Consider the following 72089-nt stretch of genomic DNA (forward strand, 5'->3'; position numbering starts at 1 on the left):
GACCACCCTCCCTTTCCCTGTAATATTCTCCAGTCCATACCATCCTCCCTCTCACTGTGATATTCTCCAGATCCCACACCTGTTGTTAAATGTACGACATCCTGGAATCCTGTGAATGTTTCTACGCCCTGATCAACATAGTCCATGTAACAATCCACAACCCTATACACATCCCTCTCTCTGGAATATCATCAAAGACGCTTTATCTCTCTAACTTCCTCCAAGCAATAAAATGTTTTCTCCTGCGAACATTCTGTAGCAACTGTAACTATGTTTAACCCTGCAACATTGTCGCGCCCTCAAACTTCTCTCCCACTCTGTGGCCTCTATCCATCCCTCAAAGGCCCTCTCTCGGTGACACGCGCCATGCATTTGCAACAAGGCAGATGGAATGACAGCATTAACTGAAGGGAACAGATATGATCGAACTGTTATTGTGGAGGGGTGGCTGCAGAATGACCGTGGCTGGGATGTGATTATTGAGGGGTCGTAGGGATTTAGGCAGGATCAGCAAAAAACCAAACAAGGTCCTGTTTTGTTGTGAAGAAAGAATGCAGTCAGTGCATTAGTGAGAGAGCCAATTTAATCTGGGAATCAAAATATCGAGTCATTTTGAATGGACAGCTTCCAAATAGCAAGGGGGATCTGGAAGATCAAATCACAATCCATGCTCGTTGTTAAGTTGGTTGCAATATTTTCTTGGTGATAGTAGACAGAGGTATGTGGAGTGGTCAATTTCTGATTGGACGTCTGTGGCCAATGCTGTTTCACAAGGATCAGTGCTGCGATGTCTGTGTGTAATTTATATCTGTGATTCAGATGAAAAGGTCAGCAGTTTGAGTGGTAATTTTGCGGACGACATTTGGAAAGGCATGTAATGATTAGGGATAGTTAAGGGAATTGTGGATAGTGAGGAAGAGTGTTAAAGGTTGCAGTAGTATGTAGATCAGCTGGAACGCTGGGCAGAGATGTGGCAAATTGAATTACATCGGGACAGGTGTGAAGTGATGCATTTATGAAGCCAAATGGAAGAGAGTAGTACACTAATTGACTAGTTGGAAACATTGATAAACAGAGAGACATTGGAAGCAAATCCACAGCTCCCTCAAAATAACAACACAACAGGATGTGGTGATAAAGGAGGAGTATGGTAGGTTTCCCTTCATTGGTCACAGTATTGAGTACAGATGTTTGCATGTCATGTTGTGACTGAATGAAACTTCAGTCGGCCATGTTTGGAAGGTTGCTTGTCGTTCTCATCGACACACCATAGGAAGGGTGTGGAGGCTTTGGGGAGCGTGCAACAGAGGGTTGGCAGAATGTTGCCTGGATGAGAATGTGTTTACTGTTAGGAGGTTGGACGCAGTTGGATTGTTTTGCGTGAGTATCGGAGACTGAGGGGTGACCTGGTACAGGTATATAGCATTAGGAGAGACGTGAATAGTGTAGATAATTGGAATCCTTCTTCCAATGTAGAAATATCAAATATTAGGGCGCATCGGTTTAAGGTGAGAGTGAGAAGTTTTAAGTGAGATGAATGAGACCAGTTGTCTTTACCGAGAGGGTGGAAGCTGCTCAGGAGGTGGGAGAGGTGGAAATAAGAGCAAAGTTTTGAAGGGCATGTAGACAGAAACATGAACAGGCAGAGAATAGAGGGATATCGCCCATGTGCAGGCAGATGGGATTAGTTTAGAATAGCATCATTGTCAGCACAGCCATGGTGGGCCGAAGGGCCTATTACTCTGCTGTACTGTTCTAGTTTCTAACTTCACGGCATCCACCCTGTCAAAGCCCCTCAGAGTCCTGGATGTTTCATTCAATTTCTTTCCCATTCTTCAAAATCCCATTCGGTTCAAGGGCAATCTACTCCACCTCTTCACATTGGAAAATCCCGCCATCTCCTGGATCAGCCGAGTGAACCTTCCCTGGCCTGCCTCCAACACAAGAATGTCTTTCCTTAGGGCACACATACTATTCATTATAATCTAGGTGTGGTCTGACTTGTACCTTGCATCGTTTTAGCAAGACCCCCCTATTTTTAGACTCCATTCCCTTTGTAATAAATGACAACATTTGATTTGCCTTCTCTATGACCTGCTGATCCTGTAAGCTACCTGTTTCAGATTGATACACAACGATTCCCAAAATCCTTTGTGCAGTCAGTCTGAAACCAAACCTTGTTAGTCTGACAGTAAGTCGGGAACGTGCTGGAATGTGTTTAAAAGGATATGACAATAATTGATAACTGGATGTTTAGAAACAAAGGGAGCTGTATGATTTTATAAAAGTGGAATATTTTTAAATCTTTTGGATTCTATATTTTGGTGTGACCATAAATGCAGAATAGATAAGGTTGGGGGAGGCTAGTTGCGGTAGAGGGATATTTGAAATTTCAGAAGCATTTTGACAAGTTTTCACAGGGGCAAATCTTAGCTCGTGAGAGAATAGGGCCCCTGAAAGGTCAATGAGGCTGTCTGTGTGGAATCACTGCTGATGGGTGAGATACTGAACACATATTTTGTTTTTGGATTTACTGTGGTGAAAGACATGGAAGCTCGGAAACTTGGGAAAATACATAGTGATGTCTTGAAAAGAGTGCACATTGGAGAACAGGATGGATGTCTTAAAATGCAATAAGTTAGATAAAACCTTGGGACATGGTCAGATGTATCCCAGCGCCTTGTGAGAAGCGAGGGAAGAAATTACAGGGCCCCTTCCAGAGATATTTGTTGCATCGACAGCTACTACGGACCAGTGAGACTGATGGCAGGGTGATAAGGTGTTGGACGAGATTCTGAGAGAAACGATCATCGTGCATTTGGAAAGGTAAGGACAGATTAATGATCATCAGCATGGCTTTGTGCACGGGGAATCATGCCTCAAACCTGAGTGTGGAGGTAGACAAGTGAGACGTCAAAGCAGAGCAGTACACGATGTCCACATGAAGGTTATCAAGGCCTTTGACAAGGTTCTGCATGGCAGACTGGATCGTAAGTTTAGATCACACATAACCAGGGAGCGCTCACTAATTGGATACAAAACAGGATTGACGGTAGGAGACAGAGCATGTTCATAGAGGGTTGCCACTCAAACTGCAGGCCTGTGACCAACGGTGTACTATAGGGTTCGGTGCTGGGTCACTGTTGTGCATCATTTGTATAAACAGTTTGGCTGATAGTACAGGAGTCATGGTTAGCAAGTTTGTGAGTGAGACTGAAATTGGTGATAATGTGGACAGTGAAGAGGGTTATCGAAGAGTACAATGGGATCAACACTACTGCTGGACCAGTGAGGTTAGGAATAACAGGTGGAGAAATCCAAGAAGTTGTATTGTGGTAAAGCAGACCAGGCTGGACTTGTACAATTAATGTTTGGGCCCTGGGTACTGTTGTCAATCAGTGACCCAGGGACGCAGGTACACAGTTTTTTGAAAGTAGCGTCACAGGTAGACAGGCTGGTGAAGCAGGTGTTTGGGAGGGTTACCCTTCATTGGGCAGAGCATTGAGAGTAGGAGTTGGGATGTCATGGTGTATCTGTACAGGACATTAGTGAGGCCTCTGTATAAACATTGTTGATTATCTGGTAAAAATCAACTTGTTCACGTATGTCCTTTAGTGAGGGATATCTGACATTCTTACCTGGTCTGGCTCACATGTGACTCCAGTCACACAGCAATATGGCTGACTCTGAGCTGCCTCTGGGCAATTAGCAGGAGGGCAATGTATGCTGGTCCAACCGGTGACATCCTCATGCTGTGAATGAATCAATGAAAAAATACATATGTCTATCCCTACCTTTGCAAACAGCTCTAGCTACAGCAATCCGTACTGGCTTTGTCATGTTGTTCAGGCCTTTGCCCCTCTCTGTAACACTCTCACCACCTCCAACACCTTCAATCCTCCCTGTTCCACTACTCTGATTAAACACTGACAATGTTTCCTCTTCCTACTGCACTCCTCCACATTTCTAAATGTTAGTTACTTCAGAATTGATCGGTTCTTTTTCATCTCTTAATCAAATCGGCCAAGACCGTCTGAAGTGGGGAAAGAGCATTGGGAAGGTGTTGAGCACCTCGAGACTTTCTGTGGGGAAAACGGGAATCCAGGAGAAAACAGCACAAGGAGCGCGCTGTCACACCTCCACCCCACCCACCCCCTTTCCATGTCCACCTTCTGCCTCAAGTGTAACAGAGTCTGTGGAAGGCCACATCGGTCTGCACAGCCAACTCCAGACTCCCCCATCCCCACTGAGAGTGGGAGAGAGTCAGCCTCATCTGTGAGCCACTGCCAAAGAGATGATGAGATAGGAAGGTTGAATCCCCTCACAATTATTCCAGTGCCTTTGTTACAAATTCAAACAATTCCCTGTTAATGCACTGTCTAATAATGTGCTATCACTCAGTATCTCTCCATCTGGTATCCCTCGCTGTGTGGGTCTATTTACTGCCTCTGTCAGCATTTCTCCCTCTTACAGATGGTCTGAGATCCTGAGTCAACAGAATTGTCCATTCCAGAGAGATGCAGCAGCACAGGCAAGGGATGGAGACTGGGATTATCGAGATCTCTGCTGCACTCAGCGCCACTCTGCATGTGTTCTCCTCATTGCATCAGTCTAATTTCCCATTCTGTCTATTTCTGTCTCATGCAGGTCATCAGGATGTTCCTAACTCCTGTCTCATCCATCACCTCATTGAAACTGGTTGGTCAGCCAGAGAGAGATGGAGAAGGAGATCTGGAACCTTCAGTAATTCCTGCAGTTGTTAAGATCGCTCACAGTAAACAGCACAGGGTGGAGGTAGTAGACTTCTATATTCAGACTTGGAAGACCGGACATAGATACAGAGCTGGGTAAGGAACAACAACATTCTAGGCTTCATTCCCACCATCTTGTGAGGGTCCTGCTTTCATCTCTTCTGTACTGGTCCTCAATGCGACAGCACAGGGGATCGCAGGCATCAATCCTGGCCTATGCTGTTTTAGTGATCTCTGTAATATTCTCCAGTCCCGATAATGCTTCCTCTGTTTCGAATCTCCTCTATGCCGCATCATTCTATGTGTCTTTGTCTCTGTCTCTGTCAGGTTCTCCAGTCCCTAACACCCTAATCCCTAACCTTCTGCAGTAGATACTAAATTCCTTCATCCCTGTAAACCCTAACAGGCCTGTCTATCCCTGTAAGCTTCTCCCACCAATCCCACCCTCCATGTATTTGTCTTTAACCACCCCATCGGTACCTACCTATGTAACCTTCTCCAGCTCCTACAACTCTTCCTTAGCTGTGAAAAATTTGTAATCTCCTTATCCTTCTCCAATTCTTTGATCTTTATCTTGTTAAATTTCACCCTCATTCCCGACACCATACCCCTCCCGACCATAGGAACCTCTTTCAGTTTGTGCAACGCTCCCCATTTGTGTAACTGTCTCCAACCCAGTAACCTGGCATTCTCCATTGCCTTCCTATCTATGTAGCCTCCAGAGCCCAGAAGCCTTCTTATATCTGTAAATGTCTTCAGTCAAGACAACCTTCCATATCTCTGTTAGTATACACAATAATCTCCGAGATGAAACAGCCCCCTGTCTGTGCTTCTCAGTCTGCCTGCCTCTTCCTATCTCCATCCCTATCTCCAGAATCTAATCCAGCTCCCTCGATCTCTGTAAATTCCTTCAATCCCCAAATCCCTTTGTCCCACTGACATTCTTGAACAGATGTAACTCTGTATAACTCTTAACATGCTTGAGCCCCCGTAAGCCTCCCTATCTCTGTAAACTCTACTCTTCTGTTCAATCCCCCACTATTGAGGAATGACTCCCTGTATTCGCCATAAGGAAGATGGAATGACAGTGAACAGATATGATGGAACTGTCATTCTGGAAATGAAGCTGCAGAATGACCATCGCTGGGAAGTGAATACTGAAGGGTTGTTGGGATAGAGTCATAGAGTCTGAGAGATGCGCAGCATGGAAACCGACCCTTCGGTCCAACCCATCCACGCTGTGCAGCTATCCCAACCCAATCTAGTCCCAATAGGCAGACTAGGCAAAAAGCCAACACGTTATGAAGGAAGCATGAGGTTAATGCGTTAATGAGACAGTCATGTAGATCTGAATATGAAAAGTAGAGCTGAGAATAAGCAAGTAGCAGCAACCTCTATCAGGAATTCTTTTGTAGGCTCCAAACAGTGATGGGAATGTCAATATAGTGACAGTCGGGACACTGAATGTACTTATGGCAAGGGCAATACAGTAACTGTGTGTGACAGTGGTCTCCATGCCGACTGATACAGCAACGAGCCTGTTGGATTGAATTTGTTGGTGTGAATATAAATGGCAGAATTGTAAGGGTGTACGAGGGGTGTACTGGTATAGGGGATATGGTGTATTTGAATTATCAGAAGCCTTTATGAAAGTTTCAATAAGGGCGAAAGAGTAACTTGGGAGAGAATAGGGCCCCTTAAAGATCAATAATGTCACCCATGTGTGGAACCAGAGGAGATGGGTGAGATATTAGACAAAATAGTGTTGTCAGTATTTACTGTGGAGAAAGACATGGAAGCTCGGGAACGTGGGGAAATAAATAGTGATGTCTTGGAAAGAATCCTCAACAGAGAAGAGAAAGTACTGGAATCTTAAAACAAATAAAGGTAGATCAGTCCTCAGTAGCTCATTAGGTCGATCCTAGAATATTGTGGGAAGCTAGGGAAGAGATTGCAGTATCCCTTACAGAGATATGTATATTATCAACAGGCACAGATAGATGTTGGAAGTCTGGAGGTTGGCTAACGCTGTCCCATCACTGAAGGACTGCAGGGAAAAGCCAGGAAATTACAGCTCAGTGAGCCCAGTGATGGGGAAGTTGTTGGAGGAGATTCTGAGGGAAAGGACCTCCTTACATTTACAAAGGCAAGGGCTGATTCGAGATGGTCAGCATGGCTTTGTGAGTGGAAAACCACGTTTCACAAACAGGATTGACTCTTCGAGGAGGTGGCCAAAGATAGATGAACGCAGAGCAGTCAACGTTGTCTACATGGACTTTAGCATCTAATCAAGAGGAAGAAGGAAGCTTACTTAAGGTCGAGGAAGCAAGGATCAGACAGGGTTCCAGAGAGTTACATTGGATGGCACGGTGTCTCAGTGGTTAGCACTGCTACCTCATAGCACCACGGACTCCATTTCGATTACAGCCTTAGGCGACTGTCTGTGGGGAGTTTGCGCATTCTCCCTGAGGGTTTCCTCCAGGTGCTCCGGTTTCCCCCCCACAGCCCAAAGATGTGCCAGTTTGGTGGCTTAGCCTTGCTAAATTACCCATAGTGTTTAGGGATGGGTAGGTTTGGTGCATTAGTCAGTGCAAATGGAGAGTAATAGGGTGGGGGAATGGGGCTGGGTTGGATATTGTTTGGAGGGTTGATATGGAGGTGTTGGGCCAAATGGCCCGTTTCCACACAGTAGGGATTCTCTGAAGGTACCAGGAAAGAACCAAGAGATGGACTTAGGGCAACTAGAAGGGTGCATGAAAAAGCATTGTTGGGAAGGATTAAGGAAAACCGTGAGGCATTCTCCATTTATGCGAGGAACAAGAGCAAGGCCAGAGTGAGGATAGGGCCGGTCAGGGATAGTGAAAGGAACTTGTGCCTGGAGTCACAGGAGGTAGGGGAGGTCCTTAATGAATACTATGCCTCAGTATTCACTGCTGAGAAGGGTCTTGTCGTTTGTGAGGACAGCGTGAAACAGGCTAATGTACGTGAACAGGTGGATGTTAAGAAGGAGGATGTGCTGAGAATTTTGTAAAAGATAAGGACAGATAAGTCGCTGAACCAGACTGGATGCGTCGAAAGTTACTACAGGAACCGAGGGAGTGGATTACTGAGCACCTGGTGATGACCTTTGCAGCCTCACTGTCCACTGGAGTCAGACCAGATGATTGGAGGCAGGAAAATATTATTCCCTTGTTCAGGAAAGGGAATATCCTGGGAATTGCACACCTGTCAGTCTTATGTCTGTGGTATGCAGATTATTGGAGAGGTCTCTGGGAGACAGGATTTATTATTCCTTGGAAAACCATAGTTTGATTAGAGATAGTCAGCATGGTTTTGTAAGGGGCAGGACATGCCTTACATGTCTTATTGAATCTTTAGAGAATGTGACAAAACATCTTTATGGCTCATTCAGAAAGTGCAGAGGCATGGGGTACAGGGAAACCTGTCTGTCTGGATACAGGATTACTGGCCCACAGAAGACAGAGGGTGATGATAGATGGAAAGCATTCATCCTGGTGCTCAGTGACCAGTGGTTTTCTGCAGGGAGAGGTTACAGGACCTCTGCTGTTTGTGAGTTTAGGAATGACTTGGACGTGTGATTAAAAGAGGGGTTAGTAAGTTTCCCAATGACACAAAGGTTGGTGGAGTGGTTGATCGTGTGGAGGGCTGTTGTAGGTTGCAACAGAACATTGACAGGATGCAGAGTTGGACTGAGAAATGGCAGATGGAGTTCAATCTGGGAAAAGTGTGAAGTCATTCATTTTGAAGATTGAATTTGAATGCAGAATACAGAGTTAAAGGCAGGATCTTTAGCAGTGTGGAGGAAAGAGGGATCTTGGGTTCCAAGTCCATACATCTCTCAAAGTAGCCACCCAAGCTGATTGGCTTGTTAAGAAGCAATATATTGTGTGGGATTTCATTAGTTTGGGGATTGAGTTTTAAAGCTGTGAGGTTATGCTGCAGCCCTATAGAGACCTAGTTCGACCCCACTTGGAATATTGTGTTCAGATTTGGTCCCTTCATTGCAGGAAGGATGTGGAAGGTTTAGAGAGGGTGAAGAGGAGATTTACCAGGTTGCTGCCTGTACTGGAGGGCATGTCTTATGAAGAAAGGTTGAGGGAGCGAAGGCTTTTCTCATTGGAGTGAAGAAGGATGAGGGGTGACTTGGTAGAGGTGAACAAGGTGATGAGAGTCATAGATAGAGTCAATAGAGAGAGATTTTTTTAACCCTCATATAAATAGTCATTACAAGGGGGTATAATTTTCGGGTGATTAGTTGATGGTTAAGGGGAGAATTCAGATGTAGGTTCGTTACATACAGAGTGGTGGCTGAGTGGAATGCACTGCCAGCGGTGGCGGTAAAATTAGATGCATTAGGGACATTTAATATACTTCTGGATAGGCACATGGATGATAATAAAATGAAGGGTATGGAAGTTAGAGTCGTAGAGATGTACAACATGGAAACAGTTCAGTCCAACCTGTCCATGCTGACCAGACATCCCAACCCAATCTAGTCCCACCTGCCAGCACCCGGTCCATATCCCTCCAAACCCCTACTATTCATATACCCATCCAAATACCTCTTAAATGTTGCAATTATACCAGTCTCCACCACTTCCTCTGGCAACTCATTCCATACACATACCACCCTCTGCATGAAAAAGTTTCCCCTTAGTTTTTTTTCTATCTTTCCCCTTTCATCCATAACCTATGCCCTCTAGTTCTGGACACTCCAAACCCAGGGAAAAGACTTTGTCTTTTTTCCCTATCCATGTCCCTCATAATTTTGTAAACCTCTATAATGTCACCCCTTCGTCTCCGACGCTCCAAGGAAAACAGCCCAAGTCTGTTCAGCCTCTCCCTATTGCTCAAATCCTCCAGCCCTGGCAACTTCCTTGTAAATCTTTTCTGAATCGTTTCAAGTTTCCCAACATCTTTCCGATAGTAAGGAAACCAAAATTGCACGCAGTATTACAACAGTGGCCTATCCAATGTGTTGTACTGTCGCAACATGACCTCTCAACTCCTGTACTCAATACTCTGACTAATAAAGGAAAGCATACCAAACGCCTTCTTCACTATCCTATCTACCTGCGACTCCACTTTCAAGGAGCTATGAACCTGCACCTCAAGGTCTCTTGGTTCAGCAACACTCCCTAGGACCTTACCATTAAGTGTATAAGTCCTGTTAAGATTTGCTTTCCCAAAATGCAGCACCTCGCATTTACCTGAACTAAACTCTATATGCCACTTTTATTTTTGATCTTATGGTCGGATAAAAGATTGGCATGTCATCATGGCCGAAGGGTCTTGTTCTGTACTGTTCTGTGTTCTACATGTCGGATGGTAAGCTGGGTAATTAGCTCAGATGAATGTAAAACGTTATAGCGTTTAGGAGGAGTTAGTCAACTGGACAGAAAATTGGGCTTGATGGTTGTAGACAGAGGGTTGTGGGAGAGCTGTTGTTTTTCTGACTAGAGGCATGTGACCAGCGGTGGAGTGGTTCCACTGTTGTTTGTCATTTGGATAAATGGTTTGGATGGGAATATTGTTAAGTAAGTTAAATAAGTTTTTTGGGTGACACAGAAATTGGTGGTAAACAGGACAGTGATGAAGGTTATCTGTGATACAACAGGATGGACAGTACTGCTGAGATAGTGAGCTGAAGAATAGCTGATGGAGTTTAATTAGATAAACGTGAAGTGTTCCATTTTGGTGAAACAAACCAGGGTGGGACCTGTACAGTTAATGTTCGGGCCCTGGGTAGTGTTGTCAGTCAGTGACCCAGGGATGCAGGTACACAGTTCTTTGAAAGTGGTGTCACAGGTAGACAGGCTGGTGAAGCAGGCGTTTGGGGTGGTTACCTCCATTGGGGAGAGCATTGAGCATAGGATTTGGGATGTCATGTTGTATCTGTACAAGACATTGGTCAGGTCACAATAAAAGCGTTGTTGATCAGTGGGAAGAACACATCTGGTTCACTGACCTCCTTTTGTGTAGACCATCTGACATTTTAAACTGGCCTGGCTAACATGTCACTCCAGACCCATTGCAATATGGCTAACTCTGAGCTGTCCTCTGGGTAATTAACAGTGACTCCCACATCCCATGAATGAATAAATAAAAATACATATGTCCCTCTCTACCTCTAAAAACCCCTCCAGCTGCAGCAAACTGTACTGGCTTTATAACATCGTTCAGGCCCTGACCACTCTCTGTAACACTCTTACCACCTCCGGCACCTTCACCTCTCCCTGTTCCATTTGTGACATTGAACCCTGACACTGATTCCCTTTCCCACTGCTCAACTCCTGCTGGCAGACCCTTTGCAATCCCTTTAACTCTTACTCCTAAAACACTCTCTCACTTCAGGATTTTAAGTACTTTTTGGTGATCTTCTAAGCCTCATAATCTAATATGATACATTTTGTCCTAAGTGAGGCGCCAGTGGGAATTTCTTGCTGAGGTTTTGTCTGTTTCAGTGTAATGTTCTTTTGTTGAGTGATTTACACTGTCCTTTCAAATGTTTTCCACTGTCCCTTTACAGGCACATATTTCAATCTGTTTAGCCTATTTACCTTGGTCAGTTCTCCTCTCAAACCCATGTCACTGGCTGTTTTTGTTTCGAGTTGTAGCATGTCCTTCTGTGATTCACTTTAAAACTTTATATTACTTTAAACTGAACTTTATCACAATTTCCCTGAGTATCTCTCCAGGTGACATTACTCATTCAATAAGTTACATCACACAACGATCGCTCTGAGATAGTTATGTCCCTAGCCAGTTGCACAATTTGTTATTCAAAGAAACACTGAAAAAAAAATTCTCTGAACTAATCTTCCAATATCACTGTTGTTAGTGTGACTGTCCCAGATTATGGGAATATTGAAGTTTCCCAAAATTATCACAAAGTGTTTGTTAAAAAATTCCAATGAGTTCCTGTGTAATGCAGTGATGAGAAATGGAATGCTGTTCGATGGCGTAAAACTGTTCTGCTGTTTGTGTCCTTGGCAAGTAGTAGCCAGAATTTACATTCAGACTGACTCTACTTCATGATCTGAGGTCAAATGATTTCTCTGTACTGCCTTTGTTATCCATTATTGTTAGCGTTACCCATTTTCCTGGGTTTCCACAAGGTTGTGATCCATTGAATATTTATGTCCACCTTTTGTTCGCCCTGTAACCACGTCTCTCTGGTGTCTAAATTTCTTTTATCTCTGTGTCACAAATCAATCTACCATAGTGAAGAGAGTTAAAAATCACACATCAGGTTATAGTCCAACAGGTTTAATTGAAAGCTTTCAGAACAACGCTCCTTCATCAGGTGAGAGTGGAGGGCTCGATCGTAACACAGATTTATAGCAAAAATTTACAGTGTGATGCAACTGACATTATACATTGAAAAATTGATTGTCTGTTAAGCCTTTCATTGTTTAGAATACAGTGATAGTTTCACTTCTTTCATGGGTAAATCACAAAACATTTTTTTAAAGTTGCATTCTCGGGTTAGCTGTTAACAATGGTGATAGCTAGACAATATGTGAAGGTGTTAGCCCCCTGTGTTCTCTGTCTATGCCCTGATATTAGATTGATTCTAATCTAAAAAGTGAGATAAGAGTTTGACATAAATTCATGCAGTTTTTGAGCTCAGAGTTCTCTATGAATGCATGCAGTTTTTGAGCAAAGTACAATGTAATTCTGCAAGTACAAATTCACCCCACAAAATATGTGTGTCTGTGGGTCTTTGTCTGTCTGTGTGTGTCTGTCTGGGTGGGGGCTGTGAGTGTGAGAAAGTGTGTGTGTAGGAAGTGCAGAGTGTCTTAAGTCTGTGAGTGTGGGAGTGTGTGTGGGTGTCTGTGTACCCGTCTGTGTGTACCTGTCTCCGTGTGTATGTGAGAGTGTGTGTGTGTGTGTGTGTGTGTGTGTGTAGGAATATCTGTGTGTGTCTCGTGCAATCGTGATCACCTGTAATGTGACATGAACCCAAGGTCCCGATTGAGGCCCTCCCTATGGGTACCGAACTTAGCTATCAGCCTCTGCTCAGCCACTTTCCTCTGCTGCCTGTCCCGAAGTCCACCTTGGAGGATGGTCACCCGAAAGTCCGAGACTGAATGTCCTGGACCACTGAAGTGTTTCCCAACTGGGAGGGAACCCTCCTGTCTGTTGATCGTTGTGCGGTGCCCATTCATCCATTGTCGGAGCCTTTGTTTGGTTTCCCCAATGTACCATGCTTCCGGGCATTTTTGCCTGCAATGTATAAGATAGACAATGTTGGCTGAGTCACATGAGTACCTGCCATGTCCAAGGTGGGAGGTGTTCCCACACGTAATAGTGGTATCTATATCCACAATCTGACACGTCTTGCAGTGTCCACCGTAACAGGGTTGTATGGAGTTGTCCTGAGGGCCATCCGCTTTATCCTCGATTACAACGTCTTCACTGTCCACTATGCCACCCTCCAGCCTTTCCAGCACATCACACATGGCTATCAATGGGACAAATATCTTTGCTCGGGGCTCCACGATGTTCTGTGATGCACTTAATCAGGTCCTGGGTTTTTCCATAGCTTTGTGTTTTAAAACCTTCTATAACATGCACTCTTTTCAAGTCATAGAGATGTAGAGCATGGAAACAGACCCTTTGGTCCAACTCGTTGATGCTGACCAGAAGATGTAAATAAATCCATCCCATTTACCAGCATTTGGCCCATGTACTTCTAAACCCTTATTATTTATACACCCATCCAAATATCTCTTAAATGTTGTCATAGTATCAGTATCTGCTACTTTCTCTCTCAGCTCTGTGTGTATAAAAAAGCTGTCCCTTCAGTGCCGTTTAAACCTTTCCCCTTTAACCTTAAACCTATGCCCTCCAGTTTTGGACTCTCCAAACCCTGGGAAAATACCTTGAATGTTTGCCAAATCCATACCCCTCATGTTTATATAAACCTCTGTGAGGTCACCACTCAGTCTCCGATGCTCCAGGGAAAATAACCCCAGCTTATTCAGCAACAACCCTGGGAACATCTTGTAAATCTTTTCTGAACACTTTCAAATTTCACACCATCCTTCCTATAGCAGGGAGACTGGAATTACAGAGAACTCCAAATGTGGTCTAATGTATTACTCTTGTTCCCTGAGTTCCCCAGTCTTTGTCCACAGTACGTTCTGGAGGGAAAAATGTGTTTAAGGTCTTACCCATATCCTGCTGTTCCACACATCAGTGGTCTCATTGATCTTTAAGAGACAGCATTTTGTCTCGAGTTACTCTTTTACTCAATATATTTATACAATCACTTTTGGATTCTCCTTATCATTCTCTGCATGTACACTTTCTGCAATCCTGATTTCCTACAGCCCCTGTGATCCTCAGGGATTCCCTTGATCCAGCTGGCTATACCTGACACGTGCCCCCTTTTCCTTGACCAGACCCTCAGTAGACAGCCAGTGTTTCTGAATGCAGTCAGCATTGGCCTGCACACAAACAGGTGGTGATTGCTCAATTTATCTCACTTTTAAAATATTCCTCACTTGCCAGACTTCCCTTTCCCTGCAAATAGACTCCCCAATCACCTTTTGAGAGTTCCTGGCTAATATTCCTGGCCCCATTGTATAACTTGAACCTGTGGACCAGCCCTGTCCTTTTCCATCGCTATTTCCAAGCTAATAGACTTGAGTCACTTTGGCAAAATGCTTTCCCACTCACACCTCAGTCCCTTTCCCTACCTTAATTCCCAAGTGGAGGTCAGGTTTTGCCCCTTTCTCTTTTCAGGCCATTTACATATTGATTGGGAGTTTTCTGGAACACAATTACCAAATTCCTCCCTTGCAAACACTGAACACTGGCAGTTCCAGTCTAGGTTTGGAAAGTTTAAAAACCCCAACCATAACAGGCCTATTATTATGATTGATATTTGAGATCTCTTGATATATTTGTTCCTCAGTCTGCCACTGATTATTCAGGGTCAGTAAGACAATCGTGTCAGAGTGATGACCCATTCTTATTTCTCAGTTCCACTAACATAGCGTCGCTGGGTGATCCCACAGGAATATCCTCCCTAGGTACTGATGTAATGATTCACGTAATGAAAACCCACCACCACGCGTCCTCTTTTTCATCCCCTTCGATGCTTCCTGTAGCATCTCCACCTTGAAACAATGAGCTGCCAGCCCTGTCCCTCCCTCAGCTTTGTTTCTGTAATAACTATAATATCCCAGTCCCATGTTCCAATCCATGCCCTGAGTTTATCTTCCTTAGCTGGCAGGCCCCTTGCATTGAAATCAATGCAGTTTAATCATCAGTTCCCCCTCCCCCATTTCCTGATATGTTCTTGCCTGCCTTGTCTGCGGAAATTGCTGTCTTTAACTTGTGCACCAACCTCAATCTTCTTTCTGGCCTTATGACTGTTTAAGGTGCAACACCCTGCCAGATTAGATTATATCCTCTCAAGCAGCTCTAACAATTCGCCCCATCAGGATGTGGGTCCCCCTCCTGCTCCCAGTTCAGGTGCCTTCCCCACCCTGTCAACCTGTGCTGACACCTTCAGACATCCAGGGACTTGCCCACCAAGGTCCTGGTGTTACTCAGTTCTCCAGGAGGACCTACCCTTCATGATGTATATCCTTTGCTTATGAGACTTCCCACATTGCATTACCTCACAGTGATCAGAGGTAAACTCCATCTGCCATTACTCAGTGTGTGTACAACTCTGAGTATGACTAACTTCATCCAGTCTCCCCAACCGTCCCTACCTGTAATTGTCGAGAGAATGCACAACCCTCCCTATTGCGTTAACCTCCTCCAGTCCCTCTCATGGACACCATCATCTATAAAGCTTCTCCTGTTCCTGACTATATTTTCCTCCTGTTCCAAAAAGCCCTTGTGAACTTTGTGACCTCGTCCAATCTCTGCAGTGCTCTGTATAATCAGCCTCACTGTGACTGGAATCTGGCTTCAATTCCAGCCTTGGCCAACTGTCTGTATGGACTTTGCATGTTCTCCCCCCGACTGTGTGGGTTTCTTCCGGGTGCTCTGGTTTCCTGCCATAGTCCAACATTTGCATGATACGTGGATGGGCCGTCATAAATTGACTGTATTCAGGCAAGTGTGGTTTAGGTGAGTTCACCATGAGGAATGCAGGGTTTATTGGACAGGGAGAGGGATGGGTCTGGTTAGGATGCTCTTTAGAGGGGTTGGTGTGGACTTGTTGGGCCGAATGGCCTATTTCCAGACTTCTATTCAGTTTATTGTCCAGTCCTGTCAACCATCCCTGTCTCTTGATCCTTGCCTCATCCCCAATACTCGAGGAGAAAGTGAGGACTGCAGATGCTGGAGATCAGAGCTGAAAATCATTTCCTGAAGAAGGGCTGATGCCCGAAAGGTCGATTCTCCTGTTCCTTGGATGCTGCCTGACCTGCTGCGCTTTTCCAGCAACACATTTTCAGCTCATCCCCAATACTCTCCTTATATGTGTCATCTCCAACAGTTTCTAAAACATTCCTTGCTGATGTAAGCTTCTCCAGTCCTTACCATGATTGCTATGACTGTCATCTCTTCCTGCTTTTAGAACCCTACCTATAACTGTTGACATTTGTTACAGCACTCCCAATCACTGTTCCATCCTGAAAACCCAAAAACCTTTATCTCTCTGTAAACCCATCTGGACTGTCTGTACTTCCTTTTGACAATCCCGTTCTGAGACTTTCTCTATATCAAAAAAGTCATTAAGTGTAGGTAACCCTTATTATTGTAACCTCCCTCCAGTCTTACAGCACTGAGGATCTGTAGAACCTCTTTTCAAACCGACAGCTATCTCTGTGTCTGTAATCTCCTCCAGTCCCCATAATACATTCTCTCTGAGCTCCTCTGTAGCCCATTGAACACTCCCTAACACTGTCTGTATCAGTGTAACCTTCTCCAAAAACACAACCTTCTCTATCTGTGTTAATCCCTACACCAGTCCCTATCCCTCTAAGCTCCGTCTAACAACACAACCCTCCATGTTTGTGTATTCACCTTCAGTCCGTACTCACCCCCCTATCTGTGTAACATTCTCCATGCATTTTTTGCTACAGTCTCTTCAACTGCCCTTTTAAGTTTAATATCTTCCAGTCCAGAAAACTCCCCTCTCTTTAACTTTCTCAGGCCACACATCCCTCACTATCTGTGACCTACTCCTGTTGGAGAACCCTCCCTCTGTGAACTGCTCCAACTCTTCAACTCTCCATAAGCTCCTGCAGCTCTTCCAGCCCTCCCTATCGACCAAACCTCTTCCAGTCCCTAAAACGCCATCAGTCTGTGGAGACCCTACCACCATCCCTATCTGTGTTATCCTCTCAGGTCTCTGCAACACTCCCGATCTGTAGATCCCACTCCAATGCCTGTGCTCCTCCCAGTCCTGTTCCTGCAAGACTCATTAACAATGTAACATCCTCCCGTCACTATCACCCACCCTGTCAATGTAAGCTCCTCCTGTATCTCCAAACGTTTACTCATCCCCATAATCTTCTCCAGCTCTTACCCCCATCTGTGTAAACATCACTCTCCACTCGAACCCTCCCTACCGCAGGAACTTCCTTCTGTTTGTGCTATGCTCCCTTATCTGTGAAACTGTCTCCAACCAAACGTGCTACTCAATCTCAAAAAAAGAATCCAGATTCCACAGCCTCCATGTCTAAATAACCCCCAGAACCCATGCATTCCTATATCTATAAACATGTTCAGTCACGATGACCCTCCATATCTCTGTTTGTTCTGCCAGATGATACACATCTTTTTATCTCTGTAATCTGCTCAGCTCCCTAAAACAGTCCCTGTCTGTGTAATACAGCCCTGGCCTACAAACATCATTATCCCTGTAAACTTCTCTATCCCTCCCAACATTCCCAACTCCATGAACCCGTCAGCCCTACAGCGCTGCATATTCCTTTAGCCTCCTATGGCTCTATGGTCCTCCTTCCCTGTTAAACCACCTCCAGTCCCCACGTCCCTCCCAGTCTGGGTCCTCTGCTCCAGATCAGACCATTGCTGTCTCTGTAAACACCTCCACTCCTGACAACTCTTCCCATTTGTGTAACTTCGTTCAGACCACATACTCTCCAGCTTCCTGAATTCTCTTCCTGCCATTGCAACCAAAACCACATGTTTATGTAACAACCTCCAGTGCTTAAACCTCCCCGACTCAGTAACCTCTTGAAGTCTTAAGGAAACACATAAACTGTGAAACCTCTCATTTCCCTACAATCCTCCCTCCCTCCTGAAATGCCTTCATCACCACGAAAACTCACAATTACTGAAGCCTCCTTTTGGCATTGCAACCCTCCTAATGTCTGCAAAATCCTCCTGTCCTGATATCCCTCCCTGACTCTGTAATCCCCACCACCCTCCAGTGCCCTTCTGGGGAACATGGCAGAGGAGAGAAGATTTGTAGCGTCTGGACCATATTACAGAGGTAGAATTCTGGGAATTACAGATTTAGTCTAATGTTTGTGGTGTGCAGATTATTGGTGAGGACTCTAAAGAAAGGATTTTTGACAACTTGGAAAGACATAGTTAAATTAGAGACAGCATGGGTTTGTGAGGGGCAGGTCATGCCTCACAAACCTTATTGAATTCTTTGAGGATATGACAGAATACGTTGATGGCTCATTCAGAAAAGAAGGATGATTGGGATGCAGGAAAATCTGTCTGTCTGGATACAGGATTGGATGGCTCAGAGAAGACAGAGTGTGGCAGCAGATTGGCAGTATTGAGCCTGGAGCTCAGTGACCAGTGGTGTTCTGGAACAATCAGCTCTGGGACTCTGCTCTCTGTGATTTTTGTAAATGACCTGGATGTGGATCTTGGAGAGGGGGTTAGTAAGTTTGCCAATAACACGAAGGTTGGTGCGTCGTGGGGAATGTGGAGGGCTGTTGTAGGCTGCAATGGGACATTGGCAGGACGCAGAGCTGGGCTGAAAGTGGCAGATGGAGTTCAATCTGGAAAAGTGTGAAGTGATTCATTCTGGAAGGTCAATTCTGAATATAGAATCCAGCGAAATACTTGGCATTATGGAGGAACAGAGAGATCATGGGGTCCATGTTCATAGATCCCTCAAAGCTGCCACGCACGTTGATAGGGTTGTTAAAAAGGCATATGTTGTGTTGGCTTTCCTTGGCAAGGGGATTGATTTCAAGAGCCGTTGAGTTTTACTGCATCTTTATAGCGACCTGGTGAGACCACACTTGGAATATTGTGTTCAGTTCTCGTCCCATCTTTACATGAAGGATGTGCAAGTTTTAGAGAGCGTACACAGGAGATTTACCAGGATGCTGCCTGGAATGGAGGGCATTTCTTATGGAGAAAGTGTGAGGGAGCTAAGGTTTTTCTCATTGGAGTGAAGAAGGGGGTGGGGTGACTTGGTAGAGGTGAACAAGGTGATGAGAGGCACAGAGAGAGTGTATAATCAGAGACTTGTTCTCCTATGGCATAAATGGCTATTACAAGGCGGCATAATTTTAAGGAGATTGGAAGATGGATAAGAGGATAGAGAATATTAGGTGGTTGGATGGACTGCCAATGGTGGTAGTAAAATTAGACACATTCGGGACATCTAATAGACTCTTTGACACACACATGGATAGTAGTAAAATGAAGGTATATAGATTAGTTTGATCTTACAGTCGGATAAAAGGTTGGCATAGCCTCATGGCCAAAGGGTCTTGGGCTGAACTGTTGTGTGTTCTGTGTTCTGTCGAGTAAACTGGGTAATAAGCTCAGATCAGTGTAAAAAGGATATGGCATTCAGGAGGAGCTAATGAACTGGATACAAAAATTACTTGATGGGAGGAGACAGAGGGTGGTGGGAGACATGTTTTTCTGACTGCAGGCATGTGACCAGCGGTGGAGTGGGTCCACTGTTGTTTGTGATTTGGATAAATGTTTTGGATGGGAATATTGGTTTCCTGGTAAGTAATTGTTTAGGGTGTCACTGAAATTGGTGGTAAAGTGGACAGTGAAGAAGGTTATCTATGATACAACAGGATGGACAGTACTGCTGGGATAGTGGGCTGAAGAATAGCAGATGGAGTTTAATTAGATAAAGGTGAGGTGTTCCATTTTGGTGAAACAAACCAGGGTTGGACTTGTACAGTTAATGTTCGGGCCCTGGGTAGTGTTATCAGTCAGAGACCCAGGGATGCAGGTACACAGTTCTTTGAATGTGGTGTCCCAGGTAGACAGGCTGGTGAAGCAGGCGTTTGGGATGGTTACCTTCATTGGGGAGAGCATTAAGAGTAGGAGTTGGGATGTCATGTTGTATCTGTACGAGATATTTGTGGGGCCACCATAAAAATATTGTTGATCAGGAGGAAGAACTCCTCTCGTCACTTACTTGCTTTAAGGAAGGGCATTAAATATTCTAACCTGGTCTGGCCAACATTTGACTCCCGACCCACAGCAATATGGCTGACTCTGAGCTACCCTCTGGGTAATTAGCAGTTGGGTCAAAGAATGTTAGTCCAGGCAGTGACACCCACATCCCAGGAATGAATAAATAAAAATCCATATGTCCCTCCCTACCTCTGCAAACCCCTCCAGCTGCAGCAATCCGTCCTGGCTTTGTAACACGGTTCAGACGCTGACCACTCCCTGTAACACTCTCACCACCTCCAGCACCTTCACCTCTCCCTGTTCCTATTGTGTCAATAAACCCTGACCGTGGTTCCCCTTCCCACAGCCCTCCTCCTGCGAGCAGACCCATTGTAATCCATTAACATTTACTCCTAAAACACACTCTGACTTCAGGATTTTAAGTACTTTTTGGTGATCTTCTCAGCCTCATAATCTAGTATGATTCCTTTTGATCTGAGTGAGGGATCAGTGGGAATTTCGTGCTGAGGTTTTTACTGTTTCAATGGAATGTTCTTTTGTTGAGTATTTTGCATTGTCCCTTCAAATGTTTTCCACTGTTCATTTACAAGCACATATTTCAGTCTGTTTAGCCTGTTTACCTTGGTCAGTTATCCTCTCAAACTCGTGTCATTGGCTATTTTTGTTTCTAGTTGTAGCTTGTCCTTTCTGTGAGTCACTTTAAAACTTTATATTTCTTTAAAATGCACTTTATCACAATTTCCCGAAGGATCACTGCAGGTGACATTACTCATTCACTAAGATTCATTACACGGTCGCTCTGCGATAGTTATGTCCCTTAACAGTTGCACAATGTGTTTTTCAAAGAAACACTGAAAATAAATGAACCGAAGTCCTATTCCAATATCAATTTTGACCGTGTGATTGTCCCAGATTATAGAAATATTGAAGTTTTCCAAAATTATCACAATATCTTTGTTAAAAAATTCCAATGAGTCCCTTGGTAATGCAATGATGAGCAATGGAATACTGTTCAGTGGCTAAAACTGTTCTGCTGCTTGTGTCCTTGGCAAGTAGTAATTTACATTCAGACTGACACTACTTCATGATCTGCAGCCAAATGCTTTCTCTGTAATGCCTTTGGTATCCATTATTTTTAGTGTTAATCATTTTTCCTGAGTTTCCGCAAGATTGTGAACCATTGAATATTTTTGTTCACCCTGTATCCATGTTTCCCTGATGTCTAAATCTCTTTTTTCTCCGTGTCACAAATCCATCTACGTTATTACAGTGACGTTGCCCATTAAAAAAACATAACTTACTCTTTCCCACAATCTTCTGTCACAAATCTTTTCGCTGATATACATTTTTAGTTAAACTCTGCCCCTTCCTGTTCCTTTCTGCTTGTCTTCAGCCACATTCCCATACTGTTCCATTGCTTCGACTTTTCTCTTTGGATTTGGAAAGCTCCTTTCACCGGAACCCTGTCCCTGCATCCTCTCTGTCAGTTTAAAGCCCTGTCCATAAACCTACCGACATGATCAGCCAGGACCCTGGTCCCAGCACAGTTCCAGTGGGACCATCCGAATGGATTATTTATTAAATCAGGTATGGGATGTGGGTGTCTCTGGCTGACCAGCCTTTCTTGCCCAATCCTAGCTGCCCTTGAACTGAGTAACTTGCTTGGTTTTTGAAGAGGGTAATTGGGAGGCAAATACTTTGCTGTGGCTATGTCGTGCAGACCACGTGATGATGGGCAGATGTCCTTCTCTGAATGACAGAGCAGCCTGGGATACCAGCAGCGGTGTTTGTGCAGTGTGTCCAGGAAGCTTTTCCAACTCAGTATGTAGATTGTCCGACCAGAGGGGAGGCCATATTGGATTTGGCACTTGGTAACGAACCGAGACAAGTAATGGGCTTGTTAGTGTGTGAACATTTTGGTGATGGTGACCACAATTCTGTGACTTTCACCTTGGTTATGGAGAGAGATAGGTGTGTGCAACAGGGTAGGTTTTACAATTGGGGGAAGGGTAAATACGATGCTGTAAGACAGGATCTGAGGAGCATAAGATGTGAACATAAGCTGTCAGTGAAGGATGTCGTGGAAATGTGGAACTTTTTCAAGGAACGGATATGACGTGTATGCACCTGTCTGGCAGTGAAGAGATGGTAGTGTGAGGGAACCTTGGTTGACGAGGGAGGTTGAATGTCTTGTAAAGAGGAAGAAGGAGGCTTACATAAGGTTGAGGAAACTAGGTTCAGACAGAGCGTTGGAGGGATCCAGGATAGCCAGAAGGGAGCTGAAGAAAAGGATTAGGAGAGCTAAGAGAGGGCATGAAAAATCTTTGGCGGGTAGGATCAAGGATAACCCCAAGGCATTTTATGCGTATGTGAGAAAGATGAGAATGACGAAAACGAGGGTAGGTCCGATCAAGGACAGTAGTGGGACACGGTGTATTGAGTCGGAAGAGAAAGGAGTGGTTTTGAATGAGTACTTTTCTTCAGTATTTACAAACGAGAGGGATCATATTGTTAAAGAGGAGAGTGTGAAACGGACTGGTAAGCTAGAAGAGATACTTGTTAGGAAGGCAGATGTGTTGGGCATTTTGAAAAACTTGAGGATAGACAAGTCCCCCGGGCCTGACGGGATGTATCCTAGGATTATGTGGAAAGCAAGAGAGGAAATTGCAGCACCGTTGGCAATGAACCTTTCATCTTCACTGTCAACAGGGGTGGTACCAGAGGACTGGAGAGTGGCGAATGTTGTGCACCTGTTCAAAAAAGGGTATGGGGATAACCCCGGGAATTACAGGCCAGTTAGTCTTACTTCAGTGGTCGGCAAAGTAATGGAAAGGGTACTGAGGGATAGGATTTATGAGTATCTGGAAATGCACTTCTTGATTAGGGAGAGGCAGCACGGATTTGTGAGGGGTAGGTCTTGCCTTGCAAGTCTTATTAAATTCTTTGAGGAGGTAACCAAGCATGTGGATGAGGGTAGAGCAGTGGATGTGGTGTACATGGATTTGATAATGGTAGGCTCATGTGGAAAGTCAGGAGACATGAGATAGAGGGAAATTTGGCCAGTTGCGTAGATAAATGGCTAACCGGTCGAAGTCAGAGAGTGGTGGTAGATGGTAAATATTCAGCTTGGAGCCCAGTTACAAGTAGAGTTCCGCAGGGATCAGTTCTGGGTCCTCTGTTGTTTGTAATTTTTATTAATGACTTGGAAGAGGGTGTCGAAGGGTGGGTCAGTAAATTTGCAGATGATACGAAGATTGGTGGAGTTGTGGATAGTGAGGAGGGCTGTTGTCGGCTGCAAAGGGACTTAGATATGATGCAGAGCTGGGCTGAGGCGTGGCAGATGGAGTTCAACCCTGTCAAGTGTGAGGTGGTCCATTTTGGAAGGACAAATAAGAATGCGGATTACAGGGTTAACGGTATGGTTCTTAGTTAGGTGGAGGAGCAGAGGGATCTTGGGGTCTATGTTCATCGATCTTTGAAAGTTGCAACTCAGGTGGATAGACCTTATAAGAAGGCCTATAGTGTATGAGTGTTCATGAGCAGAGGGATTGAATTCAAGAGTCGTGAAGTGATGTTGCAGCTGTACAGGACCTTGCTTAGCCCACATTTGGAGTACTGTGTGCAGTTCTGGTCGCCTCACTTTAGGAAAGATGTGGAACCCTTGGAGACGGTGCAGAGAAGATTTACCAGGATGTTGCCTGGAATGGAGAATAGGTCGTAGGAGGATAGGTTGAGAGTGCTAGGTCTTTTCTCACTGGAACGGTGAAGGATGAGGGGTGACTTGATAGAGGTTTATAAGATGATTAGAAGAATAGATAGAGTCAGAAACTTTTTCCCCGGGTACAACAAAGTGTTACAAGGGGACATAAATTTAAGATGAAGTGTGGGAGGTACAGTGGGGATGTCCGGGGTCGGTTCTTTACACAGAGAATGGTGGGGGCATGGAATGCGCTGCCTGTGGGAGTGGCAGAGTCAGAATCATTGGTGACTTTTAAGTGGCATTTGGATAGGTACATGGATGGGTGCTTAAGCTAGGAAAAATGTTTGGCACAACATTGTGGGCCGAAGGGCCTGTTCTGTGTTGTATTGATCTATGTTCTATCTATGTTCTATACATTTCATTGGGAACTGGAGATTTCTCCACCTTTCTGCCTGTGAAAACATTTAATACCTCCTCCTTATTGATCTTAACATGTTCAGGAACCTCAGCATCCCAACTGAAATCCCCAGCTACAATGCCTTTCTCCTGTGTGAATACAGATGGGAAGTATTCATTGAAGACCTCACCTGCTTTCTCTGGCTCCATGCACAGATTGTCCCTTTGGATTCTCACAGGCCTTCCTCTTTCACTGGGAATCCTCTTACTCTCACGCTGCTGATAAAATGTCTGTGGCTTTTCCGCAATCGTATCTGCCAAATATATTTCATCACCATTGTTTGTCCCTCATTTTCCACAATCCCCTTGCACTCTCTATACTTGTGAAGGGCTTCACCTGATTTTATTGCACTGTATTTTCTTTATCAAACTCACGATATCACTTGATCAGTATTCCCTGAACTTGCTGCCTTTAATATTCACACTTCAAGGAGCACACTACCCCAGCGTTCTCACTGCATCACTTTAAAATACTCCACTTTTCTAACATGGACCCAACTGCAGGGAGTTCCTCCCAGTCTATGTTTGCCAGATCCTCTGTAATGATCGTGATACTGATAGGAGGCACAGTCGTGAGGGGGACAGACAGGAGACTGTGTGCCTCCAGAGGAGAGCTCAGGATGGTGTGCTGCCTCCCAGGTACCAGGGTCAAGGATGTCTCTGAGTCGTTATTGAACATTATGAAGGGGGAGAGTGAACATCCAGAGGTCATTGTGCACATTGGTCCACATCACAGAGGTAGTCAAATGGTTGGGGCCCTGTGAAATGAGTACAGGGAGTCAGATGAGAAGTTAAAAAAGCAGGATATTGACCTTAATGATCTTCAGATTACTCCCAGTGCCAAGTGCCAGTGAGGATAGAAATAGAAAGGTAGGCCGGATGGATGTGTGGCTGAGGAGCTGGTATAATGGGCAGGGTTTTCAGTTCTTGGGTCATTGAGATCTCTTCTCGGGTAGAGGGGCCCTGTACAAAGGGGATGGTTTGCACTTGAAGCAAAGGGGCACAAGTATCCCAGGGAGGAGATTTGCTAGTGTTACCCAGGAGGATTTAAACTAGTTTGGCAGGGAGTTGAGACTCTGAGTGAGAGAGGGACCATCGAAAAGTCAGGGGAAATACATCAGCCATCAAGAGCAAGTTACCTATTCAGGATATCCAGGGTTACAGTCGAGGGAGGAGAAAGATATCTAGTTTAAAGGGCATTTATTTCAACACACGAGGCCTGACTGGTAAGGCAGATGGGCTCAGAGCATGGATTAGCACTGGGGACTGGGATATTATAGCCATAATAGAAACATGGCTGAGAGAAGGGCAGGACTGGCAGCTCAGTGTTCCAGGATAAAGAAACTACAGGTGTGACAGAAGGACAAGTAAGTGAGGAGGGGAGTTGTCCTTTTGATTCGGAAGGACATAACAACTGTTCATCAAGACAATTCTGATAAGCAGTCATCAAATGAGGCCATAAATTTTAAAGTTAGAAACAAAGAGGGGATGGTCAGTCTGCTGGGATCATGTTCTCGACCCTCAAATAACCAGCAGGTACGAGAGGAGCAAATGTGTAGTGAGTTTGCAGGTACCTATAAAAATAATAGAGTAGTATTGGATGGAGATTTTAACTTCCCCTGGATTGACTGGGTCACCCAGAGTGTAAAAGGCCCGTACTGGGTGGAATTTGTAAAATGTGTCCAAGAAGGTTTCCTCAATCAAGACGTAGAGGGCTCTATGCTACTCAGGCGGGTGCAACACTGGACCTCTCCTCAGAAAACCAGGCAAGTGACTGAAGTATCTGTCGGAGAGCACATTGCGTCCAGTCACCACAACTGTCTTTGTTTTAACATAGTTGTGGAAATAGATCAGGCAGGTTGACAGATTTAGGTCTTAAACTGGAACTGGGCCAATATTGGGGCCATTCAGCAGGATCGAGCAGGGGTTGATTGGGTGAAGGTAAAACTCACACGACACTAGGGTATAGTCTAGATGGTTTACAGAGGAACCTCAATTATCTGAACGAGATGGGCGGGCACTATTTCGTTTGGTTAATTGATTATTCGGTTAATCGATTCAATACCTTTCCTCTGGGGCTCGGTGTTTTCAGTTCAGTCTGCTCCCTGTTCAGGTGACTAGGCAGCAGCAAGCCATGAGTGAGCCCCCACACCCTGTCAGACCCCAAAAACACACCCCGCTCACCTCCAAACCCATCCAACACCGCCCCCACCCGACTCTCAACGTCACCGACTCAACAGCAAATCCTGCCCCCAAAACCATCTGATCCCACCCTCCACCCGCCACCTGCTCCCACCTGCCAGACACATCCTACATCACCCTCAGCCCGTCCCCAAATCCGTTCAACACCGCCCCCCCCCCCCCCCCGCCCACCATATCCATCGTCCAATCCATGTCCACGCCCATGCCCCCGTAAGTGTTACCTCGGTAAGTGGATAGTGAAGAAGGTGTTTGGTATGCTTTCCTTTATTGGTTAGAGCATTGATTATAGGAGTTTGGAGGTCATGTTGCAGCTGTGCAGCACACTGGTTAGGGCACTTTTGGGATATTGCATGCAGTTCTGGTCTTTTTCTTATTCGAAGGATGTTGTGAAACTTGAAAGTGTTTAGAAAAGTTTTACAAGGATGTTGTCAGGGTTGGAGGATTTGAGATATCGGGAGAGGCAGAAACGACTGAGACTGTTTTCTCTGGAGCGTCAGAGGCTAAGGGGTCACATTCCTGAGGTTTATAAAATCATGAGGGGCATGGATAGGACAAACAGACAAGGTCTTTTCCCTGGGGTAGTGGAGACCAGAAATGGAGGGCGTAGGTTTAAGGTGAGAGATGAAAGATTTAAAAGGGACCTAAGGGGCAACCTTTTCACGCAGAGTGTGGTTTTGTAGGGAATGTACTGCCAGAGGAAGTGGTGGAGTCTGGTACAATTCCAGCATTCAAAAAGCATCTGGATTGGTATATGAATAAAAAGGGTTTATTGGGATATGGGCCAAGTGCTGGCAGATGGGACGAGATTAGGAAAGGATATCTGGTCGGCGTGGACGAGTTGGACCGAAGTGTCCGTTTATGTGCTGTACGTCTCTCGGTCTGTCTGGCTCTAAATGTTTTCCACTGTTCATTTACAGCCTGACATTTCAGTCTGTTTCCCCTGTTTACCTTGGTCAGTTCTCTCTCAATATCATATAATGGACTTTGTTACTGATGCTCGGGTGTGATTTATGGTCACTTTAAAATGTCATAATCTCTTTGAATTCCGGTATAATTTCTTGGAGGATCTCGGTGTGATATTACTCACTCACTCAGCTTCATCACCCAATGGTCGATCTGAGATAGTTACATCCCTAGCTATTTGCACAATGTGTTATTCAAAGAAACACTGACAAAAACATTCAAGGAGGATTTCGGATAATATCACTCTTGCCAATGTGTCTGTCCCTGATTATACAAGGACTTAAGTCTTCAAAAATTATCACACCTCCTTTGATACAATTTCTAATGAATTCCTGTTTAATGCAGGGATGAGCAATGAAATACTGCAAGGCAGCATCTCCGAGACACCACACTCTGCGTGAAAAGGTTGCCCCTTAGGTCCCTCTGAGACTCCGAGGCAGCATCAATCAACCAAACGACCCCGTGGCCCAACATTTCAACTCCCCCTCCCACTCTGCCGAGGACATGGAGATCCTGGGCCTCCTTCGCCGCCGCTCCCTCACCACCAGACGCCTGGAGGTAAAACGCCTCATCTTCCACCTCAGAACACTTCAACCCCAGGGCATCAATGTGGACTTCAACAGCTTCCTCATTTTCCGTTCCCCCACCTCATCCTAGTTTCAAACTTCTAGCTCAGCACTGTCCCCTTGACTTGTCCGGACTTGTCCGTCCTGCCTAGCTCCTTTTCCACCTATCCACTCCACCCTCTCCTCCCTGACCTATCACCTTCATCTCCTCCCCAACTCCCCATTGTGCTCTATGCTACTCTCTCCCCACCCCCACCCTCCTCTAGCTTTTCTTTCCACGCGTCAGGCTCACTGCCTTTATTCCTGATGAAGGGCTTTTGCCCGAAACGTCGATTTCTCTGCTCGTTGGATGCTGCCTGAATTGCTGTGCTCTTCCAGCACCACTAATCCAGAATTTGGTTTCCAGCATCTGCAGTCACTGTTTTTACCAGCATAAAAACTGTTCTCCTGCTTGTGTTTTTGACACATAGCACCCAGAATGTGTATTCAGGCTGATTCAGCTGCATAATCTGAGGCCAAATGCTTTCTCTGTAATGCCTTTGTTATCCATTAGTGTCAGGATTCCCATCTTGCTTTTGCATTCTGTCTGAGATCCTGTAAGGTTGTTTACTGTTGAATACTTATGTTCTACCTTTTGTTCACCCTGTAATCACGTCTGTCTGGTGACTAAGTCTCATTTATCTCTGTGTCACAAGGCTATTACGTTATTGTAGATACTTTGTCCATTCCAAATCAAAACAACATTATAATTACCTCTTCCCCACGATGTCCTGTCACAAACCACTTCATTGATGTACAGTTTTAGTTAAACTCTGCCCCTTCCTGTTCCTTTCTGCTTGTCTTCAGCCACATTCCCATGCTGTTCTGAGGCTTCACATTTTCTTTTTGTATTTGGAAAGCTCCTTTCACCTGAACCCTTTCCCTGTATCCTCTCTGTCAGTTTAAAGCCCTGTCCATAAACTCACCGAAATAATTGGCCAGGAAACTGCTCCCAGCAGTGTTGATTTTAAATCACTCATGGGATATTGCTGTCTCTGGCTGGCCAACATCGCATGCCCACCCTGAGCAGCCTGAGAGCTGAGTGACTTGCCAGATTATGACAGTGGGCATTTGAATGTCAGTCCCATTGCCCTGGGTCTGGATTCATGTGTAGGCCAGACTGGCAGCCGAAAACAGAATTTCTTACTGAAAGGGTATTATTAAGCGGTTAGATGTGTATCCCTGACTCTGGCATTAAATTCTGGATGAACTGTCTAGTGAGAGTAACACGAGGTCATTGCCTGGTCAACTGATAGCTCCCTTATCCCTGAGTACTGATCCCAGTGCACCTTCTTCCTGACGTTGGTTTGATCCTGATACCCCCCTGCTCTCTGGTGATATCACACAGTCTCTCTCCATGTGGTATCTGTCACTGTGAGGGTTTAATTGATGCCGGTGACTACACCTTTTGCAGCTACTCCAGATCCTAAGCCAACAGAATTCTCCACTCCAGGGAGATGAGGCATCTCAGACCAGGGATGGAGACTGGGATTTTCCAGATCTCTGTGGGACGTGGTGCCATTCTCCATGTGTAACCCTCACAGCATCAGTCTAATTTCCCATTCTGTCTGTTTCTCTATCTCCTGTAGATACTCAGGATGCTCTTGACTCAACAGAATTCCCAATTCCTGTCTCGTCCATCACCACACTGAAGACAGTTGGTCAGCCCGAGAGATGGAGAGTGAGATCTGGAGCCTTCAGTAAATCCTTCAGTGAGGTAAGATCACTCACAGTGAACAGAGCAGAGTGTATTTAAGGGATTGAACTTTAGTCCAGAAGACATGACACAGATACAGTGTTGAAGGGTAAACACAGAGCATGATGGTCTCAGGCTCAAACCCCACCGTCTTGTTAATTTACATCTCTGCTGTACTGAGCCTTCCTATGTCAATACAGTAAGTTGACAGTTATCAATTCAGGCCTGTGCTGTCTTAGTGAGGATCAGTACAACAGAGGGGAAAGCAGGCCTCCCTCAAGGAGATGGTATTGAAACCTGGGATCTTTCTGTACTATATTCTCCCTCTCATACTCTCTCTTGTCATGTGATAGAGTCATACAGCAAGGAAACATGCCTTTCGGTCTAACTTGTTTGTGCCAATGTAATTGTAATGCTTGTAATTCCCAGAAATTTTCCTATTTCTGTCACCTCCACCCCTCCCAAATTCCCGCTGTATATTTGAAACCTCCTCCAATGCTGACGACTCTCCCTGTATGTAAATTGCTCCAATGTCAATAACATGCCCAATCTCAATGATCTCATCCTGCACTCAGTACAATAATTCCCATTTCTGTAGTTTTGCACAATACTTACAGTAACGCCGTCTCTGTAAAATCCTCCAGCCTGGAGCAAAATACCCATCTGTGTACTTTCCTCAAGCGCCAAGAATACATGATATCACTGTAACCTTCTGCAGGTCCGATCACACTCCTGCCTCCTGGCCTATAGTACCACACGACCACAGTAACCTTCTCCCAACCCTACCGACCTCCTTACCGATATGAACACCTCCAGACCCTGTTCAAGCCACAGCAGCACTCCACATCTCTGTTTGCTCGTCCACTCCCTACAGTCCTCCCAGCACCTCAACCACTCTCTCTTTGTGTAATTCTGCAATTTGGGCAGCATGGTGGCTCAGTGGTGAGCGATGGTGCCTCACACTGCCAGGGACCCAGGTTTGATTCCAGCGTTAGGTGACTGTCTGTCTGTGTGGAGTTTGCACCTTCTCCCTGTGTCTGCGTGGGTTTCCTCCAGATGTTCCAGTTTCCTCCCACAGTCCAAAGATGTGCAGGTCAGGTGAATTGGCCATGCTAAATTGTTCATAGTGTTAGGTGCATTGTCGGAGAGAAGTGGGTCTGGGTGGATTACTCTTTGGAGAGTTGGTGTGGACTTGTTGGGCCGAAGTACCTGTTCTCATGCTGCAGGGAATCTAATCCAAACTCTCCCTCTGCATTCCATATTACTGTCCCTAAATGTATCCATCTATCCATAATCAGCCCTAACCCCTTCAAACCTCCGGGTCTCTGTGAACTCCCACACTCCAACATCCCTCCTTTACTGTGCAACCTTTTCCATTCCTGAAACACTCTGAAAATGTGAACATCCTACAAACCTCCCTATCTGCGTAATCCTCCCAGGACACTGTAAAACCCCCGATCTGTGGAACCAGCTCCAATGCTTGTGACTCTCCCGATCAGTTTCTACAAGACTTACTATCTATGTAACATCCTCCCATCACTATCACCCGCCCTGTCAATGTAAGCTCCTCTGGTCTCCCCATCAATCTAATCATCTCCATAACCTTCTCCAGCTCTTACATCCCTATCTGTGTAAACGTTACACTCCCCTACAACCATCCCTAAAGCAGAAAGCTCCTCCAGTGTCTGCAATACTCCCTATCTGTGTTTGTGTCTCCAGGATCTATTGCTGTTCCTGTCTCTGTAAACTCTGACAGATTGTACAGCTTACCAGTCCGTATACTTTCCAGAACTTCAGCATCTGACATCAACAAAAGTCTTCATTAACTGCAGCCTTCCATATCTCTGTTCTTTCCTCAATCCTATACAACTCTTTTAATCTCTGTAAGTAGCACAATTCCATAAAATACCCCATGCCTGCGTAAACTGACCCAATCCGACAGTGAGAAGCCTCACTGTCCTTTTGATCACCTCAAGTCCCTTCAGATCTCCCTGTATCTTCCCTGACTCCATTGAATACAGCCCATCTCATGTTATAACTCCGCTAACTCATATGTTACTCCCCATCTCTGTGATATTCTTCAGTTACTGTAATTCTCATTCTTTATCTCCAGAGTTTCCAATCCCCCTGATCAATGTAAGGTTATTGATCCCTTGCAGCATGTTTAACACCTGTAGCAGCCATCAACTCCTCAATGCACCCTGTCGCTGTAACCTCCTCAAATACTACAGCTCACTCTCTTTGTAATATCTTCCAGTATCTGCAACCCTCTCGATTTTTGTAACCACCTCCAGAACAGCATTCCACATCTCTGTGTAACTGATGGGAATGCTGCAGCCCTGCCTTCACAGTCCTCAGTAACTCTCTGAACTCCTGCAGCCCTACAACCCTCAGTATCTCTGGCTCCTCCAATCCCTACACTTCTCCCTGGCTGTTTGAACTGATCCAGCCCCTTCAACCCTCCCCTCCACTCTTGTCCATGTCAGTGTAATTCCCAGCACCAACAATCCTCCCAGTCTCTATAAACTCCTGCAGCTCCAACTACCACCCCAATCCGTGTAATCTCCAGTCCCTCCAGTCCTTCCTTTTCTCTATAAACTCCTGTAGCTCCAAATACCACCCCATCTGTCTATTCTCCAGTGCCTATAACCCTCCCTTTCTCTAAAACTTTTTTGTAGCTCCAACTACTACAGTGTAATCTCTAGTCCCTATATTCCTCCCGATCTCTGTAAATCATTCAGAACTGATAATCCTGTAACTCCACTTGACATCTTTCAGCCCGACAACCACCTGATCTCTAACCACCAACAGTGATCTCAAACCACTGAACTCCGTAACATCCTCCAGTCTCTACAGCCCAGCTTTTCTCTCTTAGCTTGTCTGGTAACTGTATTCCCCTTCATCTCCGGTTACAGACCCTTGCACAGTGAAACAATGTCTCAGTATCGAATCTGTAAGAACACAAGAATCTTTGGTGTATCAATAAATTTGCGTCATTCTTCTAAATTTTAACGACTGCAAGTTCAACCTTCTCCACCTCTTCTCATCAATATCCCTCCATTTTGAAGACCAGCCTGGTGAACCTTTCTGCAGTTGATCTGAAACCAAGAGCTGACAGTAATAATCACGAAAGTGCTGGGATGTATGTTAAACGATATGCCAGAAATACTAACTGCACACTTAGAAACCTATGTAATAAGCGCAATCCATAAGACCATCATGTATAGGGGTAGAATTAGACCATTCAATCCATGAGGTCTGTTCCACTATTCAATTGTGTATGAATTGTTTCTCAACCCTATTCTCTCACTCCCTGTAACCCTTGATCTCTTTATTCATCCAGAACCTGCTTATCTCTGAGTAAGATACACTGAATCACTTAGCATCCACAGCCCCATGAGGCAGTGAGTTCCACAGATCCATCACCCTCTGGCTGAATAAATTCCTCCACATCTCTGTTCTAAAGGGTGGTCCCTTCACTCTGAAGCTGTGTCCTTGGCCTCTGGTCTCTCCTGCTCGTGGAAACATCTTGCCCACGTCCACTCCATCCAGGCCCCTCAATATTCTGTAAGTTTGAATGAGATTCTGCCGTCGCCTCTGAAACTTCATCAAGTGCAGACCCAGAGACTTCACCTGCTCCTCATATGACACAAATTTCATCCCTGAGATCTTTCTTGGATACCCATTTCTCGTACCCCTTCACATCCTTTGTTCAGACTCTTAATGAATAACGTGTTGAATGTAGTCCCAACACTGACCCCGTGGAGCTCCCCCATCACCAGTTCCCATCGTGAAAAAGACCCCTTTATTCACACTCTCTGCCTTGTGCCAATCAGACAAATCCTCTATCCATGTTCAGCATGTTGTTCTGAAACGGAAATGTCATTTCACACCCACTGCTGGATTTAATTTTCTGTCTGGGTGTAAACAGCAGAGTTTCCCCATTACCTTCCCATCTGTAATTCCCTGGAGAAGGTGGTGGGGAGCTGCCTTCCTGACCCATTGCAGTCCTTTGGGTGCAGGGACAAACACAGTGCTGGGAGGATGGAGCATGGCTTGGAAGGCACCTTGGAAATGTTGGTGTTCCCGTGCACCCGGAGCTCCTGTCCTTCCAGGGAATAGTGGTTCCAGGTTTGTGAAGTGCTGTTGAAAGATACTTCCTGATGGATCTCAGTGCTACTTGTAGATATTTTATTCATTCATTCATGAAGATGAGCTTTGTTGGCTGAGCCAGCATTTGTTGTTGATTTGGAGTTGTCCCTGAGAAGGTGGTGGGGAGCTGCCTTCCTGAGTCACTGCATCAGCAGTTGGAACTGTTATTATCTGTGTCCCCTCCAGCAGGCGCTACAACACTCCACACGTCTGTAACTGCACACAGACAATGCAGCTCTCCCTTTTATATCTGACATCCATCCCGACTTATAACTCTTGTAGTTCCTCACAATATCTCACCTCATCCATTCCCATCTGTGCCTGACATCTCTAAAATTTCTTTATTCTTGTTTAAACTTCTGATCACCTCAACTCTATCCCCTTTTAAATTTGTAAACCCTTAAGCTTCTGTAACTCTCCACATAACTGTATTCAATGACAGCACAGGTTCCCTTCCTAAATCTCTATAATTACAATGGTTGTGTGTGCTAAATTGGCACTTTTCATCCTCCTTATCCATCTAAGAACTTCCAGCTCCTATAATCCCATATTTGGAATGCTCCCATTCTCTGCACCTCCTCATGTCCTTTTTAGATTACTTACAGTGTGGAAACAGGCCTTTTGGCCCAACAAGTCCACACCGCGCCACCGAAGCGCAACCCACACCATATCCCTACATTTACCCCTTACCTAACACTACGGGCAATTTAGCACAGCCAATTCACCTGACCTGCACATCTTTGGACAGTGGGAGGAAACCGGAGCACCCGGAGGAAACCCACGCAGACACGGGGAGAATGTGCAAACTCCACACAGTCAGTTACTGGAGGTGGAAATTGAACCCGGGTCTTTGGCGCTGTGAGGCAGCAGTGCTAACCACTGTGCCACCGTGCCACCGTCCTGAGGGTCCTTGAACATCACAATTGCTCCAAAAGATTATATTCCGCCCAGTTGCTGCAAGTCTTCTAACTCTGTAACATTCAACAGTCTCCAGTACCTTACACCACTTGCTGGCTGTCAATTTGCATTTGTTGAAGTCTACACATTTCTGTCAGCAGCTCAAAAAAAGCCTTTTAGACTCTACTAAGCTCCGTCATGAACAAGCCACCATCTCTCTATTTCCTTTGCCTTCTTCAATGTCTGAAACTCTCACTGTATCTTTCAGCAAACTTCTTTAGTTGCTACAGGTCTGCCTAGCTCCCCAGATAACCTGTTCCATCCCCTACAGTTCCCTCAATCACTGTAACACCCTCTGCTCTGTCTAATCCTCCTCTTTTCCACTGTCTTCCAGGCACAACAGCAATCCTATAAGAGAGCAGTTCGGAATGGGGTGTTATAAACCTCAGCTGAGGCTTGAGGCCTACCATTACCTGGGAGTCACAAATGGATGGAACCTGAGAGAGAGCAGCTCAAACCGGGAGAATATACATCCGCAATGAGGATCGAGGCCAATTGGGACTTGGAGTTGGAGAAACAGCAGAGCAGGAGCCTCGAAATCAGCACCGAATCACAGAGGGAGTGACCATGTGACAGAACAACTTGGAGCAGGAGCATGAGGCTAACTCACACCTGGGAGTTACAGAGGCAGCAAAGTGGGAGGATATAAATCAACACTGAGGATCAAGGCCTAATCGTGCCTGGGAGTCACAGAGACGCTGACCCTGTGAGGGAGAAGAGTGGAGTGGGAGCTGGAAGATTACACATACCTGGGAGTCACAGAGATGGTGACCCTGTGAGGGAGCAGGGTGGAGTGGGAGCTGGAGGATTACACATACCTGGGAGTCACAGAGATAACTTTCTGCTGCTGGGACCTGCCTGCACTGAGTTTGAAAGAAGTGCAAGAGCCATCACAGAAAAATCTGCAAGTTCATTGGCTGATAAATACACCGGAATTAGTGACTGTCAGTTAATTGCTGTAAGTCAGCATTTTTTTAAACTTCTGAAATAAGGGTTGAGCACAGAAATAAGAGGGAGAAGTGAAATTGTGAGCCAATAATAAATTCAAAGTTTGGGAGAAGATTTGTAGCTCGGGTGCTCGTTGTTGTGTTTCTGTTTTAGGTAGATGAGAGTGTGACTGGAACGATGGTGCAGCAGGAAGGGATTCAGCTTCCTGGGACATTGGGACTGGTTCTGGGGAAGGCAGCAACTGGACAAGCTGGATGGGCTAACGTGACAGAGCTGGGACTAAATTCATTGTGGGCTGTGTGGGAGGGTTTGAAAATAACTTGGTGTGTGCTTAGGATCCAAAAACGAATAGTAGAGGAGACTACCAGGATTCTCAAAATAATGGGAGCTACAGTTGGTACTAATTTACAACAACAAGTTTATTAGTGGAAGATGGAGTAAGAAAGGAAGCCTTAATCTGAGGTACTCTGCATGGACATGAATATTCGGAATGTAGGGAGTTCCAGATGTAGAGTAGTGTGTGGAAATCTGATGTACTGATCACCGAGAGCTGGCTCAAGGAATGGCAGGACTGTGTGTTAAATATTGCTGAATATAAAGGATTCCAAAATGATTGAAGGGAAGTAAAAGAACGAAGGTAGAAGTATTGGTTTAGATTAGCATTAGTTAAGGCGTCCAAGAGAAAGAGCATCCGTCCAAGGACAGAATTTGGCTGGAGCTACAGAACAAAAAGTATGCAATTAAACTGTGAGGTAAAGTCTGTCTGCCAGGACCAAAGAAATGATGGAGACAATAAATACACAGGGTCATTTGAGAGCGATGACAATATTACAGATTAGTTATACTGAGAAAATTAATGTTTCCAGATACAGACAGGGATACTGGTGGTGAAGGGTCACGGGGGTCAAGTGTTCCTGGATTACATGGAGGAGAGCTCACTGCAGGAGTATGTATCCAACCCAAGAGAGCATGTACTATTGGACCTGGTCCTTGGGAAAGAGGTGGGGCAAGTGGATCCAGTGTCAGTAGGGGATGGTTTTGGGGCGCAGCAATCATTTTATTGTAAAGTTCAGGATATTGGTAGAGAATGAAGTGCAATAATTGAGAGTGAGAAACATTAGTTGACTGACAGCAGTCTTCAATGGGGCAAGTATGAAGCTGGGAACTTTTCAACAAGGCCAGTGAAATGGTAGCTTTAAATAGTGTGAACCAGATCAGATGGAGATGGGGCTGGAGTGTGACCACGACAGACCTGGATAATCAAATCTTTTCCCCATTTCTACAGGAAGGATAAACAGGCCAACACAGTGAAGTAGCAATGTGTATAAAGGGTGGGATCAGTATTATTGTGATGCTCATCAATTTACACACTGCTCCTCTCTGCCCTAACCCCTCATCCCTGCGTTGGACAAGATGTAACGTTATTTTTTAAAGCCCAAGTTCTGTCTCCCCAGACAGTGTAGGACTTCAGGTGCAGATCCCAACACCTTTTTAAAATGGTTTGAGAGTTTCTGCCTTTACTCCGCTTCCATGTGTGACTCCCAGATCCCGACCATACTCTGGGTGAAATCACAACTTTCCTCATCACGTCTCTACTATTTCAACCACATACATTAAGTATTCGCCACAGGTAACTGAGCTCTCCAACAGGAACAAGGTATTCTCTCCCTTTCTATCCAGGATCCTGACATTATGTGCATCCCAATCAAATCTCCTCTCAGTATCCTCCATTCCAATCTTTCCCCATAACTGCACTTCCACTGTCACAGGGTAACGGATCTCCTCTATTCCCTTTCCAGTACAATTCCATCCTCCCATGTGATGGGGTGACCAGAAATGCACACATTTCCCAAGCTGTGACTCATTATTTATACAATTCCTGCATAAGCTTCCTGCTCTGAAATTCTGCCCTTTGGCTGACAGAGGAAATGATGCCATTTGCTCCATTAATGAGATTATTGATGTGTCCAGCCTACTTCATTTACCTCCTCACACTGACCATACTCTCATTTATTGTGTATTCCTCTCTCTTGTTGATGTCCCCAAATGCCTTGCCTTGCACTTCTCTGGGTTATTTGCTCCATTCCCCTGGATCCTGTAGTTTCTGTTTTTAAACAGTCTGCCATGGAATCTCTCGTCAAATCCAAGGAAGTCACATGGAGTTACAGGTTAGTGCCTCAAACCGACACAGTCAGATTAATTACACATGATATTCCTTGAACAATTCCAGACCGACTGTCCTGGAGTCCCTGGGACTTCCTCAGTGATCGTTTATCCACTGTCTCAGAATTCCAGCCGCGACCTATTCAGTTAGTCCCTTGCTCTACATTAAACAAAGCTGCCGTGTTCGCCGTTCTCCAGGCCTCCGGCACCATCCCTGCATCCTGTGAGGATTGGATAATGTAGGTAACTATAAGGCTGGGGATTTTCCCCGCCTCCTTTTAACAGTCTGGAACATTGTGTTGCCTCTTTCTAAGGATTTGAGTCTCCTGTATATTTGTCCGCTCCAAGTTTGTTGCTCCCAATATTTCATCCCTATTTTGATTCAGACAGACAAAGGCCTAACCCATCTTATGATTTTGTCAAGTCTCATTTTAATCAGGTTTTATGGAGGGTTTCTCTCCACAAGGTGAATTGCATTTTCTCATGATACCAGCCCCAATCTGCCTCATTAATGACTCTCCCTGCTCGCGTGGTCTTCCTCTCATCTGACACTATCGCGATGATTTTTACCCTTTGTCACAACAACTGCCCTCTGCCTGGATATCCCAGAATGCACCGGCCTCCCTGTTTCCCAGAGCCATCTTTAAAAAGTCATTTTACTCTTGGATTGTGAATCTGAAACTGTCCTGGACATGGCAAACGGGTAAAACTGGGGCCGGACTTTGTGGCCAAGCCCCTGAGTTTCTGGTGAATGGCATGGTACAGGAGAGGGACATTATCTTCCTAAAGGACTGGCAGGGGAAGCTATGACACCAGACCCTTCCAGCTTTGTCCGAGGCTGACCCCTAGGTCAGTGAGGTACCAGACCTCTGGGTGAATACCTAGCAGTATAGGAAGGAGGTCAGTGACCTTCTCCACTCCACCAGGATAAGTGCCACCATCTGAAATTTGTGACCTCACCCTCACTCTCTCTCTGTTACTGCACCCACCTCCCACCAAGGCTCATTTTCTTCCCCTGTCAGTGAATGCAGCACCTTCTCTCAGTCTCTCTCTAATCTCTTCTCTGCCCCTCTGCCCAACTCTGCCTGGTGTCTGTGCTGCCCCCTCCCTCACTCAGAACACCTCGACACCTTCCCCCCAGCTGTGCCAGCAATAACAGCTGTACCAACCACTTACATTTCCCTAATCCTACTTGGTAATTCTTACATTCCAGAAGGAACCATCCCACACTAGGGCACAAAGAGCGATGAGGGATATGGGGCAGCCTAACATTCATCTCCTCACCCCCTCATAGGGGAAGGATCCTGACCCTAACAACCACGAGAGGCTGACTGACCTTGTCCAAGATCCTGCACTGGGATCTGAGACTCCCCCTGACTCACTGTCCTGGGCACCGTGACTGACCGTGTCCAAGCTCCCGGACTGGGATCTGAGACTCCCCCTGACTCACTGTGCTGGGCACCGTGACTGACCGTGTCCAAGCTCCCGGACTGGGATCTGAGACTCCCCCTGACTCACTGTGCTGGGCACCGTGCCTGACCGTGTCCAAGCTCCTGCACTGGGATCTGAGACTCCTCCTGACCCACTGTGCTGGGCACCGTGACTGACCACGTCCAAGCTCCCAGACTGGAATCTGAGATCTGAGACTCCTCCTGACTCACTGTGCTGGGCACCATGACTTACTGTGGACAATGATATCAAGCTTCCTGGGTTTGTGTCTCTGCTAAACATCAAGACAACACAGTAGATGGGTGAGCCTGGTAGATGTAGCTGAGGAGAAAGGCTGCTAAAGGCAGTGTATGGCAAGGCAATAATTCGGTGAGCATTCAAGTCAGTTCAAAGTGAATGTGTACAAACATGGATTGGGCAGCCCATGAGCGGAGTGGGTGTCCCTGAGCACAGTGTCCTTGCAGCAGTATTGCGTGCGTACAAACACGGAGTGAGCAGCCCAAAGGGACAGCCCATGAGCTGGGTGTGTGTCTCTGAGCACAGTGTCCTTGTAGCAGCATTGCAATGAGAGTTGTCAGTGCAGCCGGAGCTGCAGCATTGAAGTACAGAAGTGTACTGTCAGTGGGTTGGAGATGTGCTGGCATGGCATGGTGAAGTTGGCATGTGTCAGATGATAGCATTGGTGGGTGTGGAGGACATGCAGCTTCTGTCAGTGCAGTGTCCCCGGAGACGGTGGTGTCCAAGACAGAAGTCTGCAGGAGCGAGGGTCAAGGTGGCTTTGTAGGCAGCACGGTGGCACAGTGGTTAGCACTGCTGCCTCATAGTGCCAGCAACCCGGGTTCAATTCCCGCCTCAGGCGACTGACTGTGTGGAGTTTGCACGTTCTCCCCGTGTCTGCGTGGGTTTCCCCCGGGTGCTCCGGTTTCCTCCCACAGTCCAAAAATGTGCAGGTCAGGTGAATTGGCTATGCTAAAATTGTCCATAGTGTTAGGTAAGGGGTAGATGTAGATGTAGGGGTATGGGTGGGTTACGCTTCGGCGGGGCGGTGCGGACTTGTTGGGCTGAAGGGCCTGTTTCCACACTGTAACTAATCTAATCTAAAAAAAAACCAGGTACCAGCTCTGACATTCATGTCAAATTATCAATATTCAGTTTCCCCACATTAGGAAACGATCTGAAGCTGCAAGATGATGAGGGGAGGGATCCACAATAATGTGGCTGTTGATCATCAGGAATCATTCAGTGAGGATCTCGACACTCCCGTGCTCAAATCTTGTCTTAAAGAACAGTCCAGCACAGGAACAGGCCCTTCAGCCCAGCAAGCCCGCATTGACACAGGATGACCTTCTAAAGTTAAAACAAAAGGTTTTGTTCCAATACCTTCTATGTTATTCTATTCCCTTTTTACCCATATTTGTGCCAAGATCCCTCTTAAACCTTGCTATATTGGCTTCTTCTCCTCTATCAGTGCATTCCAGGCACTTTCACATTCTGTCTGGAACAGCAAAAAAAAACCTTACCTATCATATCGCCAGAACTTTCTCCCTTTTACCTAAAACCTACAGTAATTGATATTTGTACTCTGGGTGGGGGGTGTGTTCCCTCTGATTAAAACACTTAAAGAATTAGCATGGCCAATTCACCTGGCCTGTGGGAGGAAACCCATGCAGACACGGGGGGGAATGCGCAAACTCCACACAGACGGTCGCCCGAGGCCGGAATTGAACCCAGGACCTTGGCGCTGTGAGCCACCATGCCACTCTTGATGGTTCCCGTAGAGTGGGACATATGATGGGCCGTGATGGTTACTGTACAGTGGGAGGTATGTTAGGCTGTGATGGTTACTGTACAGTGGGAGGTCTGTCTGGCTGTGAGGTTGAGAGTGAATGAGCTGTACAGAGTATGATTCTGCTGCTGCCGATGGTCCTCTGCACCTCATGGCTGCATCATCATTAATTATTCAATCTGTTTACAGTCTGACCCATTCAGTCCTCAAAGGGCTACATATCATGGTGAGGAGGGTCTGCAAAATGTGATGTAGCCCTTGCTCCCCATTGTGGAGTAACCATTCTTACTGATATTTGAAATGGAGAGGTGTATCTGCAGCAGGCAGATCAGTGACGATGTGGTCAATGGTATGTTTCCCTTTTATTGATTCCACTATAACCTGCTGCAGAGCAGTCTAGCAGCCACAGGATCCAGCATCAATGCTGAGCACTATCATTAGATTGGATTCCATACAGTATGGGAACTGGCCTTTCGGCCCAACCAGTCCACACTGACCCTCCGAAGAGCAACACACGCCTCTCTGACTAATGCATGAACACTTTGGGCAGTTTACCATGACCAATTCACCAGAGCTGCACAACTTTGGACTGTGGGAGGAAACCCACGCAGACACAGGGAGAATGTGCAAACTCCACACAGGCAGTTGCCTGAGGCTGGAATCAAAGCTGGGACCCTGGTGCTATAAGGCAGCAGTGCTAACCACTGAGCCACCATACCACACTATATTGACTATATACCAAGGAGCTGTCCCCGTCTGCCTGGCTGTGTCCTGTCAGTGGGACAGAACCTACCAGCGAGGGTGGTGATGTTGCCTGGGACATAGTCCTGTTCACAGAATCCTGCTTTACAGACAATATCTGGCAGTTGCTTGATTAGTTCATGGGAAATATATAACAGGTCACTTTCACATTTTCTTTAATGAAGAGCTAATATCACTTTATTTCTTGCATATTTGAAAATAAACCAAACATCATTATTTTTCAGTTGAGAACTGTTGAAGTGAATGATAATTGAATTACCAGAGCGCATGCCTAACTATTACACAATTCAGTGACTGTAGTAAACAGCCGATTCATGTTCAGATCAGTGAACACACCATCTTGCAGGCAGCAAAGCTGTTGAAAATGACTTTGAGGAAAAACCTGAATTCAGACAGTGTTATTGGGCCTCACCACGACCTCCAAAACACTGGCCATCTCCAAAATCTGTCCAGAGAGCTCCCAAACTGGAGCTGGGCAGTTACTCACACAATTCCCCACAATAGACTGGTTAGAGACATACCTGAACAACAGGGAGATGTGTGTGGGGCAGACTGTTCAATGGACTCGCACATGGTGCTGGTCCAGATGCAGTTCAATATTTACAACAACGACCTGTAAACAGCCATGTCTTGCAAGTATATCTTTTCTGTGTGCCACCCAATCTCTATAATTCTGCACCTTGGACCTGATCCTGAATGAAGGTGTTATAAAGGTGATGGGCTCCTGAAGCACATGGCATCGTACATTGAATCCCTCATAAACCATATCCAGTGTATTTTAGCCCCAAAATGTCAGTATCCAAACAGAATTGTACAGTTCCATTGATGGCCAGCGTGATCCCAGCCCAACGACCTTGTGTGTGACTTAAGCTGGAAATCTCTGTGTAAATGTTTGCAGCATTGTTTTAACCATTAACAGCCATTAAGTAAAGTCTCTTTACTGAAGTTCCGATATCCTTTCATAATACCAACTTTTAGATTGTTCTATAAGCACAAAATTCACCCATTTATTCAGTACACTGTGATAATAACAATATGATGAAAACTCACAGTAAGTAGCACAGAACTGATGAGTCTCATTGCCGCACCCAAGACCGTATTGTTATTAAGTACAAGGACTTTGAAAATACACAATTATTTTCCCTTGTATTAATATTGTATTAATATCCCTTCAGCTGTTCACAAAAAGCAATGTACTGCCTGGACCAAGCAGCCTGAGCTCACAAAATCCAAAACCATGTCCTGCATTGAACAGGTCTAGACAATACTGTTATGTTAATTTATTCATGAAATGTGATTGGGACGGCATTTATTGATCGATAGGGAACTTGAAACAGTGACACTGAAGAAACGGCAATATACTTCCCAATCAGGATGGTAGATGGCTTGGGACAGAAGTGAACACGGTGGAGGTCCCGTGTATCTGCTTCCCTTGACCTTCTCGATGGTCGGGTTTCAGAGGTACGTTGTAAGGAGCCTTGGTAAATTTCTGCAGGGCACCGTGTAGATGGCAGGTATTGCTGCTGCTGAGCGTCAGTGGAAGAGGGGTGAAGCTGCACTCACACAGGCAAATGGAAGTATTTAATCACACACACATTCAACATGTGTCTTAGCAATAGGGGGCAGGCTTTCGGAAATTTTGAGGTGAGTTATTCCTGCAGAATTTCGAGCCCATGACATATTCTTGTAGCTAAAGAATTTATATGCGTCAAAAAGTGGCGCTGGAAAAGTAAAACAGGTCAGGCAGCATCTGAAGTACAGGAGAAGGCAATATTTTAACATAACCCTTTCACAGGAATGGGTAGTGAAATCATATGGTCAGTCCAGTTCAGGTTAACAATAATCCCCGCGATATTGTTTGGTGTGTGTTCAGTTATGGTGGTGGAAATGAACGTTAGAGGGTGTGTCTCAATTTTCCATTGATATCAGTAATCGTTGTCTGGCACATGTGTAATGGAAATGGGATTGTCACTGTTAAGCACACACCTGCATATTTCCAGGTTCTGTTACATTTGGACAAGGACTGCTTCAGTATCTGAGTAAATCATGAATGGTGTTGAATACTGTCCAATCATTGGCAAACATCCTCACTTGTGATTTTACAGTCATTTATGAAGCAGCTGAAAATTAGAGGGCCTAGGGCAGAGAGCACTCTTATAGCTCACTGATGCTGTCCCTCTCTCTGAGCTAGGAAGCTTGCTTCTTGTTCCACCTGCTCCAGAGGTGTCCAACAACATATCTGAATGGAATAATATTTCAATATCTACCACAGAAGTCTGTGTTAGGATTTGGTTAGCTTAATCAGTTGGATGGCTGGTTTGTAATGCAGATTAATGCCAACAGTGTGGGTTCAATTCCTTGGGTGACTAAAGGACTGTCCTACTCAATCTCTCCCTTACTTGAGGTATGATAACTGTCCAGTTCAACTACCGCCAGTTGTCTCTATCATCCTGTAGGAGTCTGGTGTCCTACCTTTACATTTCTCATCTACAGGCTTACCCAGAAACCCCGCCCCTGGGGAACTGCGGCGAAACTTAGATGGCTGCTCCCCACCAACCCCAGCCACCTTCCTTTGTACCAGGTATAACTTATGCCAATGCAGACGATTCCTATTTGCTCCAGGTTTGCCGTTAATCCTGGATACGACATTTGGTCAAATGTAGTTATGATCATGTTAAAAGTTCAGTCACTGTCAGCTCACCTCTCGAATTCAGCTGTGTTCTCTTGTTGTATATCATTAAACCAAGGCTTCAATGAGCCCAAACTGAGCTTTAGTACTAACCGAGCATTTTAGTACTGAGGAAGTGCTGCTTGACCCCACTGTAGATGACATCTGCCATCCCTTTATTAGTGACAGGGATTAGAGCAATGGGGTAGTCACTGATTGTCTAATGTTTTGTCTGTGTGTGTACAGAACACACCCGGATAGATTCCAACATTGTCAGGTAGGTCCCAGTGCTGTATCCCAGCAGGAACAGCCTGAATGGAATGTTATCATGGCCCACAGCCTTTGCATTTTCCAATCCCTCCAGCTGTTTGTAGATACCACACAAAGTGAGTCGGATTAGCTGAAGACTGCCATCTGGAGGAGACTAAAATAGATCATCCCATCGATATTTCTGTCTGAACATAGCTATAAATGTTTCAGCCTTAGATTTCTATTATTGTGCTAAGCCCTTCCATCATTCAGGAAGGTGGTATTGGTGGATTCTTCTCCTCCAATGAATTGTGCGATTGTCCACCACCACTCACCCAGATAGAGATTAGGTCTTGTTCACTGGTTACATCTGTGTCTCATTTGCTATTTATACCATGTGGTGAGTAAGTGGCCCAATTTAGTAACTTCATCTCACTCTGAGGTGTATTTGATGCTACTATAGTCAGGCCTTCCTGTTTTCTCCATTTATCAAGGGTGTATCCCTGGCTTGACGGCCAGGATAAAGTGGAGTATATGCCAGGCAGTGATAGTGAAAATTATACAGGAGTACAATTCTGATGCTATTGGTAATGACTGGAACCGCCTCACACAGGCCAATGCAAAATTCCAAACTCTATTGAAAATCTGCCCTGTTTCGCACAGTGATGATGTCACATATACACAGGGGGTCTTCACGATGTAAAAGTGGAACTTTGTCTCCAGAAATACTGTGTGTGGTAGTTCACCATTCCCAATACGGTTATCGAACAATGTGTCTGCAGCCAGTAGGTTGGTGATGGTGAGGTCAAGGATGTTTCTCCCTGTCAGTCGTTCCCCCCAACCTGGTGCAGACGCAGTGAAGCAGTTATGTCCTTTTGGACCTGACCACCTCGATCAGTAATGCTGCTGCTGAGCTCCTCTTGGTGGTGGGTTTCAAATGGCCCACCCAGTTGACATTCTCCAGCTCTGTCACTCTCTCAGTGCTTCCTCCAAGTGTTGTTCAATGTAGAGGGACACTGATCCACCAGCTGAGGAGGGGTTTCAGCAGGAGGTTTCCGTGTCAGTGTTGATCTGACACCGTGAGGCTGAGGGAGGGGAGTCAGCAGGAGGTTTCCGTCAGTGTTTGATCTGACACCGTGAGGCTGAGGGAGGGGAGTTAGCAGGAGGTTTCTGTGTCAGTGTTTGATCTGACACCGTGAGGCTGAGGGAGGGGAGTCACCAGGTGGTTTCTGTGTCAGTGTTTGATCTGACACAATGAACTTCAAACTTCCTCCAAAACTACCCCCTTCGCTATCTCTCTCTCCTTCCCCAAACCCTACACTCCTCTCTATCTCTTTACTCTCCTCCAAACCTTCCACCCATCCCATCTATGTAACTTCCTCCAGCCCCTACCGCCTTCACTATCTCTATAACACCCTCCATGCACTGTACCCCTTTTATATATCTCTAACTTCCTGCAAACCCGACACCCCTCCCTATCTCCTTAACCCTCTCCAAATACTGCACCCCTCCCTAGCTCTCTAAACTCCTCCAAACACTACTCCTTTCCCTATCTCTTTAACCTACTCTAAACCCAGCACCACACTCTATCTCCTTAACCCATTCTAAACCCTGCTCCCCTCACTATCTTTCTGACCTCTCCAAACCCTATATCTCTCCCTACTTATCTCAACCTCACCAAACCCTGTCCCTATCTGTCTAATCCCCTCCAATTCCTACACCCTTCCCTATCTCTCTAACCCCCTCCAAACCTATACATTTCACTGTCCGTCTAACCCCCTCCAATCTGTAACCCTTCTCTCTCTCGAACCTCCTCCAAACCCTATACTACTCCATAATTCTCTCAAACCCTGCACGCCTCCCGATCTCACTAATCCACTTCAAACCCGACACCCCTCCCTATATCTCTAAGACCCTCCCAAATCATATACTACTCCCTATCTCTCACAACCAGCTCATACCACCCGCTAATGTTTTATCACGCCTCATATTTACGCTTCTACTGCCGTTTTAAGTTTAGCCCTACACATATGGTAGTTGCCTCCATTGACCTGCTCATTTTGTACCTGCTTTAAGCTTCTCTTTCCGATTTAAGTCCCTTCTTACTGCAGCAACTGACTCCATAACTAATAATGCATCACCACCTCCTCCTTTACCCCTCTCCTGTGCTGCCTATAGTTCTTGTACCGCACAATATTGAGTTGTCAGCCCTGACCTCCTTCAAACACATCTCTGTAATGGCAAAAATGTCACAATTCCACGTGTCAGCTCGTTCCCTTATCACATCTGTCTGTCCGATAATATACCCAACATTAAGGGAAAGCACATCCAGCCTGGAATATATTACCTGGAATACGCTGTACCACAGCGTTCTTCAGTCATTGACTGCTCGTTATCAAGCTGCCTAATTCATGAACCACAACTGTAACTCTGGGACTGAATGAATATTTGTTGTAATTTCATTTTCAGTAAATGTATTCATCAAATGCAAATTTCCAGAACTGAACGGTCAGCTCTAAATACAACGGGTTTCTGCTGATTAATTGCCTGCTCAGTGTGCAGAGGGGACAGCCCTTTGTAATGGAGAAAGTGAGGACTGCAGATGCTGGTGATCAGAGTCGAAATGTGTGGCGCTGGAAAAGCACAGCCAGTCAGGCGACATTTGAGGAGCAGGAAAGTCAAAGCTTTGGGCATCAGCCTTTCATCGGGAAGGCATTGGTGCCTTCCCATGTTTTCCATTCCATGATTAACAGGTTATAGGGAACCATATGTGTTCAGGAAAGCAGCACTGTATAGAGCCCTGAAATGGAAAGCAGTCAATCAGATAGTTGGACAGTGAGTAGACATGGTCAGGTGAAGTACAGACTGATTGAAATACAAACATAGGGATAGATAAATCTCCTAGGTGAGACGGGATCCACCCTGGCTTACTACAGGAAGAGAGCGAAGAGATTACTGTACCTTTGGAGATGATCTTTGCGTCCTCACTCTCCAGTGGAGTAGTGCCAGATGATTGGAGGGAGGCAAGTGTTACTCCCTTCTTCAGGAAATGGAATAAAGTTAATCCAGAGAATTGCAGACCAGTCAGTTTCCATCAGCATTGGGCCAACTTTTGGAGAGAATTCTGAGAGACAGAATTTATGATTACTTGCAAATCATAGTTTGGTTAGAAATAGTCAGCATGGCTTTGTGAGGGGCAGGTCATGCCTCACAAACCTTACTGAATTCTTTGAGGATTGGATCAAACACATTGAAGAAGCAAGAGTAGTGGCTGTGGAGTACATGGTTTTTAACCAGGCGTTTGGTAAATTTCCCCATGGTAGGTTCACTCAGAATGTAAGGACGCATCTGATACAGGGAAACCGGTCTGTCTGGATGCAGAATTGACTGGCCCATAGAAGACAGAGGGGGATGGTAAATGGCAAGTATTTAGTCTGGAGCTCGGTGTTCATTGGTGTTCCATTGGGATCGGTTCTGGGACCTCTGGTGTTTGTGATATTTATAAATGACTTCGATGCAGAAGAGGGTAGGTGGATTAGTAATTTTCCTCAATTTAACAAAGCATGGTGTAATTGTGGGTCGTGTGGAGGGCTATTGTAGTTTGCACAGGACATTGACAGGATGCTGAACTGGGCTGATAAGAAACAGTTGGAGTTCAACCTGGAAAATTGTAAAGCGATTCAGTTTGTTGTATTCATACGTTGTGGAGTAACAGTGGGATCTGATGATCCATGTCATAGCTCCCACAAAGTTGCCACCCAAGTGGATAAGGTTCTTAAGAAGCCGGATGATGTTTTTATTAGCATGGGGGTTGAGTTTAAGCAGTGAGGTTATGCTGCAGCTCTATGGAACCCTGGTGAGATCACACTTAGAATGCTGTGTTCTGTACTGGTCGCCTCATTATATGAAACATGTGGAAGCATTGGTGGGTGTACTGAGGAAATTTATCAGGACGCTGCTTGGACTGGAGGGCAGGTCTTGTAAAGAAAAATCAGGGAACTAGGTTTTTTTTCATTGGAACGAAAAAGAATTGAACATGACTTGATAGAGGTGGACAAGATGAATAGAGGCATAGATAGAGTGGATAGCCAGAAACTTTCACCCAGGACGGAAATGGCTATGATGAGGGGGCACGATTTTAAGGTAATTGGAGGAATATTTATGGGAGATGTCCGAGGTAGGTTCTTTACACAGAGAGTGTGGGTGTGTGGATAGGCACATGAATGATCGTATAATGAAAGGTATGTAGGTTAGTCTGATCTTAGAACAGGATAAAATGTCGGCAGGACGTCAAGGGCTGAAGGGCCTGTTTGATGATTCCTGTTTCACCAAGCTTGTAGGTTCTCATCAATTCTTGAGTGTGTGAGGGAGTGATGTGTTTGAGATCAGGAAGCTTTGACGAGGTGTTAGGTCAAAACTTACATTTACGTTGTGCATTGTTACAGTCATCTGAGTGTCAGTACAATATGTGTATGTCATCACACACCAAACAGAATCCGCCAAGTTCAGTTATTAACGTGCTTCTTGGCCTGCCATTTTCTGCTGTTTTCTTCAGATATATTCTGTTTCGTGAACCATGTATTCATATCTGGCCATCCACAGAGATGTAAAATTTCATTTTAATACTGGTGATAATGAAGGTGACATTTATTGGGTATGGTTTCAGAGGATTCTTTGTGAGACTCAAGATTGTGCATCAGACTGTCAAATTTTTAACGTCTTTTCCCAGCATCCGGTCCAGGGTGCAGATGTATAGAGTCTGGGAGGTAGGCCAGGTGTCAGCACCGTCAGTAAGTTGTGCGGTGTGATTCTGACACTGCATGTCGACACATCTGCCCACTGGGCAAGGCTCTGACTGAAGATGGTTTTTTAAAACTTGGTTGCTGGTCAGCCATTGATATCTAATTTGGACATTATTTGCAGCTACACTGAGACCAGTAATAGTCTGTTAGCGAGCTCCCACCTTTCCCAGGGTGGATACCAAATTATTTGTTGTGAAGAAATATTTGACTAACTGCCCTGACCCAGGTTAGAAACTCTTTGCACAGATTTAGGAGCAGGTCAGTGTGTCACTCAGCATCACAGGCAACTGTGAATTCCAGTAACACTGTAAATGATTCAAAATCTTTTGGAAGCCATTTTTAGCGTAGCTCATTGCAAGGTGTTGAGTTTACTGACCCGAACAATAATCAACTGTTAGCTATGTTTCGTGAATTGGGCAAAAATGAGATATGAAGTATGATTATTCAACTGAACTATAATCTCTGAAAACAATTAGGTCGATTCTCTATTTATGGGAGTAAAGGATAAACTCCTATCAATTTTTTGTAACGCAAAAATAAAGAATGCACATTTTATTTTACTTTGAATAAAGAACATGGTACGTAACTGTTATGATCAGAATTATACATTCAATGTCAGGATTCAAAACAATGCATTGTCACTCCAACATTTTGAAAATGGTCGGCTTCTGAATGATTACATGTTCAGAGTGAGTAAACGATTGGACAATCAAATAGAATTAGCATTCTTATACATTTATATATAATCAATCAGTTAAATTTCTCAGTGAAATGTACGAGCTTCAGCTAATAGCCAGCAATTTAGAAATGGCAATAATTAAACATACACTGTGAATGATTACATTATCAAATTTTAGCGAAGAATAATTTCAAAACTTCCGATTTTTAGAAAGAATGCTACTGAATATGAAATGTGGACAGTGAAAAGAAAAAGGACATATTTTGGTTTGAGGGAAAAGTCAGACATTTTCAAAGAGATTTGTGCCAACGCAATGATATATTTGTTTTCGTTATCAGACCATAACATTTAAAATATTCATGTTCTGAGAAATAAATAGACTACATAATGAGACTGACCTTGTAATTTTTTTTTGCATTTTAAATGTTTATCCTGCACCAAATAATCAGATATTTGCGAGCACTTAAAACTGGAAATAATCCGATACTGATTTTTATTTGCATCAGACACATGATAGAGTACAAGCCTTTAAAGTACAGGACGAGGCCATTGGTCGCTGTGTGTGCACCAGCTCCAGTAATGTTTCCCAAGCACCTTCCATTTTCCAGCCCTATCTCTGTAGCCCATTAAATTTATAATTTACAAATAAATATCCAATTCTTTATTGAATCGTCATCTACAACTCTCCCAGGCAGTCTAATCCAAATCCTAAGAACTCTCTCAATAAAGAAGTATTTATGTATCTCAGTCCCAGCTCTTTTGCTGCCCATTTTGAAATTAGAACTCCTTGATGCTGTAATGCCAACTAACGGAAACAGAGTTTTCCTGTTTTACTCTGCAACTTTCTTCATACTTTTGAGCACCGCGATAAGTTCACATCTTTGTCTGTTCTGCTCCAGGAAGGATAAGCCTTGCAAGAACTGTAACAAGCACTACGTCGGAAAAACAGGCAGAAAACGAGCCACCTCGATGCATGAACAACAACTAGCCAGAAAAAAGACATGACCCACTCTCACTAGGTCCTTACATACGGATGAGGAAGGATATCATTTTGACTGGGTCTGCACATCCATCGAGGACCAGCCAAAGAAAGACACGCACGAGAATTCTTAGAAGCATGGCAATCCAACCGGAACTCTATCAACAAACACATCGATTTTGATTCCATCTAACACTCTCTGAGGAAAAGGACCAGGCATGAAATCACCAATACTGGAAATTACATCGCTGACTCAAGGAAACCTAAACACTTAAATAGCAAGTGGGACATAACATTTCACCGGAGTCTCACTGATAATGTTCACGAGGATAGTGATGATCCATCGGAAAATGAACTCTCCAACTCAAACTGACATCCAGAAGAAATGCAATTTCTCTCGTCCTTTCTTTAACGAAATCCTTCATTCCAGTTATCATTCTGATTATTTTTAAAGTTATTGGTATTCTTCTGCAAAGTAATATGGAGTCTGTCTTATTGTGTGTGTGAGTGCGTGAGTGAGAGAGAGAGAGAGAGACAGAACAATCCTCTGTAATCTCTGAATGACTCCCCGTGCCATATGGAATAAAGGTCAGGATTAGGACGGCGGTATAGTTTAACATGTTGTTAAAAAGCTAGTTCAGGGTTGATGGTTTCAGGTTTTTGGATTATTGGGAATTCTTCCAGGACAAGTGGGACTTGTACAAAAAAGACAGATTGCATCTTAACTGGAGGTGCAACAACATCCTTTTGGGGAGCTTTGCTCGTGTATGTCGAATGGATTTAAACTAATTAACCAGGAGTTTGGTAACCAAAGCAGCGGGTCAGAAACTGAGTAGAAGGTTGAGATGAATAGCACATCAGGCATGGCCAGTCTAATGACCATGCTGAGGGAAGGAATCCTATCAGTTCACATTGTGAGATGGAAGTTGGAATAAATGATAGAGATGAGGCTCAGGTTTATCAGCGATTAACAAATGAGGATGGAGAGTATGGGGTATGTGAGGGATTGAGGTGTGAGAGATCAGGAAGACAATGTACAAGAAAATATTAAAGGGTAAATATTGAAGGGATGGAGTGGGGTGGGGAATTCTGTGATAAATAACTGGCAGCAAAACACAGGAAAACTTGCTTTTCATCAAAGTGAATATCTGGGAAGTAATTTATTATGCTTCAGAGAAATAGCACCCTCATTGCTAGAAGTCTGCATTATATTGAAGAAAAATCTGTGTCCATGACATTCCTGTAGCTATAATAATGGTGGTAAACAGCTGGAAAAATGCTCGTGTTGTTGTTAGACAATGCTTGCACTGAGCATGTGAATTACCCTGGATGTTCCCAGAGATGGCTTGGATGCTGGAACTCCATGAGATGATTCTGGTTTGTGATCGCGCCACTTACTGAGTCTAGTGAAAGGAACAAACCAGCAACTGCCATTGCTTATTGCTTCAGAATATATCAGAGCATTCATGGCTGCCAACGCATAGAATCATGAAACGAATTAAAGGTATGTCATGTCTGCACCAGCAAGTGCACATCCAAAGGCTTTTTAAATGTTTGTGCGGTTACCTCTCTCAACGGCCCTCCTAGACAATGCATTCCAGATTCATACCGCCCTCTCAGTACGAAACACATTCCACAAGTCCTCTCTCAAATCCCTGCCTTTCACTTCAAAAATGCGTTCCTTTGTTTTTGACCCTTTGACGAAGAGAAACAGCTTCTGATTGTTCATCTTCTCCATACCCCTATACTCCAGTATACCTGTAGCAGATTCCCTCCTCAACCTTCCCTGCTGCAAAGAAAAATCGAGCAAATTTAGCCCTCCCCATTCATAGTTTGAGTACTCACTTGTCTTATTACATCTGACATGCATCATCCCACATTTATTAGTGTTACATTTCATCGGCCATTCATCTGGCTATCTGAATAATCTATTTATATTCTCCTGATTGTGAGCCACTCAGCTCAGCTTTGTGTCATCCACAACATTGGTCAGCATTCCACTGCCCCCACCCCGCATTTTCCACATGCTCACCATCGTCATTTATGAATAACACAAACAAACCGTGATTTCCTTCCTGTTTCCCAGATGTTATTCAGAGGAAGATTTGAGAATTCCAGTCTCTGTTTTTTTCTTATTTTGGTCAATTTACAGAGTGATTTGGTTAACATCTTTTATGAGGAAGCCAGAAATAACCAGTTTGACACAGAGTTGAATTCATCTTTTACACTTTGCATGTTTTATACATAAAGCTTGGAAATAATTTAGGATGAACTAGGTTTTGGCATCTTGCGCTGGAACATTAACCTTTTGGAGGCACTGCAATAGCCAGAGCTGGAGACATTTTTCATCTGCAGGATGGACACAGACTAATTCATTGTTTGTTTAAATCAGCTAGTGTGATGAGGATAAATACTCAATTAAATTCTATGTTATGGACAAACTGAAGGAGATCAAATCATATTCTCATGTCTACCTTGAATTGGAAGCAAATACATACTGTAAAGAAAAATCAAAAATGTTGAAACACCACACAAGACAAGAAAAAAAAATCCTCTGCACTTGATTCGGAAAGATAGAGTACATGTATCATCTTAACAAGAATCAAGTGATAGAAAAGAAAGAACATGAAATCTTTTCTTCATTTTGAATGGAAACCTGATCTCGATTTTCCTGAACAGTGATGTTTTCGCATCCAATCCCGCTTCCCCAAAAACAAGATTTTCCTTGTCACTAAAACTTCATCCGTCATTCTTCCTCCTTCGTCCTATTCTTTCCTCACACTCCTACTTCCCTTGCACTACCCCTTCTGCTGGTACATGCTCTTCCACTGATTATTTCCCTTTACACCATCCTTCTGTCACTTCCACCGTAAGTTACACCAATTCCCCAATTACTCCCACTTCATCTGACCATCGCATTCCGTTTTTGATTTCCAACTGGGAGGATGGGAGCCACTGGATTCTGTTCTGCTCTTGATCATCAGTGAATGTTGAGCTTGGGATGATCAATGTCCAATTGGAACAGACAATAGTGTGTGTCTGTCACTGTCTGATGCACCATGAACAGGATGGTTTTGTTCCCCATGGTCCAGAGTGGAGTATCTTTCTGTCTCGGTGTCACAGTGCATAACCAAACAGCCTCATCACAAATAGGATGAACCTTTCCTCAAAATCAGAAGTCCATGCATCAGTTTTCCCTTAAACATTGTGAGTACAGTGAGCACATTGTTCAAACAAGCCGTGTTTTACACTTTTGCTTTTTATTATTTTAACGGTTTACCTCTTTGAAGGTGAGATCAGAGTAACTTCCCTTGCATCAAAGTATTATTTGATTCATGTGGCATCACGGACCTTGAGTAAACAGGGGTCAATGGGAATCGGAGGAAATTCTGTCCTGGTAATTTCCTCACTGAACGATGACACCTTCCCCAGAGCTTTTGAGAATAACAAATAAACTCTGCCCTTGCTAATACCTTCCAAAACCATGAATGACTTTGTCCTGTTAATAACATCAACATTTATTATGTTTTCACAGTTTTGTCAAAAATCTCAGAAAAGTAAGACTTTGCTGATTGAGTGTCACTCCAATGAAATCAGGGCATTACAATAAGATTACGTTCATTTTCATTCAGTTACTTCCTGAGGACTGATCATGTGATTGCAGTGCCAGTGGTATCAACATTTTATCTGTGCAACAGCATCACATCTCATTGGCTCAAGGCTGCACCACTCCCCAATTCTATTTCTTTCTCCAGCTCATTCGCCATGCTCACCAGATCTATGAGGCACACAAGATGCAATAACACAGAGATGCCTATGACCCCTTGGAACCTGACTCCCCACCCTTGCCCTGCACTCTGACTGCATCCCCTCCCCCAAATGCACCTCCTGTCGTACCTTCACCCTCCCTCCTACCCTTCCACACTCTGATGTTGAATGTTCTGTACTTAACAATGGTCTCAGCGTTATCCCACTGTGCCCCGACTTCAATGAATTTCGGTACGGCATGACGTTGAACTCTTCTCCCACCATCTTCTCCTCGGTGCCCATTTCTTTGGGCAAAGGTTCTGTTCCCTGTTCCACAGACTCTTCGCCGAGCTCCAATACTCTTCCTCCACCTGGACCTCTCCCTCTGTGGTTTACTTGAACTCAATCTGTTCATTGAGAATGTTCGATGTGACATTGGTTGTCTTAATTTCTCTGCATCCCCTCACCGAATCCAACAAATCACCCTCTGAATAGGCTGTATGCCGTGTGCGTTGATCCAAACCTGACTTTGTCATTCAGCCTGTGCTGGTAAGGGTGATGCTGCTGTAGTCTGGTGGACTGACCTCTACATTGCAGAGACTGAGGGCCAGCTCTCAGTTATCTCCTCATATCACCTGCTGGTCCCGACCATGGCACATCAGGCCATTGTATCAACAATGATAATTGCCCCCACCTAACGGTCCCCAAGCTGATGGTCCTCTGATAGCAGAGCTCACTTCTATCTCCTCCTGAAAATCCACAAACAGAACTGCCCGGGCAGACCCATTGCTTCAGCCTACTCCTGCCACACAGAGGGGGTGCATGGATACACACGTGGGCTCCAGTCATACCTGTTTCTTCAAGGGGTACATAGACTATTCCCTGTTCCACTTCTATTCCAGACCCATCCACAACTCTTTCTCCAATGCATAGATTATGTCATCGATTAAGCTTCTCTGTCTTGTCCTGAATTTGAAAAAAAAATCATTGATCTCACTTCCAATTTGCATCCCTCCCTCACTTTCACCTCGTCTTTCTCTGACTCATCACTTCCTTTCCTCGGCATCTTTGTTTCCATTTCTGGGGATCGACAGGCCACTAATATCCAGTATTAACCAACCGATTGTCACTGCTACCTGGAGTATACACCCTCACAACCTGTTTCTTGCTAATACTCCATTCCATTCCAATAATTTTACTGTCTCCACCGCATTGCGTCTGATGATGTCAATTCCCAAAATGTCCATCTTCTTCCTCAACTGAGAATTTCCCAGCACTGTTCTCGAGAGGGCCCTCAACCAGGTCTGACCCATCTCTTGCATTTCTATTCTCACCGTCTCTCTACCCTCCTGCAACAGCGAGAGAATTCCTCTTGTCCTGGCCTACCATCCCACCAGCATTCAAATGAAGTGGATCATCAGCCGCCATTTCCCCCACCTCCAGCAAGGTGCCATCTCCAGATACATATTTTCCTCCTCAAAATTGTCCGCCTTCTGGAGGGACGAGGACACCCTGGTTCACTCTTTATTCACTCCCATTACCCCACCCTCACCCCCACCACAGGCCCACTTCACTTGCCCCTGCCAAAAGTGTAACATGTTCGCACTTCTGTCCTCCTTTCTCACTATCCAAGGGCCCAACCACACCATACCGATGAAGCAACACCTTACTGACATTTCCCACAATTAGTCTACTCGATTCGCTTCTCACAATGTGGTCTTCTCTACATTGGGGAAACTAACAGTAGCCTGGGTGACCGCTTCACTGAACATCCAAAGTATACCTATACAAATGACCCTGAGCTTCCAGTTGCCTGCCAGTTTAATACCGCATCCTGTTCCCTGGCTAATATCTCTACGTCAGGCTTGCTGCAGTGTTCCAGGAAAAGTCTATGCAAACTGGAAGAACAACGCCTCATTTACCGTGTGAAGACCCTACAGCCCTTCAGACTCAAAATCAAGTTCAATAATTTTCAGCCCAGAACTCCCGAATGTCCTCGCCCCCGACCAATAATACACCAGGCCTAGTTCTCACATCGCCTTCCATTACACACCCTCGAAGTTTAGCCACTAACAATCTCCATTAAAAGCTGTCCAGCCCCTTCTGCATATCAACCAACATTTTCCGAGCTCCCATCAGTTCTGATGAAGCGTCACTGAACCTGAAACGTTAACTGTGATTTCTCTGCACGGATGCTGCCAGACCTACTGAGCTTTAGAAGCAACTTCTGTTTTTGTTTCAACATTTTCATGGCACGTTTTCACAATCCAATACGTCATCAATATTTAGAGCCTTGTCAAACATAGGAACTTTGTAATTTTTCATTTAATGTCCATAACAAATTACTCGAGATCCAAGTGAGATAGGGGCTTTGCTGTTAACATTCAGATCAGACAATTTGTCGCAGTTCCGAAAGAAAAAGAAATCGAAAGAGCTGAAGCAAAACTCAACAAATATGGCAGAATTTGAGCAGAGATGCATAGAATTAACCTTTGACTTTTCAGAAATGTCACATCGTAATCAATATGTTAACTCTGTTTCTCTCTGCAGATACTTCTTCATGTTTTTATTTCGTTTCTCCACCATTTTCTGTTTGTATCTCATGTTTGCATATCATTTTATCTCATGTTTCTTGACAGGTCCATACACTGACCTTGGTTATATTTGGACACTGTGGTCCTATTACAGTTGGTGTGTCTGTGACACGTGTCTTAAGGCCGAAATCTGTTTCTTCTATAAGATTCAAAGAGAAAACAAAAACATGTTTCTGAATATCCTGTAAATCTCAGAAAACCACTGTATTAAAACACTTTTCCTTGCAACTGAACTTCATGATATAATAAGAATCGATTTTTGTTGATGGAACAGTCTGTGTCCTTTATTGACCAAGCTTGTCTCCCCCCCCCCCCACCCCTACCCCCACCCCCTCCATAGGGTTTCAATACATATCACAGAATTATTACAGCAAAGGTTGAGGAAACACAACACATTGTCTCTTCCAGCTTAGAATGAGCTGTATCTCTACTGTTATTCTGCATACTGGCAACTGAAAGCATTCTATTCGTGTGATATGGTAACTGCTCTGCCCAGGACCATAAAAAACTACAGACGGTTGTGTGCACAGCACAGACCATTACGGAAGGCAATCTTCCATCCATTTATACTTCTTGTTGTCACCGAAAGGCTGATAACATTAAAAAAATCTCTCCCAAACCGGTAATGATCTCTGACAACCTATTCCAACAGGAAGAAGATAGAGAGGCTTGAAAACATGGACCAGCATACTCAGGAACACTTACTTCCCTACCGTAATTAGACTGACGAATTGACATCTCTAACTTCAAATAATACTAGTCTTGCTAATAGCGATCTTGTTTTGCACATCTCCTGTGCAGCTGTAACCTTATATGCCTCACTCTGTTGAAGTACCACATGAGCTGTGTTTTTTTGTCTACTATCATGTTCCTGCGCTACTCACAAAACAAAGCTTTCCATTGTACATTTGACTAAAATAAATCAAATCAAATCAAATAAAACACGTGGAATACAGTGGCTCACGGTCTTCTCAAGAGCAGCTAGAAAAGTGAAGTAATGCTGGCCCAGCCAGTGATACCCATATCCCATCAACGAATATAAGAAGATGACCACCGTTCAGGGCAGAGAGACAGGGAGATAAAATCGCTTTAAACATTGTCTTAGACATATACAGGTTTCCCTTTATTGAACAAGCTTGTCTACCCCCCTCCATAGGCTTTCAATACATATCACAGAATTATTACAGCAAAGGTTGCGGAAGGTCAACCCATTGTCTCTTCCAGCTTAGAATGAGCTGTATCTCTTACTGTTATTCTGTATACTGGCAACTGAAAGCATTCTATTCGCGTGACATGTTAACTGATCTGCGATTTGAAGTACAGTATTCTTTCATAAGCCGATATGGTGTAAAGTGAAGAAGCATTCATTTGTATGGGAAAAATTTCGGCAATCTTCGTAAAAGTGAAAATCCTCTTTGGATTTGTTTTGATTAGCGAAAACAGGTCCGAATGTAGGTCATTTGGAAAGGGAAGCGGGGAAAAGCGAACTTTTTAAAAGCACGATTTACATGGGCATGTCATCAGCGAACTTGCAGCTGGCGTTATTTGGAATTTGTCAACACAGCCGCGTGTGGACAGGGAGTACAGTAGGGGGCTGAGGGACACAGCCGTGTGTGTACAGGAAGTACAGTAGGGGGCTGAGGATGCATCCTTGGGGTATACAGTGTTGAGTGTGAGTGTGGTCGAGGTGCAGATACCTCTCTTCAAAGATTGTGATCTGTGGGTCTGAAACCGGGGGATCAAGTTGCAGAGGGTGAAGCCGCGACTAAGGTCACGGAATTTTGAGATTAGTCTGAAGGGGATAACGATATTGAAGGTGGAGCTGTAGTCAGTGAGCAGGAGTCTTGTGTAAGTGTCCTTGTGGTCAAGATGTCCCAGGGATGAGTGCAGGGATTGGGGTATGGCATATGTTCTGGACCTGTTACATCAGTAGGCAAATTATAAGGGATCAGGTCAGGCTGGGAGACTGGAGCTGATGTGGGACATAACCAGCCTTTCAAATCACTCCATGTTTATTGAGGTCAGAGCCACTGGGCGGTAGTCATTAAGGCACGTTACATGTGCTTTCTCACTTACGAGGATGATGGTCGTCTTCTCGAAGCAGGTTGGGACTTCAGCTTGTAAGAGGGAGAAGCTGTAGTTGTATATGAATACCTCTACCAGTTGGTCCTCATAGGCTCTGAGTACACAGCCGGGAACATCGTCCAGGTCTGTCGCTTCCCTTGCCTTGACTCTCAGGAAGACTGATCATGTCTGCAGCGGTGACAGCGGGCACAGATACATCCGGGGCTGTCGGGACAGGTTTCATCCTGGCAGTCACACAATCATTCATCTTAGACATTCCTTCCCCCACCTCCCACTATCGTCATCAACACACAGTTTGTCCAGACAGAATGCCATCAATAGACTGGGATTGTGCACAATAATGAAGTAAACTCACCACAAAACGGGGCAGGGTGTGCTTCTACTGAGAGTCAGTGGAGCAGGGAGTGAAGACTTTGCAGGTGTAATTCCACTCAAGCCATTGCTTCAACATGAATAGAGTCAAGCACCTTGAGTGTTGTGCCTTGTAGATGGTGGACAGTCCTTAGGGAGCCAGGAAATGTATTATACATGGACAAACTGGAAAAAGGACCTGAAGGCAGCTTTGCTAAGTTTGAAGATGATGCCGTGATGGTTTGCTGGGAAGATGATATTGAGGAAGTGGGGAGGGTGCAGAAAGACTTGGACAGTTTTGGACTGTGGGAAAACATGTGGCTGATGGAACACACTATGGAATCGTGTGAGATTATTCACTTTGATAGGCAGAATAGAGGCAGACACTATGTTCTAATAGGATCCATTCAATCTGAAGCACAAAAGGATTTTGAAGCACTCGTCCTCCCTTATGGTTAATATGCAGGTTCAGTTGGCAGTTACGAAAGCAAATGCAAAGTTCGCATTCATTTCAAGAGAACAAGAATACAAGAGAGGAGACATACTGTTTAGAATATAATGGGCAATGGTCAGACGGCATTTGGCATAATTTGAACTGCTGAGGGATGACGGCTTGTCATATGAGCGGCAGTGAGTGTACTCGATGGAACTTAGAAGAATGGCGGGTGGGGGGGGGATCTGATTGAAACTGATCGATTACTGCAAAGATTGGTACAGCTAGTGTGTAGAACATATTTCCACGAGACAGAGAGACAATGCTTAAACAGCACAGTGCAGAATTGTAAGTCTCTGATCTGCCCTTGTGTTTATAAGTTGATTTGTTTTCACGTTCTGGTCAGTGGTAACCCCTGTGATGTAGACGGTGGGAGGATTCAGTGTAACCAGTAGTCCATTAATCTGTTGACTGTAAGCTACTATCTGTGAGTCTTACCTGGCGGGAGTACATTGTCTCTGCTATGATTGTCATTTGTAATCTGGTCATTTTGAAGGTTTGAGCCTGTTACACCAGTATTGTTGATTTTAACTGAAAAGGTGCAATTTATTACAGCACTCAGCAACAATATGTCATCGAATATGGGACACTTTTCCAATAACAGAAAATGTCTAAAATATTCAATATTAGAAACATTGTTTTCCTGTTCGTGTTCAAATCAGATAATCTGTCCCATCGAGATGCTCAACTTGGAACTATTTGTTTTAAAAAAATATTTTTTGGATGTGGGCATCACTGGATGAGCCCAGCATTTCTTGCCCGTCCCGAGTTGCCCTTGAGAAGGTGGTGGTGAGCTACCTTTTCGAACTGGTGCAATCTATGTGCTGTGCGTTGACCTACTCGTGATTAAGGAGGGAATTCTAGCGTTTTGAACCAGCAAGAGGGAAGGAACTGCAATATATTTCCAAATCAGGATGTTGGCTGGTTTGGAGGGGAATTTGAAGTTGATGGTGTTCCCAAAAGTCTACTGCCCTTGTCATTCTACATAGAAGTGTTCATGAGATTGGAAGGAGTTCTCTGAGGATCTTTGTGGAATTTCTGCATTGTGTCTCGTAGATAGTACGCACTGCTGTTCCTGAGCGACCATGGTGAAGGGAGTGAATGCTTGTGGATGTGATGCAAATCAAATGGGCTGCTTTGTCCTGAATGGTGTCAAGCTTCTTTAGTGTTATTAGGGCTGCACTCAGTCAGGCAAGTGAGGATTATTACATCTCATTCCTGACTTGTGCCTTGTAAATGTTGGACAGGATTTGGGAAGTCAGAAGGTGAGTTAATCATGCAGTATTCCTAGCCTCTGATCCGATCTTATCTGTGGCGAGTCCAGTTGAGCTTATGGTCAATAATACCCCCCAGGTTTTTGATAGTGGGGAAATTTAGTGGGGATAATGCTGCTGAATAACAAGTGGTTATATTGTTTCTTATTCATGATGGTCATGGTCTGGATTTGTGTGGCAGGAATGTTACTTGCAACTTGTCAGCCCAAGCCTGGATAATCCCCACTCCCGACCTTATGATGGAAGGAAGGTCATTGTTGAAGCTGCTGAAAATGTTTGGACCTCGAACGTTATCCTAAGGGACTACTGCAGAGATGTTCTGGAGCTGAGATGACTGACCTCCAACAACAATGACCATCTTCCTATCTGTCAGGTATGACTCCAATAATGCAGTGTTGGCCTGAGATACCGTTTTTGCTTGGGGTCCTTTATGTCACATTTGGCAGAATGCAGCCTTGATATCAAGGGCTGGAATTCAGTTCCTTTTTCTATGTTTGAACCAAGGCTGTGATGAGGTCAGGAGCCGAGTGACCCTGGTGGAACACAAAATGGGCGTCCCTGAGCAGGTGCTGCTTGATAACACTGTTGATGACATCTTCCATCACTTTACTGGGTCGGGTTGAATTTGTCCTGCGTTTTATGTACAGAACATACTTGAGCAGTTTTCCCCATTGTCTGTTTGTAACCGTACTGGAACAGCTTGTCTAGGGAAGCGGGAAGTTCTGGAGTACAAGTCTTCAGGACTATTGTCGGCATGTTATCAGGTTTATAGCCTTTGCAGTATCCAGTACCTTTAACCGTTTCTTGATATCAGTGAATCGAATTTTCTGAAGACTGCTGTCTGTAATGATGGGGACCACGGGAGGAGGCCGAAATGAATCATCCACTCAAAACTTCTGACTGAAGATTGCTGCGAAAGCTTCAGCCTTAAAATTTGCACTGATGTTCTGGGATCTTCAATCATTGAGGATGGGGATATTTGTGGAGACTCCTACTCCAGTGAGTTGTTTGATCATCCACCACCATCCATCATCAGATTAGGAGGACTGCAGAGGTTAAATCTGATGCATTAATTGTTGGATAGCTCAGTTCTGTCTGTCCCTTGCTGTTTATGTTATTTGGCACGCAAGTACTTCTGTTTGGAAGCTTCAGCAGATTAACATTTTATTTTTGTATATTCCTGGTTCTGCTCCTGGCATGCGTTCCTGCACTGTCCATTGAAACAGAGTTGATCCTCTGCCTTGATGGTAATGGTTGAATGGGGGGATATGATGGGTCGTGACATTACAGTTTGTGCTGGAGTACAGTGCTGCTGCTATTAATGATCCACAGTGTCTTATGGATGCTCAGTCTTGAGTTGCTAGATCTCTTCGAAATCTGTGCCATTTATCATGGTGATAGTGCCACACAACACAATAGAATTTATTCTGAACCTGACCACGAGACATTTACCGATACTGTCACGGACAGATACGTCTGCAGTTGGTAGATTGGTAAGGATGAGGTCATGTATGATTTTTTCCCCTCCTGTTCTTGCCCTCACCACCTGCTGCAGACCCAATTTAGTAGCTATGTCCTTTAGGACCCGACCAGCGTGATCAATAGTACTGCTGCCAAACCATTCTTGATGGTCGACTTTGAAATCCCCCAGCCAGAACACACTTTGTGCCCTTGCCACAGTCAGTGCATTCTCCAAGTGTTTTTTAACACAGAGGAGCACTGATTCAGATGAGGAATGACGTTACGTGGTAATCAGTAAGAGAATTTTTTTCCATGTTTAATCTGAAGCCATGGGACTTCATTAGGTCTGGAGTCAATTCGGGAGACTCCCAGAGCAACTACCTACCGACTATATCTCACTGAGCTGCCCCCTCTGCTGGATCGGTCCTGCCTTTGGGGCAGGACATATCCAGGGATGGTGATGGTGGTGGCTGGGTTATTTTTGTATGGTATGATTCCGTGAGTATGACTATGTCAGGCTGTTGCTTGAATGGCCTGTAAGGCAGTTGTCCCAGTTTTGGCACTACCCCTTAGATGATAGTAAGGTAGAATTTGGAGGTTCTACAGTGATGTTTCTAATGATGACTTTTCCAGTGCACAGTTTGATGCCAGGTTTTTTAGCCGGTTTCATTTCTTTGAAACTTTGTAACCATTGGTACAAGTGAATGACTCAGTGGACCATTTCAGGGGCAATTGGGAGTCAATGACGTTGCTTTGGGTCTGGATTTGAATGTCAGCCAGACCAGGTGAGGATAGAAGTTTCCTTCATTGAAAGATATTAATGATCCAGATGGATTTTTCTAAAAATCGGCAATGATTTTATTTTCATAGGTAGTTTCATAATTCCAGGGATATTTTAAAATTATTGAATGTAATCTCCACCATCTGTAGTGGCGGGATTCGAACCTGGGTCCAAAGATCAGGAGCTGATTGTTTGGATTGATAATCTATCGGTAACACCATGAGGCCTACTTGGAACCACATGTTGTACTCAACTGCTATTTCTTGTGTTGCCCTGTTTTTCATTCATTGATTATGTTATTCTGGAATTTCATCCATCATTAAATCCTGATTGAAATACACAGTCATGAACGTCGTCTCGACTGCTTGAATTTCATTCAATCTGTTTGGTTTGAACAGACATTTCAAGGCAGCTGCACATCAGAAAAGAATGGCTGACTGTGCACGATGCCTGTCACTGGACCAGCATGTCTGGGTATGTCAGTTAGTCTGATCTTCGAGTAGGATAAAAGATTGGCAGGACGTCAAGGGTCGAAGGTCTGCAATGTGCTGTACTGTTCTGTGTTTTACGTTTCACCCAGCCTGTGGATTCTTATCAATTGTTGAATGTGTGACGGAGTGATATGTGTAAGATCAGGAAGCTGGGGAGGGGCGTTAGGCCAAAACTTCCAGTTATGTTGTTCATTGTTCCATTCACCTGAATGCCAGTCTGTGTGGTGTCCTACACCAGGCAGGCTCCGCCAAGTTCAGTTATTAACGTGATTCTTGACTTGTCAATTGCTGCTGTTTTCTTTAGATGCAATCTGTTGGGTGACCCATGTATTAATCAGATGTTTGCTAAGTTGAGTGAGTTAGGCAAAAATAAGACATCAACTATGATTATTCAACTGAACTATAATCTCTGAAAAGAATTAGGTTGATTCTATATTTATGTATCAAAAATATAAACTTCCATCAAGGTTTTCTCACACAGAAATAAAGAATGTACATTTTATTTTGTGTCGAACAAACAACATGGATGTAACTCTTTTGGCGATCAGAAATACATACACAATGTCAGGATTCAAAACAATGCATTGTCACTCCAACATTTTGAAAGCGGTTGGCTTCTGAATGATTACATGTGCAGGGCGAGCAAACGATTGAATAATCAAATAGAATTAGTGTTCTTATACATTTATACATAATCAATCAGTTTAATTTCTCACTGAAATGTACAAGCTTCAGCTATTTGCCAGCGAATTAGAAATGGCTATAATTCAACATGCTCTGTAAATATTCAACGAAATAAATGATTTGTGTTATCAAACTTTAGTGAAACAATAATTTGAAAACTTTTAATTTTTAGAAAAAATGTTATTTAATTTCAAATGCAGACAGTGAACGAAAACGATAAACATATTATCGTGTGAGTGAAAAATCAGACCTTTTCAAAGAGACTTGTGCCAAAGCATTGACAGATTTGTTTTCGTAATTGGGTTTCAACATTTAAACTATTAATGTTCTGAGCAATAATTAGACTATATAATGAAAATGGTCTTGCAATACTTGCATTTTAAATGCTTATGCTGCACTAAATAATCAGATATGCGTGAGCATTTAGAATGGGAAATAATCGTATACTGACTTTTATTCACATCAGACACATGATAGAGTGTGTGTATCAGCTCCAGGAATGTCTCCAAAGCCCCTCGCATTTGCTAGCCTTATCTCTGCAGCTTGTTAAATTCATATTTCCAAATACATATCCAGATCTCTTTTTGATCTTCATCCACAACTCTCCCAGGCAGTCCATTCCAAATCCTAACAACTCTCTCAATAAAGAAGTTTTTCCTTATCTCAAACCTGGTTCTTTTGTTAACAATCCTGGAATTAGAACTCCTTGATGCTGTAATTCCATCTAACGGAAACAGAGTATTCCTGTTTTACTCTACATCTTTACTTCATACTTTTAAGCACCACAATAAGTTCACATATTTGTCTGTTCTCCTCCAGAAAGAATAAGCCTTACAAGAACTGTAACAAGCACTATATTGGAAAAACAGGCAGAAAACTAGCCACCTGGATACATGAACAACAGCTATCCAGAAAAGAAGACATGACCCACTATCACTAGTATCCTTTTGGACACCATTTGGACTGGGTCCATCTAGGACAAATCAAACAGAGACACGCACGAGAATTCCGAGAAGCAGAGCATTCCAACCGGAACTCTATCAACAAACACATCGATTTTGATTCCATCTAACACTCTGAGAAAAGGGACCGGACTTAAAATCACCAATACTGGCAATTATATCACTGACTCAAGGAAAGCTAAACACATAACTAGCAAGTGGGACATAATACCAGCAGTTCACCAGAGTCTCACTGATAATGTTCCCTAGTACAGTGATGAACCATCGGAAAATGAACTCTCCAGCTCAGCGAGCAAACTGACATCCAAAAGAAGCACAATTTCTCTCATCCTCCCTTTAACTAAATCCTTCATTCCAGTTTTCATTCCCATTATTTTAAGGTTATTTGTATTCTTCTGCAAAGTAATTTGGTGTCTGTCTGTCTGTCAGTCTTCTGAATGTGTGTGTGTTTTCTTTTGGGGGGGGTGGTTGCGAGAGAGAGAGAGGGCGAGAGAGACAGACGGAGAGAGAGGCAGAGACAGAGAGAGAAAACAATCCTCTATAATCTCTGGATTACTCCCCGTGCCATGTGGAAAAGAGGGATGGATGAGGAAGGCAGTATAGCTTAACACGTTGTTAACAAGCTCGTTCAAGGCTGGGTATTTCAGATTGTTGGATCATTGCGATCTCTTCCAAGACAGGCGAGGACCTGTACAAAGAATACAGGTTGTATCTTAACTGGACAAGCACTAACATCCTTGTCGGGAGGTGTGCTAGTGCAAGTCAGATGGATTTGAATAAACCAGGAGAGTGAGAACCAAAGCAGCAGATCAGGAACTGAGCAGAAGGTTGAGGTGAATAGGACATCAGGCACGGCCAGTCTAATGACCATGCCGAGAGAAGGAATCAAATCAGTCCAAAATGTGAGTTGGGAGTTGGAATAAATTATAGAGATTAGGCACAAGTTTTTCAGGGATTAATAAATAAGGATGGAGAGTGTGGGGGATGTGAGGGAGTGAGGTGTATGAGAGCAGAGAGACAGTGCACAAGAAAATGATAAAGTGGAAAGAGGGTGGGGTGGGGGATTCTGTGAGAAACAACTGGCAGAAAAAAAAAACAGGAAAACTTGCTGTTAGTCAAAGTGAATACCTGGGAAATAATTTATTATGCTTCAGCGAAATAACATCCTTATTGCTCGAGGTGTTTATTACAATGGAGGAAAAACTGTGTTCAAATTATGGCTGCAACTATAATAGTGGTGGCAAACAGCGAGAATAGTGTCAGTGCTGTTGTTGGCCAATGCTTGCAAGAGCATGTGAATCACCCTGGATGTTCCCAGAGATGGCTGTGCTGACTTTGGTTGACTAAGTGCTGAAGCTGCATGAGATGCTGCTGTTTTGTAATACAAAAACTTACAGATACAGAAACTTACTGAGTACCATCAAAGGAACAAAGCAGCAAATGCCATTGCTTATTGATTCAGAATATACCAGAGTGTTTATGGCTGCCACTGCAAAGAATCATGCAATGAAAAACAGGCTCATTACGCCTGTGCCAGCAAGTGCACGTCCAAAGGCTTTTTAAACGTTTGTGAGGTTACCTGCCTCAACCACCTTCCTAGACAACGCAAACCAGATTCAGGCTACCCTCTCGGTTCGAAACACATGCCACAAATTCTCTCTCAAACCCCTCCCCTTCTCTTTAACAGTGTGTCCCTTTGTTTTTGATCCTTTGACTCAGGAAAACACCTGTTGTCTGTTCATCGTCTCCATTCCCCTTATGCTCTTGTACACCTGTACCATATTCCCTCCTCAACCTTTCCTGCTGCAAAGAAAAAACGAGCAAATTTAGCCCTCCTCTTTCATACTCACTTTTGAGTACTTACTTGTCTTGTTACTTCTGACTTGCATCTTCCCAATTTATCGGTGTTAAATTTCATCAGGCCATTGATCTGGCTATCTGAATAATTTCTTTCTATCCTCCTGTAGCCTAACACTTCCCTCCTGACTGTGACCCACCCCCAGCCCATCTTTGTATCATCCATAACATTGATCATCATTTCACTGCTCCCCACCTCCACATTCTCACAATCGTCATTTCTGAATATCACAAACAAGCCGTGATTTCCTTCCTGTTCTCCAGATGTTATTCAGAGGATTATTTGACAATTCCAGTTTCTTGCTTTCCCCATTTTGGTGAATTGATGACTGATGTAATTAACACATTTTATGAGGGAGCCACAAATAGCATCTTCGACACAGAGTTGAATTCACTTTTTACACTCCGCCCCTCTGCATGTTTTATTTATAAATTAGGATAAACTAGGTTTGGCATCTTTGGCTGGAACATCAGCATGTTGTGTGGCACTGTTCTTTGTAACATTACCTGCAATAGCCAGAGCTGACGAAATGTTTCATCTGCAGGATGGACGTGGACTCATGCATTGTTTGTTTAATTCAGCGGGTGTGATGGGGATAAGTATTCAATTAAATTCTATATTATGGGCGAACTGCAGAAGGTCAAGCCATATTCTCATGTCCACCTTGAATTGGAATCAAATACATACTGGAAAATAATCAAAAATAATGAAACACCACAGTAAGAGAGAGAAAAAAACATGTCGTCTGCACTTGATGGAGATTTAGAAATATATAGTACATGTACAACCTGAACAAGGACCAAGCGATAGAAGAGAGAGTACAAGAAATCCTGTCTTAATTTTGAATGAATTCCAGATCCCGATTTTCTCGAATAGTGATGGTTTCTCTTCCAATCTCACCATCCAGTCTTTTTTGCATTTAAACCAACATTTTCCCTATTACTATCAGTTCTGAGGAAGGGGCACTGGACCTGAAACGTTAACTCTGATTTCTCTGCACAGATGCTCCCAGACCTACTGAGCAGTTGCAGCAACTTCTGTTTTGTTTCAATATTTTTATCACAAGTTTTCACCATACAATACGTCATCGATATTTAAAGCCCTGTCAAACATAGGAACTTTGTAATTTATCATTTAATTTCCATAACAAATTATTCAAGATTCAACTTTGTTGTTATCATTCAGATTAGACACTTTGTCACATTTCAGAAAGAAGAAAGAAATCAGAAGAGCTGGAGCGAAACTCAGTAGATCTGGCAACATCTGAGCAGAGATGCAAAAGAAATTGTCCTTTGATTCTAATATGACTTTTCAGAAAAGTGTCACATCATATGACATATGTTAATTCTGTTGCTCTCTGCATATACTTCCTCATCTTTTTCGTTTCTCCAGCAATTTCTGTTTACATTTCATGTTTCCAGTATCTCTATATTTCATGTTTCTTGACAGGTCTACACGTTGAACTTGGTAATATTTGGACAATGTGGTCATTTCTCGTTCTCTTACAGTTGTTATATTCCTGTGACACCTGAATTACAACCGAAATCTGCTTCTTCTTTAAGACAGAAAGTAAAAACAATTCTGAACATCCTGTAAATCTCAGGAGATATATTTTTTATAAATATATTTTACAGGCAGCTGAACTTCATGAAATAATAGGGATAGATTATTGATGATGGAACACTCTGTGTCCTTCATTGAACAAGCTTGTCTCCCCAATGTACAAATGCTTTCAATGCATAACATAGAATTATTACAACAAAGGTGGTGAAAGCTTAGCCCATTGTCTCTTTCAGTTTGGAATGAGTGATATCTCTAATATTATTCTCCTGTATTGTCCCCATATCCCTGCACATTTTGTTATTAGTGTCTGTTTTTAATTGTAAGAATCCTGCAAGATATGAACAATATGATCAACCTCAAACAAAAACAGATGTTGGAGGGAAAGCTCAGCAGGTCTGGCAGTAGCTATGAAGAGAAATCAATGTTAATGCTTCAGGTGCGGTGACCCTACTCAATCTGTATTCCCAATGATTAAATGGTGTGCATATAAAATATAAAATATCCTTGTTGTGAACTATATTTAATTCTATCTGACGTTAAGAGTGTTGATAACATGTGGAATATCATTGTACTCCCCATGCAGTCTCCACAGCCACTGCCCCCATCCCGCCCTATCTCCCAGCCAAACCTGACTCATTAATTCAAAAGTCTTAATGAATAAGTTCACTTTTGGTTTGGGACTGAGGAGTAAAAGCGTAAAAATTACTGCTTTAAAGCAAATAAAACTGCATAAAATGTTTGTCCATTTGTATAAATTAATTACTCAAGCATATTATAAATGGAAGGTCCCAACGTTTCTTTATTACAGCAGGGAGAGGAACATTCAGAGAAGTACACACTTCCTGTCTATGTGCAGAGCAACTGTCCCCAGTGACAGTGTGTTGGCTGGCGTTTCTTCCCGTGGAGGAGAGATCAGCACAGTAACAACGTCCTGATTGTGTTTCTTTTTTTGTGGAGCGGTGAAAATTCGGGGTAAGATGGTTACAGCATTGCAAACGTACAACCGAGCAGAGTCATCTAGCCTGCGAAAAGAAAACATCCATCATTCTCCCACACAACTGACTTCACTAGAGCAATTAGTAATGGGAGATGTGACCAATAGCCAGCGATGTCAGCATCCAGTCCAGTCCAGTTATATTGTGAACTGAATGTGCTGTATTTAAAGCTAGAACTGTTTGTTCAGTGACTGTGACTGATGTCAGTCACCATGCATTGTATCTGTGTCACTGGAGGGTATCCCTCTCCTATTGGTGAGGGGCTTCACTCAGTGCGCTATCCCAGTGTAGGAGCAGATGCATCAGCTCCAACAATAACAAAGATCAACAGCTGTACAGACGTGGAGAGGACAGATCTGAATCTGAGAATAATGGACTGGATAATTAAACCAATGGAGGGGAGGCTTTCCTTGGGACTTTTCAACATTTTTCTCTGTTGGGAATTTCTGCCATATCGGATATTAGCGGTACTGATTATTATTTTGGGCGGGGTGGAGGGTGTGTTACTAACCTATTCTCGCTATTGTTGGTGTTTTCTACCTCTGTCCATTCATTAATCCCATAAACAATTTTGAACTTCATTGCAATTGCTGTTATTTATATTTGTCAAAGAAAGAAACTATTATCTTCAATTCAAATTGCAGTCTTCATTCATCTGAAATGCAGACCACTCCCTTACAAACATCTGAGAACAAAACTGTGGACAACCTCGCGATCCCTTTTGTCCCTGAACTGATTTATGTCTCGTGTTCTCTCTGTCACGAACCCTGTCCACTACCAGCTCATAATATCCCCAGTCTCCATCTCTGCATCAGTGCTGTGACTAAACAAACCATTGTCTGCACGTTGGAAAATTCAGACTTAATGTTTCAAGCTCTCTTCTGGCCACTTTTCCAGTTACAAGTATTTCAATCACAAAATTGTTCTTGTCTCGGACGTTACTTCATGATTAGGACAATGTATCAGAGTAGGAATGTCGCTGGATGTAATTCAGGAGCAAAGCTTATTCAACGAAAGACATTGTTTCAAGCGATTTGTTTCAAGTCTTATCACAGCTGATGGCAGAACTTCAATAAAAAATGATAAGAATTCGGATAAAGTGCATTGCATGAAAAACTTAGATATATATATATATATCTTAGATATATATAAGATCATGTTTAAAGCGATTTGATCCCAACTGTCTGTCTTCCCTGAGTGTCGTCATCTTCTTATATTTATTAATGGGATATAGGTATCGCTGGCTGGGCCAGCATTAATTCACTCATTTGATTGCCCTTGAGAAGACCTTGAGCCTCAATCGCACTTAGACAGAGTGAGGCACACAAGGTGACAGCTGCACAGGAGCTGCGCAAAGCAAGAGCGACTTTCACAAGATTAATATTATTTGAAAAGTTAGAGACTTCAATTC

The 72089-nt window shown here is 44.2% G+C and overlaps 1 long non-coding RNA gene across 1 annotated transcript; it reads left to right on the forward strand.

Annotated features, from left to right (window-relative positions):
• Positions 1-4651: 4651 nt before the first annotated feature.
• LOC140484482 (uncharacterized) lies at positions 4652-35781 on the forward strand. The gene is made up of 3 exons (XR_011962176.1): positions 4652-4847; positions 29639-29766; positions 35189-35781. It is a non-coding gene; the product is annotated as an uncharacterized lncRNA (long non-coding RNA).
• Positions 35782-72089: the final 36308 nt, after the last annotated feature.

The sequence above is a fragment of the Chiloscyllium punctatum genome, chromosome 13 (genome assembly GCF_047496795.1).
Source record: "Chiloscyllium punctatum isolate Juve2018m chromosome 13, sChiPun1.3, whole genome shotgun sequence".
Lineage (NCBI taxonomy): Eukaryota > Metazoa > Chordata > Chondrichthyes > Orectolobiformes > Hemiscylliidae > Chiloscyllium > Chiloscyllium punctatum.